The sequence below is a fragment of the Pyxicephalus adspersus genome, chromosome 9, assembly GCF_032062135.1.
Source record: "Pyxicephalus adspersus chromosome 9, UCB_Pads_2.0, whole genome shotgun sequence".
Taxonomy (NCBI): domain Eukaryota; kingdom Metazoa; phylum Chordata; class Amphibia; order Anura; family Pyxicephalidae; genus Pyxicephalus; species Pyxicephalus adspersus.
In genome coordinates this window covers 34,634,340-34,704,900 of record NC_092866.1, presented here as the reverse complement: position 1 = coordinate 34,704,900, position 70,561 = coordinate 34,634,340, and the positions used below count along the sequence as shown (strand labels likewise).

At 39.5% G+C, this 70,561-nt stretch overlaps 1 protein-coding gene across 1 annotated transcript; it reads right to left on the bottom strand.

The window, feature by feature from the left end:
• Positions 1–12,445: 12,445 nt before the first annotated feature.
• BATF2 (basic leucine zipper ATF-like transcription factor 2) lies at positions 12,446–57,674 on the bottom strand. Its single transcript, XM_072421371.1, has 5 exons — positions 57,290–57,674; positions 48,245–48,340; positions 21,684–25,347; positions 20,735–20,839; positions 12,446–13,798 (listed from the first exon to the last, which is right to left on the bottom strand). The coding sequence occupies exons 3-5, from the start codon at positions 21,708–21,710 to the stop codon at positions 13,589–13,591; spliced, it is 342 nt and encodes a 113-aa protein (XP_072277472.1). The 5' UTR covers positions 21,711–25,347; positions 48,245–48,340; positions 57,290–57,674; the 3' UTR covers positions 12,446–13,588.
• Positions 57,675–70,561: the final 12,887 nt, after the last annotated feature.

The following is a 70,561-nucleotide window of genomic DNA, read 5'->3' as shown; positions in this document are numbered from 1 at the left end:
ATTATTTAAAGATGTTATTTAAAAAAGGGACTTTACATGGCCCTGTTGTATTCCAATCTGGAATTTCCAATAAAAACGGTTGGTTTAATTGAAAGCTCTTTTGTTTTCTTTACATCATATTATTAGAAATGTAATGATTTAACTATTTTCAAAATTGATTGTAAATTTTACAAAAAAACATGTATAGACTCTTTGAGAATACACACCGAGTCTTGACACAGTTAACAATTTTAAGAAGTTTATCTTTTTTTTTACTCAGGATACATTTGACATGTTATGTGAATAATACATTTAAAATATATTGTGTAACTGAATCAAATTCTTCCTAAATTCATTAAATTGAATAAAATCATTAAAACATTATAAATTGCCAATAAATTGAAATGAAAACCAAAGGATTTTAATTAAATTGATTCTCTGACAATACAAAGATTCCAACCTTTAAAAATGATGTTACATAGTTCAGGCAACTTTATAAAGAGTTTTTAGATACTAAAATCTTGTTATTAAGGTTTAATTGACGTGCTGGCACTTTGAGGAAATTCTTTGGTTTTGTGCGGCAGTTTGGGCACTCGGGCTCAAAAAGGTTAGCCATCACTGTCCTAAACCCTTGTTTGTAACTACTTGAAATTTTGAGGATCCTACTAGCTACGACTTAACCACATTTCTTGGAGGTTGTTGCTGTTTAAAAAAGCAAGTGCATCTAGGAGGCAAAAGGCAAAAAAGCCCATTCATGCCCCCCCTGGGCCACTTACATAGCAAGGAGAATTGGGGTGTTACCCCGAAATTTATACCTACATTTCAAGAAACCCCAAGTTATTGGGAATGGTGAGGTGCATAAACCAGAAAATGTAGGTTCAAGTGGGGGGACACTTGCTCTTTGCTATGTAAGTGGGCCCAGGGGGGGGGGGACATTTTCAATTAAGGACTCCTATGTGCAGGATTTTCTATAGTGTTTGCAATTGGGATCCCCATATCCTCAAATGCTTGAAATCTGTTTGGCTGAGATTTTGTAGATATTTTGAGACTATTATCTATGAGTGTCCTCTGTGCTTGTACACAGAGTTGTAAGGCTGCAAGATATGAATTCCCACACAAAAATATCACACTGTGCTCATGATGTCGTTACACACGCCCATAGAGTGGATATATTTTCCCAAGTATTTTTTTATATAGAAGCCACAGCACAGCTATAGAATGGGGCAGGGACAGCCTGTGTCCCCATCTCATTCTAGCTGCGCTGTTCTCACTGCCCAGCTCTTATCGGCAGCTGGAATCCTCTGCACGGATGACAGCTGAGAATGGTTTATTGTTCTTTCAATGGATTAGAGCTGCAGATGATAGCTGGGTAGAGGTCCACACACCTAAACTTGGCTGTTGACAACTATGTACATGCACATATTTCGATGTATGTGCGTATATACGGTTTGTAAAAATCTTCATGATTCTACCCCATTAAGCTCAATCAGAGGTAGATCATTTGAACAGCACTAATTAGCCTCCTCGCGATCAGTCAAGGCTGGAAATTATTTTTCCTTGTCCGGAGGACAGTGAAAGCCTTCTGGTACAATGTTCTCTGGAGAGCTGAGACCACAATCCTGATTTTGGTGAAGGCACATCATTCTACTGTGTCATGTAGATATTCCTGTATTTAGTTACTTATTTTCTTACTAATGCTTCACTAAAACCAGATAAACAGAGTTTACATCTAGGAGCACATTTATTGTTTTTACAATGGTTTAATTCGGATTAAGCTTAGTGGGGTGGCAACCGGAAGCTTCTTAGTAATAGTAATAGTATACCCATATATATGTACACACAATATTAACCCCCCTAGCGGTAATCCCAAGTGTGACTCTGGGTGGCTTTTACTTGCAAAAAGCGGTAATCCCGAGTCACACTCGGGGTAACTTTAGGAGCCCCCCTTACCTTTGCCCCACGCTCCAGCTGCGATCCGATGGTCCTGCTGTAAAGCCGGGACGCCGGTCCGTGGGGGGGGTTGTGGCTGGGCGGGAAATTTAAAAGCAGATTACTGAGTACCGGTAATCTGCTTTTATATACCATCCGGGTCCCGGCCACGCTGCTGCCCGCATCTCCAGAGAGATGCAAAGCACAATGCAGGACTTTTGCATTGTGCTTCACATCTCACTGCAGATGTCAGCAGCAATAGCAAATTCCGGGGGTGACCACCTGCATTGTGCTTTGTGCTTTGCATCTCTCTGGAGATGCGAGCAGCAGCAGCTCCAGCGTCTGTGTGCCTGTGTGAGGCAGGGCAGGGAAATCCCCACTCACATCACCCCAGAGGATGAGTCATTTTCCGGGTGATGTAAGTGGTGATGTATTGGGGGGTGTGTCTGGGAGGGAAATTTAAAAGCAGATTACAATGTAATCTGCTTTTAAATGGTTTTTACAGTACAAAAACACCACACAACATGAAATAAAAAAAAAGGTACATTTTTAATTTTATATTTTATATTTAGATTACATTGTTGTCTATTATTTCATTATTTTTTTTAAATATTATTTATAATTATGTATTTTATTATAATTTATGATTATAATATAATAAATAAATATTATTATCATACCCGGGAGTTAATCCTAAGAATTACAAGCCCACAATATAAACAAAAATTTCTATGCAAAAAAAATAGGATCACTTTTTGCATCAAAAAACTGACAGAATTAGATCGCTAGGGGGGGTTAACAAACAGTTTACAATTGCAACCAAACTATGTCAATTTGCAACAGAAAATTAATCAATCAGTTAATCAAGCAGTGATCTTTTTTTTTTGTTTTTAGGAGGTGTTTGGTTGTTGTCAAAATAACTCACATTTTGTTTCTCGTTTTCTTTAGACAATGATTCTGCGCCGGTATGACCAGCAGTGCTCTATTTATGCCAAGCGCTGGATTGCGGAGAGTCTGGCAAACAGGCTCTGGACCCCTGCAGGTACGTGCCCAACTGTCGCACAGGTACAACATGTTTGGAGCGACTTGAAGCAGAGGAGAGCGGATTTAGTCCGCAAAGTGGAGGACCGCATCCTGTCTGGTAAGTTTTGCATCACACTTCTCCTCTTGTTAGGGAGTGATGTTTTAGAATGTTTGTTGTTTGTGTAAAGTCGTATTGTTTAGCCTAGAACTTTTTGTTTTTTACTTCCTATATTTTACTATCCTTAATCATTTTGGATATTTGTTTTTGTTATTACAGCCAACTCTCCATCACGCCAGCGGCTGCAAATAATCCAGCAGCCACACAGGTGACTGGACGTCCCCCAGGATGTGGAGGAGGAGGAAAAGACATCCCCGGGGGGGAGGAGGCAGTCATGGAGGAGGATGGGTAAGTTAGATATGTCCTCTTCAAAATATATGTAATTGTAACATTATCATAAACCCAAAGTGGCCGATTGTTCTTGGACCGACTCTATCAGACAATGCATGGCCACCAGATGTTGTTGGTTAAATTCTCAGTCCTGGCGATTTTGATTGAGTTTTTCATGTAGGAACATAAGGACCTGTTCCAAATTATTTGAACTCTGGGCAGACTTCCTTGACTCCACTACTGTATCGAAATGGCCAACCAGCCTCTGAGTGAGGCTTAGAAGCTGGCTGCCCACACTGGGTTGCTTTAACCTGCATCCACTGGTTGCTATAAAGGGAAAATAAAAAATTGCTACAATATCACATAACTTTGTGGGTCACCATAACATTATGCAGACAGCATCCTGACATTGAAACATCAACAAATGTTAGACAAAATGTTAGACATATTTATTCTGACATTAAACATGGGTTGCTTACGGAAACCTCAGGTGTCTCCTCTTCTTCTTGTGGTAAATCTCCACCTGAGGGACCCTAACCAAAAAAACACAAATGGAACACATTGGGAAAGGTTCATTCCCCCAACACATCCCAAAATAAGCACTAATGGACCAGTTCTTGCCTACCTCCACAGTGGCCCGTGAAAACTCTTCAGAACCAGAAACCAGCAGACATGGATGTTCTACAAAGGCACATGGTATATCACATCAAAATGAATGAATGTGGTGACAAGTCTTCACATATCAAAAGTCCCCAATATTTTGCACAGGCAAAGTGATTTTTGACAAATTGGCCCTAATTCATCAAGCAGAATCGGACGCTCACTCGCGCATTCGTATTCGTGATCCGAAATTCAGCAACTGAAAAAGCTTGCGGCCGGAGCCGTGCATCTCCGGCAGCTTTACACTGGAGAGCTTGCATTAAAAGTCACTGTTCCCCTAAAAAAATCATTCTTTCTAATGGCACACATATTACCCTTAGCCCACCCCTATTGCTCATTATTATCAAGGCAGGAATCCGGCTGGCAGTGAGGAGGAGAGTGTACGAGCGCACTCGACTCCGGACCGCGGGAAACCGCGCTCGCTGGTCGCGGGTACGTTCGCGCTTCCAGCGAGCGCGGATTTCATTGATGAATCAGGGCCATTAAGCTCATACATTCCCTAAGGAAGGCTGCACCAGAAACATCTCCCAAGAAAACAAATCTTTAATATATAGATATATTATAGAAAGATCGATGGTTATTACTTAGCTTTTGGAGGGCTGAACACACACACAAACCAAATTACCTGTGTTCTCCTCCAGACTTCTCTGCAGTGGATCAACGACCTCCTCCTGCAGGTGGTGATCTGTTAAATAAAGCACAAAAACAAATGAAATAGAATGAGCTTGACTCTAACCCAAGTTTATTTGGATTGATCGGCTCACCACAAATCTAACCACAAAACATACCACTTCCAGAGCCAAAAATGTGTGAAATGAAACACTCATATTACACATGAGTGTGGTTATAAACATGATTAGAGACACGTGCACAATGTCAATCCCTGTATAGGGATACAGTACATGCACACATTTATGGGCCGTTTATGCGCACTTAAATGTGCACCGGGGTGTGAATTTTGCTTGTTGTTGTCATGGAGCAGGATTTGGAAGTAGACTTGCTGTTCACCACTGCTGTTGTGGCATCAAACGCAACGCTGCATCAAAAAGCAACAACCAGATGAGCAAGCTTCAACTTCTCGACCGGTCTCAGAGCAACGCATTTTCTTGGAGCGTAGCCACCGTCAGAATTTACGTGACCAGGATGTCAAAAGGCGTTTCCGGCGGTCTCGCCAGGTCATCCATGACCTGTACAGCTTGCTGGAAGATAAAATTGCTCCAAAAACCAAGAGAAGCCAGACAGTGCCAGGAATGACCAGGCTCTTGGCCACTTTGTATATTTTAGTAAGGGGTTCCTTTCAAACCTCCTCGGCCTTAATTTGTGGACTAAGCCAATCTACAGTTTCCAGGATTTTTACGAAAGTCATCAATGCCATTGTGGATCTTGTCCCACTATATAATCACTTCCCTTAAACAGCTCAGGAGTGGAGGAAGGTAAAGGTGGATTTCTTCAGGTGAGCAGGATTTCCTAATGTTTTGGGGGGCATCGATAGCACCCATGTGGCAATCCAGGCCCCTAAACTGCAGGAAATCACTTTTCGCAACCGGAAGCGGTATCATTCACTGAATGTACAAATAGTCTGTGATGCCAACAGGAGAATCATGAGTGCACGCACAGGTTTCCCAGGATCATGCCATGATGCCTATATCCTGCGTCAGACAGCCCCCTACCAGAAATTCATCTCTGGAGAAATGCCTGAGGGCTGGTTAATAGGTATTGTATGTCATTACTGTAATACAACTAACAGTAGTAAAATCCTAAAGACACCTATTATGTTGCTATGTCCCTTTGCATTGTCAGAATGCCAGTCTATGACCTATATTGTAAATATGTCATATTTTGTGCTAACATCTAATTTAGCAAATAGTTTATAAATATTGTGCAATATTGGGAGCAAGGGGGTGTTATGTCACGGATATAATTTGTGACAGTTTATGCAAATATTGATGGGTTCAATTTGAAGTGTACAAAGAGAGATAACACAAAGACTTGAATGATTATACAATTTAATAATAAGATAGATAGATAAAACAATGCAATACTGTAATAATAATTAATAAACGGTAACAAAAGATACTTAGCTGTGGAAGAAAACTGAATTCACCCAAAGATTCTGCTGGAAATCAATAACTTGGCAGATGATCAAAGAAACATGTTGCATCCAGCAAGCTCTGGTCAAGACTCCTTCATTAGGTATGGCTCTGTGTTTTTAACTACTCAGGAAGGAACTAAGACAATGGCTGGTGTTTGACCAGTACTGACCCATAATCATCCTTAAACCTTACAGGATATGCTGCATTTCTTTAGGATGACCTCATGTCTGGTATACATATACCAGTATATACTGATAAAGCATTATTGTTGGTGAGACATAATTGATATTAAATAAATTGTGCTAACCCAACAGGGGGAAGAACTAATTTTCAGATATTCCCGGAATCCCTAGTATAATTACTATTTTCACAGCTCACAGTACTTCAGTGTGGTAGTCAGTAGTAACAATGTCTCCTAACAACCAAAAAGCTATAAAGTGACCGAAGAGCACAACCCTTACCAGCCTTTGTAAAAAAAACTCTAGTGTTACTGCTGTTGCACCCAAAGATTGTTTATGGATATGTAAATAGATATGTAAATGTTTATGGATATGTAAATAGATATGTATATAGATATGTGTGTGTGTGTGTATATATATATATATATATATGTGGGTGGGGATATATGTATTTAGTACACTGTAAAAGATATCCCAATAGTTAGACTGTATCTAAGTAGCATGACACAATACAGCAATGCAGGGCTAGGAATGTGATGTTTAAACATTAAACCTGTTTTATCTTTGTACTCGCCTTTGGTCCTCCTAGGGGGTCTCTAATTCCAGGACTTCACAGGAATACCAAAATGTAGTAAATACCAATACAGGGTTTGGTTTGCCAAAGAACAACAAACAAACAGATGAAAGAACAGATCACCAGTAGGGCCTTCAAGGGGCAATAAATCCATCAAGCCTGAGTCAGCAGAAGATGGATGCATAATTGAACAGATGAATTGGGGTGATGACCCAGCTGGACCTCTTGTTGACCCCTAAACTTAGATTCCAGCAAGAGATTCATATATCAAATTTACTTGGGAGGTCCATCAAATTACATTACCTAATCACAATCTAGTGGGGTACTTAACTATATAAAAGGGGAGCTAGGATAATAACAGGAGTGTTCTTAGGAAGTTCTTAGGGAATCAGGCTCCTGGGGTACCCATCGACATCTTTACATATAAGACATATACAAGACATTCCTGAATTGCATTCCTATATTGTCTAGTATATGTCCATGGTATTATTGTTATATTGTTTGTTTTGTTGTATTGAACTAAGCAGTTATTAGAATATTACAGGGGTTTACTACTAATACCCTTATGCCCATGTGCTGTATATATCATTGATTGAAGTTCCAGTGTTTAGATATCAAACAATATTACTGTGTACTTTGTTTCACCTTGTTTTCTTAATAAAACTGTTTGAGTGACTAGCTATAATTTGTGCATGAACCTTCTTTTATTGAATATTTAAATGCATTGATAGGGGATATAATTTCCATATGTATGCAGATAAATATTTCAAAATCAACAACTGCATTCACAGAACACATACTATACCAAGAACTAACACGTATTATGTTTGTCCTTTTACAGCTGACAAAGGAAACGGGCAGCTTCAATGGCTTATGACAGCTGTGCGTCACCCCTGGTCTGAAGCAGAGCATAATTACAACAAGGCTCTGCATAAAAGCCAGGGGGTTGTGGAGCACACCATCAGGCTGCTAATAGCACAGTTTCTGTGCTTGGGCGGCCCGGTGGTGAGCTCCTGTACGCACCATGGAAAGCTGCCCAAGTCATCATGGCATGCTGCGTCCTACATAACCTGGGCCTGCACCATGGTGATACCTGGGACATTCCAAAGGAACTCGAGACAGAGGTACATCAACATCTTGCCTCCAGGTCCCAAAGCACAACAGAGGGCCGTCATGTAAGGGATGAACTTATTGCTAATGTCTTTGCGGGTGAGTATTTACATATGTTTACAATGCATGCAATACATATTTCAGCACATCATGTTTGGGTTACAAACCAACCTAGGAGTTGAAGTCATAACAAGCACACTTTATTCGTTAAGCAAATGAAATAGCAGACATATTTGTGTAAGAGGTGGACCTTTATGTGACACTTTACAAAAACACATTGCCAAACTAGGGCAGAGTGCAATTTAGTTTAGATTTGGGCAAGCATTGCTTATGCAGCCAGAAAAGCATGAAAAATACAATCCAGCAGCATGTAGTTACCACTAAAGCATAATTAACCATGCTGCTTAACACATCCTAATAATGTAATCTATTTATTTACAGGGTGATAACATTCCTTTGCTGTGCTGACAAGCCTCTGGAATGTCATATCACCGACTACTGTATATTCGTGTATGATATTGCCTCTGGTTAAAGGAGAAATCCGCCTTTATGTTCCTCCACTCCCAAGCTGATGTGAGGAAGTGAATATATAGTGGGCCAAGGTCTAAAATGGCATTGAAACCTTCATAAACACCCAGGAACCTGTAGACTGGCTCAGTGCACAAATTAGGGGCGACGTGGTTTGAAAGGACTCCCTTCCTAAATTATATGGAGTGTCCAGGAGCCTCATCATTCTTGGCACAGCCTAGCTTCTCTTGGTTTTTGCTGCAATTTTACCTTCCAGAAAGATGAACAGGTCATGGATGACCTGGCGGGGCATAAACACCTTTTGACATTCTGGTCATTGGTTTGAGGAGCAAAAACAATTTGTTTGTTGGCACAAAGCAAAAAAATATGTTTGGCACTAAGTTTAATTGTCCCTGGCATTTTTCCATACAAAATTACTAATATGATTAGAATCATGTAGACACATAAATAAAGCATACTATCTGGTATGTAAGAGTGCTTGACCCTGCGTGTGAGCTTGCCAATCATTGTGGTTTGATGTTGTGCTTGGCAACCTTGAACTCCTTCCATCACCATCAGGTGTGTTAGAATGAGTTTGCAACTCAGCTGGACAACTAATTGACAACCTGTTTGGACAGCAAATTGAAGTGTGTTTGTAAAAAATACGGCTAAGTTCAGGCAGCACAGCACAATGACAATAAACCTATAACACTACCACAAATGAACAGAGGAGTTGTGTGGCAGCAAATCAACATGAGTGCAAATGTCGGAGTAATAAATATGTCCATAATACATTCAAAAACCAATATGTGACAATGTGAATTTGAAAATGGGACAAAGGCAAACAGGGGGTTCAAGTAGCAGTTTGGAGTGGAAACCATGCAGACATTTGTACTGAATATTAATTTCTAAAAAAAGGTACAAAACATTGCATAAGATTTGCTAAACAACAGAAACTGTCATTACAAACCAAGCACAAAAACATTGCAGCAAAAGATGAAACTTACAATAATGAGGATTACAAAGTCACATCAATGCATACCATCCAAGCAAACTTACTTGATGACCCCCCCCCCCCCCCTGTTTTTTGATACATCTTTGGCAATAATCCTTTTTCAATTATTTGATTTCTATCAAGCCAAAATATAATTAAATTTTAATTAGATCACAAATGCTTGGTGACAATTTTTTTACAATTCATACTTTTGTGTGATGATGAAGTGTTTTTGTGTGATTATGAAGTGTTAACTAGTATATATACAGCTTGACCTAAATTAGTTTGCAGTGTTGCAAAGCAAACCAAAAAGTATGAAAACAGTGCAACAAATGTAACAATAAATTAATAATTTTGTGAATGAGTACAATGTAACCTAAAAAAGTAGCACTTACCCAAAAGAAGATGAAGCATTAAAGATTCAAATTGACCTGTAATGGACTGTAGATGTGCACAGAATAGAGAGCAGGTGTGCGCTAATTAATTGCTATGACCTCACTATTGACAGCTTAACAGATCCTCTTTAATCACACAGCTGAAAACTAATCGCCTTAATTGGCAGATTCACTACCCCTATTGCTCATTTATCAAGGCAGCAATCCGGCTGGCAAATGAAGGTGTGTGTACTAGCACTCAGCTCTGACCCACGGAAAAACGCCTTGTATATTGGAGCACACGTGCATTTCATTGATAAAGCAGGGCCTGAATGCGAGCGCAGGGCCTCCTACAATACCTATGTCATGCATCCCGGGAGGCTCTGGGTGCCCCTTCTGCGCATGCCTGATATCTCGGACATGTGCAGAAGGGGAATTTTTTCTATGAAATCTGTCTATTACTAGGATGCCTGTTTGCTGAGAAATGTTTTGTTGGTAATATCTGACTATTGCTGAAATGACTTGCATGTCATTGATTCCTCTCTGTCTTTGATAATATCTGCCTGTTTTGGTAATATCTGGATGTCATTCTTCCTGGACAAACTCACAGTAATTAACCCAAGCCTAACTGCGACAGCTACCTCTCATAGTAGAGGATAAAAGGGGGGAGATCAAGGCTCAACTATATTAGTTGGTTTGTTTAATAACGGTAGAATAGGGATTTATGCCTGGTGACATTTTCAGTGAAATGCTGTGAGAAGATGAAAAGAAAGAGAGAAAGGAAAAGGAGAAAAAAGGAGAGTGGTAGGAGGGGTAGGATGAAGGCAGCACCCTGTCAGTCACTCCCACCAGACATGACTGCCTGCATTACATGTGAATTATCACTCCACAAGGGATAATTCGGTAGGGATAAAGTAGGTTAGTGAATGTGGTAAAATTCACTTTTCACCAATTCCAAACAATGTCCAATCATGTTTTTATTGCATGTAATTGATCGGCTGGAGTCCACAGAGCTTCATGTACTAAGTTAAGTGACATATCCCTTGCAATCAGATAATTTACTTTGCTGTGTGGCTATGCTCCTTTAGTAAATCAACTCCTTTGTGTAGAGAAATGGCTGCTCAAATCACAGAATCTCTTGGACACAACGGTATATATTCTCAGCTCTTTTTTTCCCACTTTACAACGGGATACGTCACCCAATCTCGCACCTGTGCAGTGCGAGATTGGGTGACGTGCCAAGAAGACCAAGAAAGGAAGGAAGGAAGGAAAATGGCGGTGCTGATGAAGAGGAATTCTAGGATGACGCAGGACCCAATCGCAGGAAGGACCAGTGCCATCGAGGGACCTGCAGGATTTAAGGTAAGTGTCATTTTTTGTTTTCAATTTAGTTCCGCTTTAATGCAACACATTAAAAATAAATGAGCTATGTGCCATGTCAATTGTTTTTCCTAAAGCGGACTTATCAGTACAACTTTTACTTTACATAAAATGGTAGACAACCCCTTTATGTAAAGAAAAAAAAAGCATCCTCTTTTTTTTTTTTTAGACAGAAGGGGAGGGGATTTATCCTTTTTGTTAAAAAGGGTGAAACCCCTTTCCTTTTGTCTTTACCACTGTGTAAGTAAAGACAGATTAGGTCCACAAAGCCTCTTGGGATGCTTCTGGCAGCTACTTCTGCCCATGCCTGAGATCGGAGCTTTTTCCTTTAATGGGAAAAAAATGCCAATCTCAGGCCTTCTCAGTGCCAGATTGGATGATGTAGCAGGAAGAAGAAAGAACACAGAAGAAGATGGCGGTACCGGGACGAATGCGGATTTCAGGACTGCGCTAGACCTAATTAGGGACAGCTACAGAGGGATCAGGGGCTCTGCAGAAGTAAAGGTGAGTATTTTTTTTTTTAATTCCGCTTTAAAATACCTTTTTTTAGTGAAAATGGAACTACAATGACACAAGCCACTTCAAAACACAACATTTTCCAATAGTCAGTAGGTTACTATAAATATTGTAACAGACATAAATAGATCTCTGTACAACATATAGAATATATGTAGAGATGCATCTGACACGGAGACATCACAAGGTCAAACATACTCCAAGGGGCCCTTTATGAGGAAATACATTTTTGAAGTTAAAAAGGAAAGTAGTAGACCTAAAACCAATTCAAAGTTTGACATAATTAAGCTTTTCTCTAGCAGATGTGTTGTGAATAACGGTGGAGGATTTGGTATTCTCACTAATGTCCAGATTCATTTAGATTTGGGGCTTTTCCTGGAAAGAACTCATGATTGTCAAAAGCCATCATTAGGAAAATTGTTCAAGAACATAGCCCAAGCTTTGATGCGTGTGGTGAGTCTATAGTTCTTGTTATTTTAAAGTGCATAAAGAGCTGCTTTTGGCCCCAATATTAGCATGCACATCATTGTAAACATATCGCACATTTTAATGTGCTGCAATTCACTTTCATGCACCCTACACCAAAATATATATGTGCGTGTGTTATTACACTACATCCCTCACTTCAGTTCAATACAAGAGTACACAGTTGCAAACCTAAATAATAAATCTTGAAATGCACATCACTTTAAGCCCTGGTGAGGTAATACCATATATTAAAAATATTAAACTCATTAGAAAAACTTTATACAAAATTTATTAATTGAGACACATTCTTAAAAAACAATTACAATATCAACCATTTCAGTTTGTATAGAATATGAATTTGCATAAACATTAGCTCTAATTAATAATCTCTTATTATTCTTGATGCGTTTCACAGTGTATGCTTTCTCAGAAGAACATCCTTAGGAGATTTCATTTTATATGTAAATCAGATATAACAACTTGAATTCAGTAATTCTAAATAATTGTACTTGTATTTCTATTTATATAATTTTTATTCAATAATTCATTTGCACTCACATGATGTTTCAAATTTTCTCCATCCCTCTACGATATTTAAAGCCCTATCTTGTAACCAGTAAGTAATGCTTTCTTTGATTCACAGGGCATGTCTAGAAAGTAAATTTTTTTCCCAATGGGAATAATTTTGTTTTGTTAATCAAATATGTTTCAACCTGGCAACATATTTACTTTAGAAACTACAGCAGCTTCTAGGGTCTTTTGGCTGTTTTAAACACCCTTGTTTGAAATTTCAATTTTTTTCAATAGACCAGTTCCCAGCAGGTTGTTTGTGGGCAGCACATTTTTGAGCGTTAAAGAAAAAGCTCCTTGTAGCGTGTTTAATTTTTTTTAACCTGCTTATAAACGCCTACAACTCCATATGAACTTTTATAAATGCCTCCATTGATATCAGTGGGCATTTAAACTCTATTAAAAACAAATGGGAGCATTCATAGGCATTTATAAATGCTTTCAATAACCAATACTTTTCATATTTGGCTTCTACTTCAGTACAATGCATATAAATTCATTCAATCTGCTTTTAAAATATCTTCAAATGCTCTTATAAATGCATTTAAATGTGTTATGACCCTCTATAAGCATTTATTACTCTCTAAAGTAGGCGTAAAGGTAGTGTAAACATACACAGAAGAAGATATAAAATAAAAATCAAAACAGTGAATGTTGTAGCATATGTATAAGATAACCCATAGCCTACCCACTGCATCAGTCTGTGTCATAAGCCTAAAATCTGGGGTCCTGTACAATGTAAATTCTCATAGCGAAAAATTCCATAAGATTTCTCTGCTGTTTTTCTTTTCTTTTTTTTTTAACAGTTTTGTGTATTTTATACTACAACACAGAGATAAGAAAACTATAAATAAAAGTCAAAAGACATTTGGTTTATTTCTCTGGGAGAAGGCAAAGGTGCTGGTTTTTGGAGTTCCAAAATGATATCGGGAGAAAGAAGTAAGCAGGTGTCTTCATGTTGCTGTAGGATTTTTGACCAGTATGCTTGTTCTTTCTGTAGTCTCTGAATCTCTTTGCGCAGTGCAGCGTTATCTTTTTCTAGACTCTCAAACTCCTACAGGGACATAATAATAAATCTTTTAGGCTATTAAATGTACAACCAGCCAACCTCCACACTCTCAGTGTTTAATTGTACATATGCACCCTTATATGCAGACACACAGCTCTTATGCAAACATATATGTAAATAAACATAAAAGCACTTCATGTAACTGCATTTTTTTAAATTGTGAATGTTAACTTTATACAACAAATGTTGGGCTCCTTAGAATCAACTTATAACTATTAGTATTAATGTGTACATGCAAATTTCATCTTTAGTGGCCACACCAATTTTCACTGAAAATTTCACCGGGTATAATTCCCCATTCTACTGTTAATATACAAACCAACTAATTTAGTTGAGCCTTAATCTCCTCCCATTTATTCTCCACGATGGTATGATATCCCCCGGCTTTTTGCTTCCCCACTGTATCACACTCTCCTGCTTCTCCATTCCTACCCTGGGCCATGTGACCTGACCTGGCCTGCTTTCTCCTTGTGTTCAGATCTACAACAATTCCTGCACTGTTCCCAGTCTGCTATTCTTTAAGCTATTCACTATGCCCTGAACTGATTTGAGTCTTTGCTCCTGCACTGTGACCCTAATACGTCTAGCCATTTGCTTCTTTGATGTTCTAAGATACTCCCTGGCTTCTTCTTCAACTATGCCAATACCTGGAAACTTTTGAAAAGAGGTAAATTATTTTTGTCCAGGAGTTTGTCCAGGAAGAAAAACATGCAGATATTACCATCAACAGGCAGATATTATCAAAGACAGAGAGGAATCAATGACATGCAAGCAATTTCAGCAATAGTCAGATATTACCAACAAAACATTTCTCAACAACAGGCATCCTAGTAATAGACAGATTTCCTAGTAGCAAATTCCCTAGCTACTAGAAAAGTTTCAGTAATGGGTACCCCAGTGGCAGGCAGGTAACCCAGTGATGGTCAGATTCCCACTAACATGTACCTTAGTGACTGGCAGATTTCCCAGTAACAGGTACCTCAGTAACAGGCAAGTAGACTAGTAGTGGGCAGATTCACAGTATTAGGTACCCTAGTTGCATGCAGATTTCTCATATGAAAGTGGAGGATTTAGCACTGGGCATCACTTTGAATTAGTATCTGGATGGTCCAGTGAAAAACAATACCTATCCCTGGTCACCCTCACAGGTGCCGCTGATGTAATGATGGAAACCTTCCTCCCACCTCCTTTCATACATATGGAGATGCAAAGTGTGCTGCTGCACAAAGGTTTGAACCCTCCTCAGCTGACAGGGACCCCCAAGGGGGCCCAAAGTCAGTTCAGCGGTAGGGATGTTCTCCACAGTGACCCACTGTTGGCTGCAGATATTGCAGGAACAGATTCAAAGACCCTGGTATCTTGGCTGGTTGGGATAAAATGTATTTTTTTTTTTTAGTTAGTGAATAGCTAACCATTGTCGATTCTATAAGCAATAGAGAAAGAATGCATTTTGATTCCACGTGTACCACCATTTAACTGGTGTACATTGCAACTCTAAAGCTGCCAAGGAAGTCACCTTTTAGTAACTATTATTACTGTGATCTAAAACAGTAACTGCAATACAGATAGACAGCTTTGCGGGCTCATCAGTGAAAAGGCATATGCTTTTTTCTTAGTAATTCAAGATTTTTGTATCCATTTGTAGCCGTTGGCCATAAATGGCAAACACAAAGACAAGAGATGGGCAAAGGCTGTTAAACATGGTAGATAGCATTTTTTTAACACCAGTTTGCTATTTTTAATTTGCCCTTTTCTTTAACCCAGTTAATCAAGAGCATACATGGATGTAAAAGCCAAGTCACAACCATTTAGCACTGCAGGTAAAGAACATGCAGTTTTTCTTTTTGATACATCTTGCTACTTATCCAAAAAGGCAAAAACATTTCTGTGCTATTCTACAAAAAAAGATATTTCAGTCTGATACCTCTTGCAAGCTATCCACAAGGCCAGAAAATTTCTGTCTTTCTCTCAAAAAAAAAAAAAAGAGATTAAAATGTGATAAAAACTTGCTAAATATCCACAAAGCCTGAAAAATTTCTTTCTCTCAAAAAAAGACAAAGATTTACTGTGATCAAACTTGCTATATATCCACAAAGCCAGAAAAAATATATTTCTCTCAAAAAAGACAGATTTAACTGTGATCAAACTTGCTATATATCCACAAAGCCAGAAAAAAAAATCTGTATTTCTCTCAAAAACATACAAATTTTTATCTGTGTTAGTACTTGCTATATATCCACAAAGCCAGAAAAATGTATGTATTTCTCTAAAAAAAATACAGATTTTTAAATCTGATAGCACTTGTTATTTATCCAAAAGGCCAGAAAAATGTCTGTATTTCTCTATAACAATACAGATATTTAACTGTCATAGCACTTGCTATATATCCACAAAGCCAGAAAAATGTACGTATTTCTCTAAAAAAAAATACAGTTATTTAAATCTGATAGCACGTGTTATATATCCAAAAGGCCAGACAAATTTCTGTATTTCTCCCAAAAAAATACAGATATTTCATTGTTTGATACCTCTTGCTATTTACCAAAGAAGACCGCTTGGTACGGGTGCATTTTTGCCCGAATAAGTTAAAGATGAGCGGTAGACGCAGGGGAAGGCATGGCATTGGGCGACCTGCTGCATCTGACAGGGGTCATACTCCCCGGGAGTCTGCCAGTGTAGGACAGCAGCAGCAAACTGTTGGAGGCAGCAGCCCAAGTTGTCAAACAGGTCTGAGATGTATGCAGAGCACCAGTACACTGGTAGATTTATTGAGAGGGCGGAGTACAATCATACAGCCACTTCATGTGGAGAATATTGTGTACTGAGTCTCACAGTGAGGGGGACTGAAGTGCAGCAGGCTCTTCTTCTGCAGCAGACTCTTCTTCCTATATGCCTGGCCTCAATGAAACAGAGACAACCACTGCTGACAATCTTCCTCAGATAGCTTGAACTCACCAAACACCTTGAATCCACAAGTCTTTATTGTTGCATGTACAGATGAACAAGTTTTCACATATGTGCAGGTATTGCAGATGTACAGCTATTTGCAGGTCAAAAGAAATATTCCTTTCCTAGCCTCAGCAAATGTTACTAGCAACAGTCATGAAGAATCTTACAATGAAAAAAGAAGGGAATGACTTCATAAAAAGGGATGAGGCATATAGCTAAAATAAGTACAATAAAACATAGACCATAAGATGGCAGTAGAACAGTACCCTAAACATAAAGCATAGCTATAACACAAATCCCCAGAAATATTACTGCTGGAGGCAGCACAGCTACGGTCCCTACACTGTCCATATGAGGGGAAGCCTCAGCTTCTTCACATTCAGCTGTGGAGCCTCTACAGTCTTAACCTCTTCATATTCACCAATGTCTCCAATAGCTACGGCCCCTACACTGTACATGAGAAGGAAAACCTCAGCCTCTTCACATTTAGCAAAAGTTGGAGCGTCTATAGTCTTAACCTCTTCATATTCACCAATGTCTCCAATAGCTAAGGCCCCTACACTGTCCATGTGAGGGGAAGCATCAACCTCTTCACATTCAGCAATATTAGGAGCCTCTACAGTCTTAACCTCTTCATATTCAGCAGTGTCTCCAATAGCTACGACCCCTACACTGTCCATGTGAGGGGAAGCCTCAGCCTCTTCACTCTTACCAATAATTGGAGCCTCTACAGTCTTAACCTCTTCGTACTTCCACTTATCCCACACCTCTCATGTACAGTTGAAGACCAGAGTCAAGTTCAACAGGTTCTTCTTTCACCAATGATTACGCCAAGCCCGTTCCCTTGGCTGTGGTTTCGCTAGATAGTAGGTAGGAACAGTGGGAATCTTGTTCATCTATTCATGCTCGTAACTAATTAGATGACAAGACATTTGGCTACCTTAAGAGAGTCATAGTTACTCCCGCTGTTTACCCGTGCCTGCCCAGTACCTAGCTCTAGATGCCATTTACCAATGCTGTCCATGCTCCGTCTCAGGGACCACCGCCTCCTTCCCCTGCTGTTGCTGCTGCCGCCTGCCCAGTACCCAGCTCTAGATGCCAGTTACCAATGCTGTCGACACTCCGTCTCAGTGCCTACCTCCTCCTCCTCTTGCTGTTACTGCTGCTCAATGCTGTCGACACTCCGTCTCAGTGCCTACCTCCTCCTCCTCTTGCTGTTACTGCTGCTGCCTGCCCAGTACCCAGCTCTAGATGCCAGTTACTAATGCCGTCGACACTCAGTCTCAGGGCCCACTGCCTCCTTCTCATGCTGTTACTGCTGCCACTTGCCCAGTAACCAGCTCTAGATGCCAGTTACTAATGCCGTCCTTGCTCTGTCTCAGGGCCCAACGCCTCCTCCTCATGCTGTTGCTGCTGCCGCCTGCCCAGTATCAAGCTCTAGATGCCAGTTACCATTGCTGTCCATGCTCCGTCTCAGGGCCTACCGCCTCCTCCTCCTGCTGTTGCTGCTGCTGCCTGCCCAGTACCCAGCTCTGGATGCCAGTTACTAATGCTATTGACACTCTGTCCCAGGGTCTATCGCCTCCTACTCATGCTGTTACTGCTGCTGCCTGTCCAGTATCCAGCTCTAGATGCCAGTTACCAATGCCGTCTATTCTCTGTTTCAGGGCCCACCATCTTCTCCTCATGCTGTTACTGCTGCTGCCTGCCCAGTACTCAGCTCCAGATGCAAGTTACTAATGCCATCCATGCTCCATGTCAGGGACCAACGCCTCCTCCTTATGCTGTGGCTGCTGCCGCCTGCCCAGCATCCTGCTCTAGATGCCAGTTACCAATGCTGTCCATGTTCTGTCTCGGGGCCTACCGACCTCCTCCTCAAGCTGTTGCTGCTGCTGCCTGCCCACTACCCAGCTCTAGATGCCAGTTACTAATGCTGTCAACACTCCGTCTCAGGGCCCACCACCTCCTCCTCATGCTGTTACTGCTCTTGCCTGCCCAGTACCCAGCTCTAGATGCCAGTTACCAATGCTGTCCATTCTCCGTCTCAGGGCCTACCGCCTCTTTCTCATGCTGTTACCGCTGCTGCCTGCCCAGTACCCAGCTCTAGATGCCAGTTACTAATGCCATCCTTGCTCCGTCTCAGGGCCCACCGCCTCCTCCGCCTGCTGTGCTGCTGCTGCCTGCCCAGTACCCAACTCTTGATGCCAGTTACCAATGCTGTTTATGATCCGTCTCAGGGCCCACCGTCTCCTCCTCATGCTGTTACTGCTGCCGCCTGCCCAGTACCCAGCTCTAGATGCCAGTTACCAATGCCATCCATGCTTTGTCTCAGGGCCTTCCACCTCCTCCTCCAGCTGTTGCTGCTGCCACCTGTCAGTACTCCAACCAATAAATTGTACACTTCTTGGTGCCATTGATGATGCACTACACCCAGCTCTCCATGACTACCAATGGAGTCTCCCTGGCGACAGCTGACCAGAGACTACACATTGCTACTGCTCGCGCTGACCCACACTCCGTCTCTGGTTCTCCATCCTTTTGCCTAATGTCACCACACTACTTGTCCACAACTTTATGGGTGTCATTCCTAACACATGTCATCCAGGTCATGATGCCAGCTAGCAATTATTAATATTAATAAACAAGATTTAGCATTAAGATATTATGCAGCTATGTAAACTCAATAGGGGTGCGTACATTAATAGCAACGCCTTGTCCTGCTGTTTTGACTGCAGAGACTGTTGCTAGTGGGTTGAGTTTACCCTTTCTCAATGTCCTGTTGTAATGTTTATGCTGCCTTCTGGACCCTGTCAATCACGCAAAAATCCTATTTCCCTGCTGTCACTTTGCCTGCCATTTTCTGGAAAACCACAAGGTCTTTTAGAATTTTTGTTTTTTTTTCCTTGTTTCCACTGTTCTACACTTACCTAGCAAATTTGGTGATTCTGACATGTATAGGGGCTTTGCTATTAATGTTTAAAGTTGGCCTATTAACTTTAATATAATTCGCTAAATCGATTCGCCGAACCGACCTGAAGTTCGAGGAAATTTTTGTGGGACTGTCAGAGGCCTTCTCGCTCATCCCTAATCATGATAGTCTATCCTCTCCAGTCTTGGAGAGCTTTATTAAATCAGACTCAATGTGTTTGACCCATTGTACCTTTAGGGTAAATACAGCCATCATTGGCATTTCAATTTTGGTGTAAAATTGTGGCTTAACTCCAAAGATTTCATAAATCTATTTGCAGTTCTGGGACCTTCTTTTACAAGTGAATGACAAAAAAAGTGCAAGGCAGCCTCAGTTTTCTTGCTGCATTCTCTATAATGTAGGGTCAATACCTGGACATAAATATATATTCTTATATATTGTCCCCTGACGAAAAGTGGAACTTTGAATGCAAGTATCTTCTTGTGGAATTCCTAAAGCCTAACTAAAGCTTGATGTTTTCAATACTGTTATACAGTCAGACTGCAAAACAGTAATAAATGGAGGCTTCTTTTTTAATCTACTATTGTGTTTCAGCTAGGGTTATTGCAGTGGTTCACTTCTTCTCTGCACAGTGCAGCATTGTGATTTGAGCAATCTACAGAAAATGTGTTAAACATCAAGAGACTCAGACTACTCCACTCTGTGTTGAACAGCCGTTTGGATCTGCACTGTATTTTATCCCTAAATAAAGCACAATTTTAATGTACAGAAAATGTGATGCCTAAATGTATAAGCTTTTACGCATCTTGACTTCATCACAATAAACCAAGTGAAGCTTTTTTTGGATTTTAGGAGGCATCCACTTCCAACTCATGTTAGTTCTTTGGGAGAATTAACGTTTAATAGTCATAATGGCGTTGATGGTGATAACACAATTTGTATTATATTGTCCAGCATAAACACATAAATTAAAGGGGTTTGAAAATATGCTTGTTAACAAAGCAGAATAAAATGTAAACTTGTTTGCAGTAGTTTTCTTGTACCTTGTGAAGCGCATCAGCATGTTGTGTGTGCTTTTGCCGACTCTTGTAAGCTGCTGCTCGATTTCTCTCTCTTTTTTTTACTACGCCAAATTCTGCTTTCAAGTCCTGTTAAAATAATACACAATAACAAAATTAGCTTGTTGTAATAATTTTACACCAGCCTACTTAGAATAGTTTTCTTCCATGAACAATTTTATGCAGGTAGGATGTTGTGGTCACCTATTCCTGATGCAAAGTTTAGCTTTGGCCACAGTGAATGAATAAAGGGTTTCTAGTGACTATGTTAGAACAGGAGAAATGAATAGGCACCAAAAATATGCAATGGTTTACAGGATTTGGGACAGTTTTCTTCTAAACAAATTGACAGGAAACATCCACATACATGAGATTCGGTGTATCACACAGCTGTGGGTACCCTAAGGCTTTAATATGAAACTTGCACATACTACGAATGTATAGTTATAGAGCCATATTTATCACAACAATTGATCTAAAACAGGAATAAAGTGCCACTTGGCCTGGAATATGAAAATTATACAATTTGCATATTATTAAAAAGCAGTAAAATTAGATTTACACTCTCTACATCTCTTCATTTATTAATTTTCAAAAATCCTGGAGGACCTAGTTTATTGTTTCCCATCTCTACCAGTCCTAAAAATTCAACGGGAAGTAAAGATAGGGATATCCAAAGAGAGGACAAAAATTTCCATGGGTATTTTCGGATTTTTCTTACTCTTTTTGAAAATAAAAACAAGAAAATGTTAACATTAGATATACTTTATTTAACCGATTATCTAAAAACCCATGTAACGTAGTCTTTAAACTTAACTCCAACCCAACTGCTCATTTAAATGTTTACAGTAGTTGTTGGCATTTAAGAATGTATTATCTTTCCCAAATAAGTAGAAATATACAGTAGTATGAAAGAAGACAAAATGTCATTTACCTTATCTTCTGTCTTACAAGTTGCCATCTTCTGTTTCACAAAAATCGTTGTGTTCTGTTCTCATGTTTCCAGATATTTCCTTAGGCTATGTATGTCTTTTTGTCTATATTTTTTCATGAAGATAAAACTTGTGCTAAATAACCAAACAACCTCACTAAAATATTTGATTTACAGTTACATGGCTTGCTTCATTGATTAAAAAAAAAAAAAAAAACTGCATGTATTCATGCCATTTGCAGTCTTGCATTAAAAATCTAAAAAAAACATGCTTTCAAAATTTAGCAAATTAAAGGTTTATAAGTTTTAAATATATTAATATGTAAAACATATTGTATGAACAGCAGAATTGCTTTATCTATGATAGTAGCTTTTAGTGTGAGAAGTTAGCTGTAACAGTTTTTCCTTTTTACTGAGAAACAGTAAGCTGCACGTGCGTATCCAATCCTATAAAAATAACCTGACAAGCTTCAGTTTCGCTTTACCCTAAATGCTAATTTTCTGTCAGAAGTCACATGGAGTTGGAGCATTCCACAGTCGTTCACACCCTCTGGCTTCTTATTGGTTGACTAGTGGTGTGGAATGCAATACGAAGGACAGATGTTATACTGCATTACTGCTAGGCTCATACTATTATGCAAAAGCTTAATAAATTATCTAGAGGGCATAATCGTTAAACTGGTTTAGTTCATGGAGCGCTTGTCATAATAATTCCATATGCAATTATACAAGCTTGTCACCCTACGATGGTTATTTTTTATACTCTATTTAGTTCATGCTGACATACAATAGTATTATTTAAAAAGCTGTTGTATGATTAATATATGTATTGCAATATTTGTTATTAATGTGTGTTATACACAATTTTATTATTTGATGCTTCAAAACAAGTAAAACTTTTTTTTTTATTTCATGGTGTTTAGGTGTTATAATTTATTAGGTTTGCTCTGTGGGAATAACACACAGCAGAGCTGGATCCCTACATATTCCAGCAATCAATGCTCATGCTTTCAGAGATTGCAAAACTAAGAAAGGGCTGCAACAGTCAAGCTTCAATATAGCTTTGATATTGTGTATTAATAATAAACCTGATTTAAAAAGTGTGTTCACTACCTCCCTTATGCATTGAGGCATGGGTATAATGTGGGTATATTCTTTCCAGTGAGCATCATTCTTTAATTTTTGGCTAATGTCCCAAGAGGTGGTATCCCAGCACTACAAACTGGAGTTTTGCTCTCTGCCCCTCCTTGCTTTCAGGCTTGCATCTTTGACTCTGAACTTCTTTACAGACTTTGATCGGGCTTTTGAACCAAGGTGTAATCTCCTGCGGAACAGTTTTAGGGTTTTTGTTCACTACTCACTTTTTTTTATACAACAATGATACTGCGGTTCATGATGGTGTGCCCTAACTAAAATTTTTTATCCTTCCTCCAGCACCTCAAGTGTTCACCAAGGCACTAGTCTAAATTCTGGCATTGCTGCTTTGCTCAGGAATATTAATATTGGTCCACTTTGGCAATCCTCCTTTTTGTTTTGCATTTTTGGGCTTTGGTGGAATACATGTCTGTCATTGTAAAGACATCCCATGACTTGCATGACAGTTGCATGTTAAACCCTCCAGCTTCTACTTCCATTATTTTCAGATAGGTCTGTCAGAATTTTGTTCAGAGTTCCTATTTTATGGATGGGGTTTTCTTTTTTACAGACAAAGTACAACCCTGGAGGGCTGTTAGCATTTCTTGTGCTTTTTGCATCATGTTTTCTGTTCACTATTTTCTATAGTCTATCACGTTTCAACCTCTTCTCAGCTGTGGACAAAAAATCCACATAACAAAAAGAGGGAATAGCCTTTAGAGTGAGATCCAAAGTTCTCTTTGTTACCATGCATATCAATAAAAGGGGACTGAATGCGCAAACAGAATGCTATCCCAATAAGATTTTTTGTAAGGGGAGCCATTAGGTCAAACCTTTGGAAAATGCCTGTCTTCATCAGCGCTATGTTCCAGGTATGAACACCACGTTCCTGAAGAAAGCATCTGTGCCCCCTGCCTGTGCAAATAATGGAAAACCATCCTGCTCCTCTTTGGCACATTGGGATCCCTGAGAAAGAGGATTTTCAAGGCAGTAATGTCTGGGAATGAGAAATATCTGGGTCAAGTGGGAGATACAGTTGGAAATTCAACAATTAAACCCCCACTTAAAGGGAAGAGAGAAAACCAAAAAGAGGAATATACAAGGGAGAAAAATAAAAAGAAGAGAACAGAAAAAAGAAAATTGGATAGAGAGGAGAAGGGGATGGAAAATAACTACTGCAGTAGAAAGGAGGAAAGGAAAACTAATAGGACAGACCTCATCCTTTCAAAATAAACAAGTAGAGTGGCAAACAGTGACGAATAAAGAGCTGTCAGTTATAGGCACCACAGAGAGCCTTTATGGCACTGTGGGATCTGTGAAGAAAGAGTCAGACAACAAAGCACAAATAGAATACACATTAGGGGCCAATGAAAGTAAGTAAAAAGAGGCAAAAAAACCCTAGGAAAAGGATAAGGCAACAACCATCTGGGATCAAAGTACGCTGTGGGGGACAGAAAGGTGCAAGGAACTGTAGCCATTCACAATCCCAAGTAAGATTTAAAGGGGAATGTGGGTAGCATTGGGAGTCTATGTATCTTTCTATTGTATGATTTGAGTGTCTTCCCTGACCAGGGTTGCAGGAAATAGAAGATGTGACCAAAGTGCTGGTGAAACTGGAACTGGAGAGAAAAAGTAATTTCTTGAAAAGAAAAAGACAATGATGCCAAGGTAGCAGTTTTTCCAGGGCAGCCTCCTGCTAAACCAGGTGAACCCAGAAAAAAGCAGGCAGTATGTTGTTTTTTTTTTTTTTTTTCGTTTTTGAAGTGTGTTTGAGTGAAGTGTGAATTTGCACATTTAACATTTTGCAGTGGTTTGAAACTAAAAACAGTAAGTCGCGCACAATTTTTTTTCCTCCACTGAGGCATACATCATTTTTATTTAGACAACCAAAGATTATGCTGCTACCTAAGAGTTGGGAATTGAGCACATAAGGCCATAATGTTCTGTTTGCAGTAATCATTGTTATGGTCTTCCCATTAATCTTCCCACTGTGTTTGTGGTCTATCAGCCAGGTGCCTTGTGAACCAACTGTTCTGTGAGTACCCCTCACAAGGGCAAGTATGTAGCATGTGTAGTGCATTGCAGTAGAGCATTTTACTGTACTCTGAAGTCTGTTTTATTTTTTGTTCTCTGTGGATGATGGGCTTTGGCTTTTAGACTTTTAAAAGTCTAATAATTTTACAAAAGAATTTATTCTCCATTCTTTGTTTGATGATTCTTATATACAAGGGTCAGAAACCTCCATCTGGTTTTTTTTTGTTCTCTATGCCTTTTCTAAGGATTAAAAAAATAAAAAAAAGGTCTATCAACAACCCTTGGTGAATCCAGTAGTTTGGTACCCTAAGATGACTACAGCCAGTCCACTGGTGGACAGTATTTCTTTTTAAGATTCCACTGACAAGAAACTGAAATCACTTGCCTGTTTTGTGTGTTCTTTAGCAGGTTTGATAATGCAACGTGTCAAGCTTGTTTTTCCAAACGAAATCAATGAACCTTGTCATGCTACAGTGAATCAGTTCACAGTGAATACATGCTTAAAGATAGTGAAAGAAAAATTATAATTAGTAACAATTAACACATTTTAAACACTACACCAAAAAAAATAACATTTTTTTTTTAAATGCTTACTAATCAGTCTAAATTCCTAAGCCAGAACTTAGTTATTTATGATGTAGGTCATTGAGTGGTAATTTTATTGAATCAGAGATGTTGAATTTATCCTGACCAGATGAAACATCATGTACCAGCTGTGTAAATTATGTAAATTTGAGGTGTGAACAGGTTGATGGAACTCAGTTTTTTTTTTTTTTTTTTAAAAGCAACCAACAAAACAGACAAATACAGAACTCCACCATATAGTAGGTGTAAAAACAGCATAAACATAAAGATCCATATAAAAACATCATTACACTTTCCACTGGGTGTTGAAAAACACACCTTATGACATATCGCATTTATGAGGGAAAGTAGTTACACATCAAAAACTCTCCTGAAGGAATATAATGGTCTAAATACAGGTCTTGTTGGTCATGGATTTTTATAGAAAAAAAAAAGAAGATGAAGGAAAAAGAAGAAAAAATTGAACAGAAAAAGAAGAACAGAAAGTAGTAGCAGAAGAATTGGGGGTAAAGGATGGCAGCAACAGCGAAAGGTCGATGGGTTTGGAAAAGGGGAGGGGGGGCAAGGGAACGCCCATAGATCATTATTAACTTAAACATGGGGGCAGAGTAGCTGTACCTAATCTGCTGAACACTTGAAATCATCCCAGTAAAACCAGGTACATATCAGTCTACATGGGGACTGAAACCCCGATCCCACAAGCTCCTCCATATACTGTATATCATTCACCCTGGCAATTCATTGCTGTAAGGAGGGTGAGTCGATTGTCTCCATAAAGGCAGGATACAAGCTTTGGCTGCAATAAGTAAATGGCATCTAACAGGTAAAAGTAAATCTAGACAGGGAAGGGAGTGGTCTATTTGAATTTGTTCAATCTTGCACCAGCCAGGAGGCTGCGGGAAGTGGGCCGCTCGATACATATTATTCTCAATCCAGATCTTAAACACCATATATTTCCTGCTCGTAGGAAACTTAGGGTGCCCCATTATAGGGGACATCGGGGAAGGAAAAGTCCCAGTCCCCTCAGTACGGAAATACTGTGCCACTACTTTAAGCGTCCCACCTATCAAGGGATGACTGCGAAGGGTAACGCAATCCTCAGGTGGAGACCATGCTCCCGCACTTCACAGTGTGGGTAAAATGGAGTCTTCTAATCTCCCCCAACCTTTAAAGCTAGCATGTCTGCACCAGTCCACCACACGAGTCAGATAAACTGCCCTATGATATAATATCAGATCCGGGAAAGCCATTCCTCCCTTATCTTTCGGTAGCTGAAGAAGAAATTTGTTAAGGCAGGGGGTATCAGTGTTCCAAATAAATCTTAGGAATTCGGATCGAAACTTGTGCAGAAGATGTCAGCCTTCAGAAGGGAGAGCTCTGTTTGAGGGAATCCTAATGATGATTAACCAGGGGATCACACACACATGTATTGGTTAACAGGGGTAAATGTCCCTTTTAGTTTATTTGCAGAAAAGACAGTGATAAATGTCCAATGACTTTGCAGATAAACAGTGGTGGTAAATGTCCAATGACTTAGCAGGTAAACAGGGGTGGCTAATGTCCAATGACTTTGCAGGCAAACAGTGGTGATAATAGCTTGCAGACAAACCACGGAAGTCATACACAGATGATCAGATGGGGAGCAGAGGATGCATGAGTAGCGAGGAGGAGGAACCAGGAATCAGGAAGTTGTCACAATCAATCCACACTGGAAGGAAATCAGGGAGCCTTCATATAGTCTCTGATTGGAGCTCGCACTGGCCATATGCAGAGTAAGGCTATGCACTGAGCATGTGCGAAGTGCAGTGCAAACTGAGCAGGTGCAATAAGGTTCATTTAGACATAGGTTTGTGACAGGGGAAGAATATGCACTGGCAAAGTTTGGAGTAAATTGAGGAGGCGTGGCATGATATTTATTTTTAATATATTGCAGAGACAAAACCAAGAAAAAGGCTTGTCGACTCCAACGTCGAAGGTCTCCACGTATTGTGTTAAGAAGTAGTACGAAATTTAACTCAACTACTTTGGTTAAATCAGCTTGGATGTTGGTCCCGGGATATTGGACACAGCCTCGTGCCCACTTAAAAGGGAAGGAGGGAGACAAAGTTTTCCTTAGTGTCACAGGCAAATTAACATCTAACACTTCTGAATTTTGAAGAATTACTTTATAATCAGAAAGCTGGACATATTTGCGCAATTCCCTTAAAAGGTTGGGGATGGTGATCTGAGGAACAGTTACATAGAAAAGGAGGTCGTCTACGTTATGGTCAGTGGGGCCTACTTTATTACCCTTGATGTCCAGATTATTGTGAATGTGTGCCAGTTGTAGCCGGCGCTCCTTTTTAAGTCTATGGCCCTGTTGTATTAACAGACCCCGCACATAACACTTACTACTCCCAAGTAGTCAATGGACTGGAAACAGGTTCTTCATTCCTATCAAAAAATTCTAGTATCTCCTTCTCCAAATGAGGTCCAAACTCCCCTGATGTCAGAAAAGATTTATTGAGGCGCCAGGAGCTATTCTTGGAGATGGAGAGATCAGAAAGTAATGTAAGTGAGATCAGAGCATGATCTGAAAAAGTCATGTTACCTACCTAGGTTTTATGAACTGGAGAATAAAAAGTATAGTCACGTTCATTGGGGTGCTGTATTCTCCAGATGTCAGTGAGCTAGTGGTGGTGTAGGAGGTTTTTCAGCCGCTTTAGAGCAGAATAAAGGAAGGTGAGAGGCCCCCCTGGACACATCGTAGGCAGGATCCAATGCCAATTTTAAATCACCTCCCACCATTAGTACCCCCTCTGCAAACACGTCAGCAATATCCAGGAATTCTTCCAGGTAAGATATTTGGTTAGTATTAGGAGATATAGATTGACCAGGGTGAATAATTGGGAGTGTATTGTACCTTTTACCAAAAGTTAACTGAAGGGTTAAATAGAACAAGTTATATACTTTGTATGAATAACAGGATGCTGAACATCTGTATAAACTATACTATATATACTATACTATACTATACTATACTATAACTGTATAAAGGACTAAAGGAAAATTTTGCCTGCATCAGCTTTTACTAGATAAGAAGTTGTTTTTACCTACTCAGCATAACTACATATGTAAACTACGCCTATGTTTTCCTGTATCCTGTATGTATAAAAAAAATGTTTTGTCAGAATAAAAAATAGAGAATATTCCCAGGACCATACTGTGCGTGTGTGTTGTTGGGGTATCTCTCCAGACGTCTGTCTCTGTGGGTGAAGGAGAAGTCAGGGTGCATTCGAGGAACTAGAAGTAGAAGCATGTCCTTTCAGCTGGGGGCTCGTTCCGGGATAAAGCACACAGGAATTCGGTAAGTACGGAAAGTCCCTGCCTTGAGGCTTAGGGGAATTCCGATCCTTTCCGAGACTCTCTGTTGCTTCTATCCTGAATCCACTTAAGATAGACTGAAAGGGAAAGTATCTATCTTTAGGGAAGATAGACTCTAAACTGTGGACTTATTTGGGAAGTACCCAGAATAAACAGACTACTGGCCAAGTCTAAATAGAGGAATTCTTTAGGGAAGAATTTAAAAGAGGAATTCTTTAGGGAAGAATTTTATTATTGTCTGCACCTTGGTTTCTCTTGTCAGGCAATTTCTACCGCTTCTTATCTGTCGCTTTCTTATGCTCTCTTTTATGTTATAATGTTATGAAGCATTAAGTAAATTCATTCTGTGCTGAAGGTAAGCAGCAAACGATACTGTGAAAACTGTACTAACTTTATTGTGTGTGTATGTTCTTGAGAACCCTAAGACGCCCCACCACTCTGGCAAGGGGAAACCCGCTGACCCAGAAACTGGTGAACGCAAGTGACGGTTTCAAGGGATAATACTAACAGGCAGTTGAGAAGGAAGTTGAGCATAGACATAAGTCCTCTGTACCCAGGTGACAGGAATTGTCGGAGCCTTTATAGTTCAGTACAGCCAGTCCTGGGGAGAGTTCAGCTCTGCTTCCGTCTCAATTAAGTTACAAGAAATGGGTGCAATACAAGGAAAGGTCTCTCCACCCCCTCTGTATGTAGGAGAAACATGTAAGAATTATGTAGCCCGTGTCAGTGGCACAGACTATTTGGTTACTCCCTGGGTGGATAATATGGCAGGATGGACAGAGGGGATGAATGATAAATCCATTCCCTCAGGAAGGGGCTAATGACATCTTCCATATGGACATGGTTAAGGGGTTTTGTTTAGGAGACACTGATTGTGTTAAATATAGAGGGATGTCCTCTCCCTTTTCTTGTAGATTTTGGTGTTACCAGTAGTACTTTATGTGAGGATTATTGTAGTGGTCCAAGAGAGAATGCTGAGCCCTCTGTGGGAATTAATGGGATACTTGCAAGATCTTATAAAAATCCTCCTCTCTCGATCCAACATCCATACAATCACCAGTCGATGTTCTCACACTCCGTTTCAGGATCATTCCAAATTGTCCTGTGAATTTGTTAGGGAGAGATTTGTTTGTTCTATTGAGGTTGCAGTTGGGGATTAGTAAGACGGGACACCTACATGTCACATCCTCAGTCATACCCATCCATGTACCAAACGGTAATTGGTTTTTATATTTGGAATGCCAACCACAAGATCCGCTACTTGATCAGGTTCCTCCTGACGTTTGGGCAAATACTGACCAAGATGTTGGCCTAATCTCTTGTACACCATATAAGGCAATGCTTAAGCCAGGCACTGCATCTGTTTATATTAAACAATACCCACTTTCCACAGAAAAAGAAAAGGGAATTGAGCCTATGTTGATGGAATTCCTAAGGACAGGGGTTATTGAGGAAATTATTTCCCCCTATAATACACCTATCAACCCGGTGAGAAAGACTGACAATACCTTTAGGTTTGTCCAGGATCTTAAATGTTCAGATCATACCCATAGCCCCTGTGGTTCCAGACGTGCCATCTCTGCTATCAGCTATTCCTGCCCATGCAGAGTTTTTCTCTGTTGTTGATTTAAAGAATGCATTTTTTTCTGTCCCAGTTGACAAGGAGACACGGCCATTCTTTGCCTTCACATTTAAATATCGCCAGTATACTTGGTGTAGAATGCCTCAGGGTTATGTAGACTCCCCGGTAGTCTGCTCCATTGTCCTCCAAGCTACACTGCGCCCTTGGACTGCCCCTCATGGTTCTGTCCTTCTACAATATGTGGACAATCTCCTCATATGTAGTTCTACTCGGGAGGCCTGCCAGGCAGACTGTGTTAGCTTATTACTGTGGTTATGTGAATGTGGACACAAGGTGTCAAAGAAAAAACTACAATGGTGTACGGAAAGTGTTGATTATTTGGGCTTTGTTCTCAGTAAAGGTGAGAGGAAAATCAGCCACGCCAGAATTACTGCCGTACTGGGTCATGTTAACCTTCCTTGGCATAATTGGTTACTGCCGCCAATGGATAGCTGATTGTTCCTACTATGACAATATTCTGAGACAAGCCACTAAGGCTGATATGCCTGATTTCATTAAATGGTCTGATGAAATGTTACAAGCTTTTAGTCATTTGAAATGTGCAGTGGTTTCATGTCCTGGTCTGGGCCTACCCGACTTTGGCTTGATGTTTCACTTATTTGCCAGGGACAATTGTAAAACCATGGCAAGAGTTCTAGCACAAGAACATGGAGGCAAATTCCCCCCTGTTGCTTTTTTTTTAAAAGTGGTTCTAGTACAGGTTCAGGGCATGCCTGCGTGTCTCAGGAGTTTGGCAGCCTGTGCCATGGTCGCTGAGATGGCCACGCCTATCACCCTAGGTCATCCTACCACTCTGCATAGCTCACACAATGTTCAGGCCCTAATAAAACATTTACATACACAACATATGTCAGCACAAAGACTGAGTGGATATGAAGTTTTGTTGCTATCTAATCCTCAACTTCATATTAAATACTCAGCACCCACATTCGGTCCAATGGCTATACTAAATGCCCTACTTGGATATAAGGGAGAGCAGGATGATTTGCCACCTGCCCACAAATGTACTGAACTCATACATGAACACACCTCACCTAGACCTGACTTACAGTCCACACCCATTGAAGGAGCACCTGATATTTTTGTGGATGGATCCTGTTCCCGCCCTAATGACAGCACTTATTATGCGGGATACGCTGTGATTCAACTCCCTGACGTTATTCTAGAATCGAATCTTATATCTTTTCAGTCAGCCCAAGCAGCTGAACTGATTGCCCTCACTAGAGCTTGTTGTCTTTTTGAGGGAAAAGATGTAAATATATACACTGATTCAAAATATGCCTTTGGGGTTGTACATGATCACGGGGTAATCTGGCAGAGAAGAGGCTTCATAGCTGCAGATGGGAAGCAAATCTCACATTCCACCCTAGTACACGATCTCCTAGCCGCCATCCAATTACCAAGCAAAGTTGCTATTGTCCAATGTAAAGCACATACTAGCCTCCAAACAGACATAGCTAAAGGGAATGCCCTAACTGATAAGGCAGCAAAAGAGGCCGCTATTAGACAGGCAGCAACAGTTCAAATGCCCTCCCTAGTTCCAGGAATTACCCTTACCGACAATTTATTGCTAAGCCTTCAGGATTTGGCTACAAGTAGTGACAAGTAGTGTTGGTCGAATAGGTCGCTATTCGATTCAACCGCTATTTGGCCGAATAATGCATAATTATTCGGGTGGTCGAATGCCGAATTCGAACTCCATTAAAGTCAATAGGGGAAAAATTCGGGTTGTTATTCGGGTTGGTGGAGAGCTTCTACAGCCTATAAATACATTTAAAAAGACATGTCAAGACTCTCCCATCTCTGCACAACACTGTACAAGTAAAAAAAAAGTAAGGAAGTCTTTTTTCTGTTGCTGGCACGGCCATTTTATGGGGTGGCCAAGGGAACATACCGGATTTTACACGGTATCCGAGTACAGCCAGAGAGGGACATGAGGGGGTTCCTCTGGTCCAAAAACTAGCCACCAGGTTTCACGGCTCGGTTACAAGCCATACACGAGCTTCAGAAGACAGGCAGAGCAGTAGGAGGAGGAGGTGGTGGGCACTGAGACAGAGCGGGCACCCCTTTGGTAACTGGCATCCAGAGTTGGGAACTGTGCAGGCGGCATCAGTTACAGCATGAGGAGGAGGCGTTGGGCCCTGAGAATGAGCAAGGACGGCATTAGAGGTTGAGGCCATCACCCATATGGACAGTGTCGAAGCTGTAGCTATCAGAGACATGAATGGATCAACGAGATTCCAATCCGTACCAACTATGTAGCGAAACCACATGAAAGGGAACAGGCTTGACGGAATCAGCGGGGAAAGAAGACCCTGTTGAGCCTGAGTCTAGTCTGGCATCTAGAGCTGGGTACTGGGCAGTGGGCAGGCAGCAGCAGTAATAGCATGAGAAGGAAGCGGCAGGCCCTGAGACATAGTGTGTATGGCTGTGTTACTCCTCCTGCTCTTACTGCTGCCACCTGCCCACTGCCCAGTACCCAGCTCTAGATGCCAGACTAGACTCAAGCTCAACAGGGTCTTCTTGCCCCATCCCGTTCCCTTTCATGTGGTTTTGCTACATAGTTGGTACGGATTGGAATCTCGTTGATCCATTCATTCATCGTTCATCTAATGTTGGATGTGTGATCATATAAGACCTTATCTAATAACTAGATTGTGTTTAGATGTAAGTGTGTATGCATTTGTGTGCATTGGGTTTGTGGGAGTGCTTTGATGTGTGTATATATATGTATATTTATGTGTTATCTACTCTATGCTAATTTTTGGTTTTTTCTCTGTATGTGTGCATCTCACTAGTGTACATATCCATTATGAATGAAAATTATTTGTCATTTCATAATTGAGTACATAAGTGAGCAGCCCCCTTCCCTCTGACAAAAGCAGACTAAAGTCATATACACGTGCAATTCTTGTCGTTGGAAAGGATATTTAACGATCCTTTCCAACGATAAGAACCGGCAAGATGCATGAACGAGTGCTGTACATACAGCACCGTTCTGCCCTATGGAGAGGGGAGGGGAGAGGGACGGAGCGGCACCCTGCTGCCCGCTCTCCCCCTTCCCTTGCATTATGATCGCTCATCGTTCATCCGCCAGGACGGATCCACGGACGATGAATGACCTGGGCTGTACACACGGCAGATTCTCGCCCGATATCTGTCCGATGCCGATTATCGGGCAAAAAAATTTGACGTGTGTACGCAGCTTAACTAATATTTAGCTTTGCAGGGCATAATGTAAATAATTCAGCACTTACCTGATTAGGATGAGGTAATGGATGACAATGGAGGAAACCAGCCAGCAGATCTTTCTATCTATCTACCCCTATATTTTCTACAAAGCAGATTAGAGTTGGTGACAGCTGAATATAAAGGTCGTCATATTCATCTGTAAAAAAGAAAATCTGAGACTGGGAACTCACATTTTCTACAGCGACGTTGAATGTAATTTCTGGATCCAGATGTTCAGACGAAACTATAACTCGTGCGTGCATTCGTTACCAGTTTCCCGAATGATTGGACGAAAAAAAACATGTTCTGTATCCTTCATACTCGTTTTCAGGAATAGGAAGATTCCAATCTGTACTTACCTACTATATAGAGAAACCACATGAAAGGGATTGTGCTTGGAAGAATCAGCGGGGAAAGAAGACCCTGTTGAGCTGGAGTCCAGTCTGGCATCTGGAGCTGGGGACTGGGAGGAGGAGGCGGTGGGCTCTGAGAAGGAGTGTGGACAGCATTAGTTTCCGGCATCTAAAGTCAGGTACTGGGCGGGCGGCAGCATCATTTACAGCAGGAGGAGGAGGCTTGGGCTCTGAGACGGAGTGTGGACGGCATTCGTTTCTGGCAATTAAAGTCAGTTACTGGGCAGGTAGCAGCATCATTTACAGCAGGAAGAGGAGACGGTGGGCTCTGAGACGAAGTGTGGACGGCATTAGTTTCTGGCATCTAAAGTCAGGTACTGGGCAGCCGGCAGCATCATTTACAGCAGGAGGCTGTGGGCTCTGAGACGGAGTGTGGACGGCATTCGTTTCTGGCATCTAAAGTCAGGTACTGGGCAGGTTGCAGCAGAACAAATAAAGAAAAAAATAAGGAAAATTACTGGAGACACGTTCACTAATTGGAAAAAGTTTTTGCCTGTAGCCCTAGCAGAAATTAGGATGCAGCCTAACAAGAATACTGGTTACTCACCATTTGAGGTCCTAATGGGAAGACCCTCCCCCCCCTTCATGTCCAAAGGCCCCCGTGATAGAAAAAGGGGATCTAGAAGTAGTACAGGCAGAATATGTGAGGAAACTTGTGGAAACTTTGGATCAAGTTGAAAAAGATGTTGCTCTTGCCTCTCCTTTCTCTCCACAGGAACCTACGCATCCTTTCCAACCAGGAGACGTAGTGATAGTCCAGCGCCTGGCAAAAGGACGAAAACAGACCGAGTTCCTGTTCAGGCCACCCACCCGAGTGGTAGCAGTCACCAGAACAGCGATTCCCACAGAAGGGGCTCCAATCTGGATTTACGCTAGCAGAGTGAAAAGGGTTCCTGAGGCTTCTTCTCCGGCCTTGAACGAAGACAAAGAGGGTGAAGCAGGTGTGAAATCCCTGAACAAAGAGGGGAACTCAGAAGAAGTCTCCCTGAAAAGAGCCTTGCCACAGGCTGAAGATGATGACTTCACAATATTCTGGGAGATTTGTTTGTCTGTTGATAATTATTAATCTTTGTGTTTTCTTGCCAATCTGGTTTATTACTACTTTCCCTTTGCTCCCGGCCCCTTTTCTGAACAGAATAGTATAGTCAGGATGGCAAATGCCCTAAATATTAGCTCATTGTGCCTTAAAGACTTACAGAGCCCACGGGACCTGTGTTGTTTCTGTGCCTACACCCGATGAATCACTCCTTGAAGTCTGGTCGACGGCTAAAAATACACAATCTCTTAATCCCTTGTATGACTTCTGTGGGGAATGTCAGAAATTAGGAAATAGCAGGGATAATATTAGAATATTTACTAATAATGTGACTGCAGCAGAGATCCGTTTTACCTTTTCCCAGGATATGACTTTATATTGTGATAATAGAGACATAAAAAGAGGATTACCTATGAATAGTCTATATGAATATATGTACGACACCTGTAAAAAGAATAATTGCTAGCTCCCTGAATAATTCCATGAGTTGTAATAAGACAATTGTGACTCCCAGTTTTATCTATAATATAAAGCTCCCTAAGGGATGGTTTTTGTCATGTGGTAACAGCACTTACAATTATATTCATGCCAATGTTAGTGGAGGTCCCTGTGCATTATCCAGGCTGACTTTGGCCCTTCCCAGTCGACCCCCTATCAGGAGAGCATACAGATCGGTTACCAAGACTTTATCAGAAAACTGTGACTCCACTCTACCCCTTCTCAGCCGTGCAGAATATACAAGTTTGGGGGCCTCTTTATTGAGAGTGCCTAGACTGGCTGTATATAATACTCGTACTATAAATTCTATTACAATTACAATTGCTTCCTTGATTATCCTATGTTGTTGTATCCAATGTATCCCTTCTCTCATACAGATATTCTGCGCAATGTGTCCAAAACCCACAGATCCTGGACAAAAATATGCTACTTACCTCTCTATGATAGAAAGAAGATAGGTCATATTCATGACTTAAGAGGGGATTGAAGGGTTAAATAAAAGAAGTTATATACTTTGTATGAATAACAGGATGCTGAACATCTGTATAAACTAAAGGAACTAAAGGACTAAAGGAAAAATGTGCCTGCATCAGCTTTTACTAGATAAGGAGTTGTTTTTACCTACTCAGCATAACTACATATGTAAACTACGCCTATGTTTTCCTGTATCCTGTATCTATAAAAAAAAACTGTTTTGTCAGAATAAAGATTAGAGAATATTCCCAAGACCATACTGTGCGTGTGTGTTATTGGGGTATCTCTCCAGACCTCTGTCTCTGTGGGTGAAGGAGAAGTCGGGGTGCATTCGAGGAACTAGAAGTAGAAGCAGATCCTTTCAGTAACGCCCCTCAGGGTCCGCCTGTAAAGCGATAAGTGTCCAGGGAATAGATTTGTCAATGAGGATACTGACTCCCTTGGACTTGGAATCAGGGGATGAACCATGGTATGCCGTCTCAAAAAACAGAAGTTTTTAAACAATGGTATTTTATCATGGCAAAAGTGCGTTTCCTGCACAAATGCTATTTGACACCGAGGATTGAGGGCATTTAATACCACAGAGCATTTTGTAGGGGAGTTCAGACCCTTCACATTTATGGATTAAATTTTTAGTGACATGAGCACTCTGTGATGGAGTCTAAGTTATCCGCAGTTCCACAGGACAAGGGAAACGTGTGGGGGGGGGAGGACTTAGTAGGAAGGGAAAACTCTATTAGGGGCTCTATTAGGGATGGGACAGGGTAAGGGAGGTAAAGAAGAAATCAGGAAAAAGGAAGAGAGAGAAGAGAAAAGAGTAGGCGGCACCCTGACTTACAGCCGGAGTCCACTAAAGTAACACTACATCAAGAAAATATCAAACTCCGCACTCACTAAGGGAGGGAGCAAACTAGTGGGGGAAAGTGATACGCAATGTAGGCATGTCACCACTCGCCTTCACCGTGTTGGTGTATTTAAAACAAAACAATAATAGCCACCAGTTATAATCATCAGAACAAATGCATAGATAATAACATTTTCTCCCAGAGTATAACCAAAAATGGGGGAGAAAAGAAAACATTTTGGATACATACGAACCCAGAATAGCACAGAAGGGAGCTCCTTCCCTGCGAGGTAGTCTTTTTACCGTGCGGCATGCGGTTTGTAGGGAGAAGGCTTGCGTGCGGAGGCTGCCAGGACTGAAAACACTCGCGTAGCCATGCCCCCATGTTTTCCTTTTTGAAACTGTTGCTTCACAGAGTCAAAGCAAAAGGAACTTCTCATAGCTCAAGACTAGCCCCAAGAGTCTGAAAAGCTGACCTAAATCCATTTCTTTGCAAATGTAGTGCCCTCCAAAAGATCTCTCAGATCTGTAATGTCAGATCTACTTGTTATTTGTGGGTTTTAATGAAACAGCCGCTGAAGCTCAGGTATGCAATTTTAGAGGCATTTTTGAATCTAATGCCTACTATGCTTAAAGTAGAACTAAAATTTTAAAAAAATCACACCTTTAACTCCGCCTATACCTCGATCCTGCTGGAGATGTCCTGCACCATCCTGGAATCCTCTTTTGTTGCCGGGTGCCGCCATCTTTGTTGGTCTTCTTTCTTCTTCAAGCTAAATCACCCAATCTTTCACTGCTCATGTGTAAGATTGGCGTTTTTTCCCCGAAGTAGTAAAAAACCCCTTCTGTGCATGCCTGAGCCTCCTGGGATGTGTGATGTAGGTATCAAAGATACCTGTGGCCATCAAGACAGAAGGGAAGGGGTTTTACCCTTTATTTTTTTTAAAAGGGTGTTAAAAAAAAGGAAGTAGACAACCATTTTATTAAAAAGAAATTGTTGGTGAGAAGTTCACTTTCAGGCTTCTCACAAGGTTTACAACCAGATCTGGAAGGCTTTTTGATGCTAGTCTAAAGGTATCACCCTTTAAGTTTTCTAAGTAGGACAAATTATCTCCTTCCTTGATTAGGGAGTGAACCAAAAACTGGTCTTAAGTTCTTTTAAGGGTCAAGTATTGACTCAGGCAACACATAACTCGATTTTTAACTGTGGGATTTTAATCTAGTTGTGTCAGTTCTCTAAAAATTTCAGTTTGATCAGATCAGGGAAATTCTCTTATATCCTTTTTTCTGATAAGGTGGCTTTCCTTGTAATGATTTCAGAAGGGTTTCTCAACTGTCTTCCTTGTTTTGTTAGCAACTATGTTTAATTCTCAACAAGGATAGGGTTGTTTTGAGATTTAATCTACTTTTTATCTACTTTTTTCTAATATAGTCTCGGTCTAAATTAAACATCATGTCTAGATGTCAATAAAACTCTTTGGGTTTCTTTGAATGCTACCTCTTATTTCAAAAAGTCTGATTCCAACTTTGCCATTCTTAAGACTCTCCCATGGGTTGTTCTTCTATTGATGAATTTCCTAGACTATCGTTCCAGTGTATACTTCGAAAGATAAAGTAACACCTTTTCCTGTGAAGACTGATGGTATGTACACACTAGAGATGATTCTTGGCCGATACGAGCCGAGGGCTCGTCTCGGATGAGTATCTGACATGTGTACAAAGGCCATCTAGGGCTGTGAGTGCCTCTAGGCCTTTCCTTATCAGGGCCCTGTTTCTTAGGTCTGTAAGGTTGTGACCTTATACATTTCTACTCTTACCAAGTTCTACCAAGTAGGTTTTTCAGCTACAGCAGTTTCAGAACTAAATTTTCCAGGATTGGTAAGTTTTTCAAGGGGTTGGTATTGCATGCTGATTTGCCAAATTAGTGTATGCCATCTTTGAGACTGGTTTCGAAATTCCTGTAGTGTCTGCATAGAAGCACCCTGTATGTCAATGCATGGTAGGCAAAAATAGATCCTATTGATTTCTCCTATTGTTTTGAGGGAAACAGCTCCCTTCACAGTTATGTTAAATATTGGCAGTGGGGGGCGTGGCTTGGCAATGGCACTGTGAGCAGGAACTTTCCTGGAGCTCTGTGTCCACCGCGGCTTTAACAGCTAATACTTCAGATCACACAGCTTGTTTCCACCCCACTCAGTGATGTCTAAGCAGCGGAAGAATAAGGAAGCAGGGAAAACCCCTAAACAGGACAACTTACACAAATATTTCCCTTCAGACTCGGCAGCTTCAGCAAGAAGGAACTCCCAAGATGGCCCTTGCATCTGCAAGTGAAGCTGACCACGTGGAGTCTGCTGATCGGGTGAGTGAAGAGGGGACTTTCCCCCCAGCTGGGATCCCTGCAGTTCTTTCTCCTACACACTCCTGTCTGTCATCTGATTTCCCAGCTGAGTTCTCAGACACAGTGTCTTCTCCTCAGCAGCTGCCCAGAGAATTACAAGCCCTCCTGATTCATACCCACTAAAACAGAGCTAGAATCCTGGCCTCATCGCATAGAGCAGAGATTGAACAGATATATCAGAGAGTGCAAGCAGTTTATATTTAGGTTACTTCCCTGGAGTCTTCCTCCTCCCAAACTTCCCTTAAATTAGACACGCTTGACCAACTGCACATGAAGTCTGTGCTTTCTAACTTGGCTCTCAGTTTGGACGATCAAGAAAACAGGGGCCGACGCAACAATTTACGATTAAGGGGACTCCCGGAAGCTACAGCTGGGCCTGACCTGGAACACACTGTGATTGCCATTTTTAACACCCTTTTAGACCAACCCCCTCAGAGCGCATAGCATTGGATAGAGTTCATAGGGTTGGTGTGAGGAGAGATGGAGTACCTGACCGCCCCAGAGATGTTCTATGCAGGGTGCACTTTTACAAAGTTAAAGAGAAGATCGTTCAGAAAGCATGGCAGAAAGGGACGATTGATTTTGATGGTGCAAGTTTTCAGATATATCCGGATCTATCCCCTCGCACGCTACAGATGAGACGCATATTGAAGCCACTTTTGGTTTACATTACCACACACGCCCGATATAGAGGGGACATCCACTACATCTCATAGTGACCAAACCCAACTCTGTGTTTACATTGCACTATCCATCTCAGCTACCGGCCCTGTTTACCTTCTTGGGCGCAGATCCCATTGATGTTCCTAATTGGCTGTGTTAGCACTGCAGGTCGTGCCGGCGCCGCTGCTCCTAATTGCAGGCACGGGCGCCGGGTCCTATCTTTCAGGTAACCCCACTACCTGTGTTCCATGCCTGAGTTTCCTTCATGCTGAGACTTGCTCTGGTGTTCGAGCTGGCGTGGGTGTGTCTCTCTTAATCTATGAGGTAACACATACACGACCTCTGTTTTCTACAGCCTATGGCTGGTTTTCTGCAGGTATTTAAAGGCACCTCTTACTACAGGAAGTTGCCTGAGCAATCTCTAGGTTTACCTTGTGTAACGCTCAGTGCTAAGGTGTTTTCTCTGTTTTGCTTTGCTGTGTACCGGACCTTGCTTACGTTTTTGGACTTAGCCTGTTTGCTGCCTGACCCTGACCTCGGATTACGTTTTTGGACTTAGCCTGTTTGCTGCCTGACCCTGACCTCGGATTACGTTTTTGGACTTTGCCTGATTGCCGCCTGACCCTGACCTTGGATCTTTGTTTCTGGACTTCTTGGCCACGCAAGCCCCTTGGTGCTTGCACCGGGTTTCCTGACTCCTGTGGTCAGCTGCCACTGGCCTGGGGATTGCTTTGGAGTGGCACCTGGCAGCTACCCCGCAGCCTAAGCCTATCCTCACCATCAGAGGCTCTAGTGAAGACCTGGTAGCGGCTTAGTCACGCCCCTCTGGAGCATACCCAGTCAGTGGCACAGTGGGTCCACACGCGCTTGCATAACAGGCTGGAAGTCTTAGAGGTACTCCCAAGTATCTACTTGAGATCGAGATCATCTACCTACGCCCGACGCAGACGGCGCTCTCCAACTCCTCAGCGCCCCCTGAGAAGGAATACCTCAAATTCACATGAACTATGATTTCTCCTGTTGCTGAATATTTGGACTCTTGTTACCACCACTGTCTACCTCCTTACAGTGCATATCTATACCTCCTCAGAAACTTATGATTCCTGTGTGATGTATCTATGTCCTGATCTGAGCACACCTCCTATGCCGGAAGCGGATTCCTTTTTTTTGCGGTGACATTGGTGCACATTGAGTATGGGCGACGGCCCATCATGGTCTCAGTGGTTCTTTGCTCCCAGATGGCTGCCTACCGCCAGTACTATTACTGTTATTAGTATTGTTCTGTTTACATGATACATGATGGCGCTTTGAAGCTGGGTAATTGTTTTGGCTCCTGTAGTAGCCTGCATTGTGTATTGCTGTGCACTTTAGTATGCCTGATTATTGGTATGCCCTTTATTTAATGTTTTTGTTAATGTCTTTGGGATCTTCAGTTCTGTGAAACCTTTCTACTCTTGTAAGTTTAGAATTCTATCTCCTCCCCTTGTTTTTTGGAAACGGCATATCTTCCTGGTTTCACTTACTAGAGCTGTGTGATTTACTTATAGTTATATACGTGTTTTATGTTGCTGCTGCTGGTGAGCCAGCGGCTCATAGTGTTCTTGCCTACACTACCCCCCACATAGGTACACCTGGCCTCTTGTAGAGGTCGGTGTTGTGGTATATTGTTTTACTTACCTAGGTTTAGGGCCCAGAGCTCTCATATACCTACCTAATACCGGCCAGTTGACTGTCCTTGAATATATTCTGACCCTCTTATCTGAGGTGGCTCAAGGTACCATCATTATAGAAGGTGATTTTAATTTAACTTTAGATCCGTCCTTGGACTTATCCAAGGGCCGTTCCCACCTGCCTTACTCTTATCATAAACGTCTGAAAGCACTGCTACGTGACAATCAATTGATAGATATCTGGCGTATTCAACACCCCGGAGACAGGGATTATACGTTCTACTCCACGGTCCATAATACTTACTCCAGACTTGATTATTTTCTGATATCTCATGATGCCATTTCACAGGTTAGCGACTCGAGTATTGGTTCCATACCTTTCTCTGGCCACGCCCCCATTATGATAGAGATCTCTGGGAGGATATATGAATGTAAACCCAGTGTTTGGAGGCTAAATGAGGCACAGCTCGAAGACCCTGAACTGACCGCAAAGATTGAGGAAGAACTTTCCTCCTTCTTTGCCAACAATGCAGGATCTACAGACAATCCAATTTATGTATGGGAAGCTCATAAATGTTACATTAGAGATCTGTTCATACAACAGAGCTGTAGACTCAAAAGACTAACCAAACAAAGGCTTGATACACTGTTACAGGAGTTGCATCGTTGAGAAATGTTGCACAAAAGGTTTCCAACAATGGACCTGGAATCCCAACTACTCGCCACTCGTACACAAATTAACTCCCTGTACAGAGAAAAGGCTAAAACACAATTTACCCGTTGCAAACGGTACTACTATGAACATGCCAACATTGGGGCATTGGTTAGGGCGCTTAGGTCTAAGAAGGCGGCCATGTATATCCCTAAAATCAAAACCTCTTTGGGCACCCTGACACACGCCACCTCTGACATTGCTAACACTTTCCATGACTATTACAGTCTACTGCATAATTTACGAGGAGACTCTAGTGGTAGGTCATCTCCCGACCCCAAGATCGCAATACAGGAATATCTCAGTGCCTCCGACTTACCGACATTGTCCTCAGACATTATAGAGATTTTAGATAAACTGATAACCCTTCTTGAGCTACAAGCGGCAATTCGCCGAGCCACATGAGAGAAAGCTCCCGGCCCAGATGGTCTGACATTAGCCTACTATAAGAAATTTTTCCCAGTACTGGGCCCGCATTTAGTTTTAGCGCTGAATGCGCTCACTGATGGTCACACTCTTCCTCCGGACACATTAGCGGCCCACATATCAGTGATACTCAAACCAGACAAGGACCCTCTCCTATGCTCCAATTATAGACAAATATCGTTGCTTAATTGTGATTTGAAACTTTTTGCCAGCATATTAGCGCATAGGCTGACTCCAATACTGACTGATATTGTCCATCCTGACCAAAGCGGTTTTCTCCCGACGAGGGAAGCTAGGGAGAACACAATTTGTACCCAGAATATTATTAACTATGCACATACTCACAACAACACCCCTCTAATGCTCCTCTCCACTGATGCTGAGAAGGCATTTGATCGGGTGGACTGGACGTTTCTGCTCTCCACATTGACACATTTGGGTCTTCCCCCTCGTATTCTGCGCTGGATAGAAACATTGTATTCCTCCCCCAGCGCCAGAGTACGGGTTAATAGTGAACTCTCCCACTCTTTTTGTATTACCAATGGGACGAGACAGGGATGCCCATTATCTCCCTTGCTGTTTGTGTTGACCCTGGAGCCCCTCCTACGAGTAATTTGTGCCAATGGAGATATCAGGGGAGTCCAGATTGGCCCCACTGAAGATAAGGTAGCTGCTTATGCGGATGACCTTTTATTTTATGTTGCAACACCAGTAACTACTTTGCCTGTTCTTATGCGAGAGCTAGACAGATATGCCTCGCTCTCTAATTACAAAATAAACCTGCAAAATTCGGAGGCACTGAGTGTTACTCTTCCCAGAAAAATTAGAGAGGCCTTGGCCCCTTCTTTCCCCTTCAAGTGGTCTAACAAAGCTATCTCTTACCTGGACACACAGATTCCTGCTAATCTAACGCGAATTGTAGATCTCAATTTTATCCCTCTATTAAATAAAATCTGAAGTGATCTACAGAGGTGGAGACAGATGGCATTTACATGGTTTGGGAGGTGCAATGTGCTTAAAATGAATGTTATGCCTAGACTGTTGTATATGCTGCAAGCACTCCCAATACACATCCCGCTTTTTATCCTTCGAAAATTCCGTTCGGAAATTGTAAAATTTATCTGGCTTAATGAGGGGCGCCCAGGCTTAGGATGACATTACTGAGACTCCCCAAAGCCAACGGAGGAATGGCATTCCCTGACCCAGTTTTATACCATCAGGCAGTGCACTTGTCTAGGCTGCTGGATTGGTGCACTAATAGCCGCTCCATGTCCCGCAGGTGCTATAGTAACTCTCTCCTGAGACACCTTCTCAATGCAGCTAAGGCCTGTATCCCAGCCTTATGGAAGAATACTGCCCCTCCGACGGTAGTACATTGGTTGCAAAGGGTTGCTGATATATATCACATGGAGGATATTATATCCACTGACGCTAAGAAAGCGGAAGAATTCGCACAGACTTGGTACCACTGGATCCACTTTATCACTACTGAGGAATATTGCCGTTTGTTACGACCACCCCCCTAGATACCTAAGTATTGTGGGATGGATGCCTAATTGCATTCTGCCACTGTTTCAGAGATGTGATTGATTCTATAGCTTGTCAATGCCCACTTTAACCCCCCCTCCCCCCCCCCCCTTCCTTCCTCCCTTTTTCTCTTTCTCTTTCTTTTTTTTTATTCTTAACTCCTTTTTTTAATTAGTTTATTTGTTTGTTCTTCTTTTATTTTTCTTTTCTTATAAAAATGTTTTTGAAAACCTTAAGATATCATGGTTCCTGCTACTGATACAGTACAACGGGTTGGTTACAATGTTTGTATTTCTATGCGGTTGGCCGTTAAGCCACAAGCTTGAAGATATGTATTGTTAGAACCTAACCTTGCTGTATGTTCTTTTTTGAACTGTATGTTATGACCACTTTATTTTCTTTTCTCTGTATGTACCTTGATATCTTTTATTATATAAAAAAAAAAAAATATTGGCAGTGTTTTTTTTTCATGTTGCTTGCTACAACTAGGCAGGGTTGGTACTGCTTAAAACCACTTGCACAAAGTGATTAACACTGGAATAGATAGGATTTTTTTTCTCTTCCTTTTTATTTCCAGATGTTTGCTTGCAGTAACATTGGCACTTATTTTTTAGAGGCTGCATTCAACAATTTTTAACACTCAGGAAAGCAGAATATACCCGATAAAAACTGAGAACTTTGACAAATTATGTAACATTGGATTATCATACCATTGAAGCAGGACTAAACATATATGATAAATATTGTGAACAGGCAGGTTTAATATAGCAGAATAGACAGGTTATATCCCTTCTGTAATAAAATGAACTTACCTGGTCGCAATCTTTTTCTTAAAAAAACACTGAGGTGTGCATGCATGCATGCACCGATCACCTGTCCCTTCTACAATAAAGGACCTGCCTGACCGCAACCTTTTTTAATAATTAGGTTTAATTCCTTTTTAAGTCACCTGCTTTACATCTAGGAGCTGTTATTCAATTTTACCACTAGATGGTGCTGTAAATATTCAAAGTGTATGCAGAGCTACATCAGATTATGTTTTTTGGAAAAGAGGATTTAGGTAGAACTTTTGCCTCAATTAAAAAATGTGCTCCTGCACTTAATTATATGTACACTTGCATTTTGGCTATCTCTAGGTACATTTGAAAAATATCACAAATGCCTGTTGAGTTTGCCACTGAAGTCACCAAATGCAGCTACCTGTGATGGTGTGGCAAGAATGGTGTACTTCTTTTGAAAGGTTGAATAAAACAATGTTGCAGGGTTGTTGACTACCAGTACTGTTACTGATAAATCACAAGCCTGTGGCTTGTCAATCAGCACCCGACGTCACTTAGTTTTGTTCACTGCTTTCTGCATTGGCAACACTGCCTGTTGCTGAAACCGTCTTACTGTGAGCTTCAGTGTCTAAAATAGGGAGACATAATGTATTTGGTTTTCATAGAAAAGGTAAAATGTATAGAAACTTCTATGTGACCCTTCACACATAAAAATACTTAATTTTAAGACAGTTTGGCATCAGTACAGGATATGATTTTGAGAAAGATGTGGTCACTCTTTAAAAGCCCTGATTTATCAAGCGAGCATGCATGAAAGTATGCGCCAATATACGAGGCATATTGCCGTGAGCCAGAACCAAGTGCTAGTACACTTGCTTTCACTTGCCAGCCGGATTCCAGCTTTGATAAATGAGCAATGGGATAGAGAATAGGCCAAATAAGGCAATTAATTTTCAGCTGCACGATTCAGGAGGCTCTGTTAAGCTCCGTCAATGGTGAGGTTGATGAGGTGTTTTGATACTTTTTTGTTTGGTTGCAACACTGCAAACTAATTGTTATCAAGCTCTATACATACTAATGAGCACTTTATATTATGTCATCACACAATAGTATGACTGTAAAAAAAAATGTGACCAAGCATTTTGGATCTGATTCAAATTTTCATTATAGTTTGGCTTTAGAGAAATCAAATATTTGAAAAAAGGATTGCTGGTAAAGATGTTATAATACATATATCAAGGACCATTTAGTGATTTCACTTGTGTGTGTATGTCAAAATACATTTAAATGTTTAGAAATACATATGCATTTTCATTTTTACTATTTTAACTGGACTGGTTTGGGGGAAGTAAGTATGGTTGGATGGTATGCATTGATGTGACTTTTTTGGAATCATTTAATATTGTTAGCTTCATCTGTTGCAGCAATGTTTTTGTGCCTGGTTTCAAATTACAGTTTCTGTTGTTTAGCAATTCTTCAGCAAAGTTTTGTGATTTTTCCACAAATATTGAGTACAAATGTATGCATGGTTTCCACTACAAACTGCTACTTGACCCCCCTTGTTGCCTTTGTCCCATTCTCAAAGTCACATATTGGTATTTAAATGTATTATGTACATATTCCTTTTATGAATAAATTGTCATGGTTTTTATTATTTTTTTTCTGACATTAGCACTCATGTTGATTTGCTGCCACATAACTCCTCTGTTCATTTGTAGTAGTGTTGTAGGTTTGTTCTCATTGTGCTGTGCTGCCTGATCTTGGCCCTATTGTATACAAACACACTTCCACTTGCTGTCCAAACTGGTTGTCAATTAGCCAGCCAGTTGAGTTACATACTCATTCTAACACACCTGATGGTGATGGATGGAGGTCCAGGTTGCCAAGCACAACATCAAACCACATTGATTGCCAAGCTCACCAGCGAGGTCAAGCACTCTTAGAAAGGAACAGATGTTTTGTTGTTGCTTTACTTAACTTTGTACATTAACTACTGGATTGTATGCATTATTTAGGTGTTTACACAAAACAAATAGTACTAGTATATCAAACTTTCAGGGACAAATACACTTTGTGCCAAACATATGTTCTTGCTTTTCCAACTTTTTTATGCAGGGTTTTTATGCAGGTTTGAATGGCATTTTAGACCTACCTCAGCTTGGTAGTGGAAGCACATAAAGGTGGATTCCTCCTTTAACCTCCTGAGCGGTTCATTTCTGTCATTTCTTCGGTTTTAAATGTCTAAAAGCAGTACATTGTTTTTCATGGAAATTTATTTTACAGTATATTATAATAGTATGAGTATAATAAAGTTTGAAACACAAAATCATGTCAACAAAATAAATTTTATAACTTAAAAAAAAGTAATGTTTTTAATAAAAAAAAAACAAAATTAAATAAATATTATACTCATACTAATATATTATACTTTAACCACCTGAGCGTTACACTGATTTCTATTATACTTTAACCACCTGAGCGTTACACTGATTTCTAGATTTCTGTTCCAAAAGCGTCACAGGTTTTCATGAAATTTTTTTTTTTAAATTGTAGACCTGTAACTTACAGAAAATTCAAATATTTTGTATTGGATTCAATACAAAGTCCTGTATCCAATCCAATACAAAATAATAGAGAATATAAAAATAAAGAACCCTGTTCGGACATATTTCTGTAAGTTACAGGTCTACAATTTAAAAAAAAAAAAATTTCATGAAAAACAATGTACCGCTTTTGGTACAGAAATCTAGACATCAGTGAAATGCCCAGGTGGTTTATTCCCATAGGTTTACCTACCCTGAGTGTGACTCAGGGTTACCGCTTCCAGCATTTTCTGTCTACCCTGAGTCACACTAGGGGTTACCGCTGGGGAGGTTAAACCAGAAGCAATATCCTCCATGCATGTTGCTTGGAGCCAACCCCATGACATCAGAAATCATAGGAAGAAATAAGCACTCCTTTCAATTTGAAGCATGTTAAGCAATATGCCCAAAAAAACCCTCTTTGCATATTTTTCCTATAATTTCTCTTTTGGATGTACACACATCTAAATGCATACATACATATATGCATGTATGTGTATACATGAGTGCACATGAAGCAAAACAAACACTATACACAAAAGTAAAAGCTTACCTGAATGAGGATCCTTCTCTGCAAAAGTGTCTGGCGCGTTTTTCAACTGATAGAATACAGTTAACGCACACATAGCGGGTCAGCTTTGGCGCATACCTATGTGCATCAAACAACAGTTTTATTAAGACAGTTGTGCTGTTTTTAGACTTTCAACAATTCATAGAAAGGAACTGCTTCAAAACAATCACATTATTGCAATTAAACAATATGGCCACAAACACAATAACGTAGCATTAACATTGACTTCATAATTGCAAAATGGACATTCAAACATTAAACGTTTTTTTAAAAAAAGCAGCTATTGTGCTAAATGCTAAGCAAAGTATGAAATGTAGCATAGCTAAGGATAACACACAAAAAAGAGCCCCCTCCAAGAAAAAAAAAAAGACGACAAAGGAAAAAGCGAGTTAGACAACACCCCTATATATGCACATCTTTATGCACACAGCTGATCCAAATTTGCCTGTAATTGGGGTGTGCACTGTCCATGAAATTTGGCTGTTTGTTTTTTTCAGTTGGACATTCCATAATCATTTATTGATATGATCCTTTAGATTTGTACACCAGTGACCAGCTATCTAATAAAAAATAAATTAGCACAAAGTAGAGGAGGCTTTAATGTTTTTAAGTTTTTTATTAAATGTGTGTGTGTTTAGTAACTTTGAAACTTTTATTTTTTTATAGGTTATCCCACAATGACAGGATGATTCCCACAGCTGCATTTATAATATGAGCACAGCTGTGGGACTACTGACAGTGTGGGATCCCCAGGCGCTAGGGGTAAATAAGGACAAGTCACCCCATTCAGCTCTAGTGCTCCATGATTGGTTTGAGCCGTCCTTGATGATGTTTGAGCCGTCATCAGGGTTTCCCGTTTATCCATTCATCACTAGAGGTGAATGGGGTGACAGCAAATAGGAACGTGTGTGTGTTTGTGACTTTTGTGTGATGATCTAGTCCACTCTAAAAAGCGAGGTCTCACCTGCCCGAATTCACAGCGCAGGTGTTTAACACCAGGCGGATCCTCGGGTCAGGCATCGTAAGTATTTAGGTAGGCGCCTATGTAAAGAGCTGAAATCAGTTAACTCTTTCCGAACCTGAAAATATCAGGTCATTTAAAAATATGTTTAGTTCTTAGCTAATATATATGTTTGAAACATTTGAACACATCAGACATTTTTATTTAGGGCTAAGTGTAAGATGTGTGCTATTTGAAAGAATTATCTTTTAGGGGAACAGTGACTTTTAATGCAAGCTCACCAGTGTCAAGCTGCCGGAGATGCCCTGCTCGAAGTACGCGATCATTTCAGTTGATAACTGCCGGGAGAATATGCCAGCGTATTTTTAACGGCTGAAATTTGGTTGATAAATAGGTTTTTGGTGTCCAACTCCGGATCGAGTTTACGAGCATGCGAGCGAGCTTCCGATTTAGCTTGATGAATCAGGCTCTCCGAGTCAGAACTACTTTTAATGCTGAATACACATTTTATGTGCGATTGCGTCACTTAAAGGGGACGCAACTTCCCCCATAGTGACATCATGATTCCAGAACCCCGCCCACTCTTCCATCGTAGGTCTGAGCCAGATCTAAACCCTGATCTAAAGCCTTTTTGTTTTGTTATCCTAAGCATGCTTGCACATTTCATTTGAACATCTGGAGACAAGTCAGGAAATAATATAACTGTGAACCACTGATTGTACAGAATCTATTATGGTTTATATTGATATTATCTTTATCCCTGTATTCATCTGTGATATTGTCTTTATCTCTGTATTTTAAGGGCCTTACTAATATAGGAGTGGCTAGTAGCCCTTGTGTCATTTCTATCACAAAAGAGAGACAGAACATTGATACTAACTGTATCTTACAACTCTTAGTGTGCAGTTATTATCCCCCCTTGCTTCCTTGGTCTCTATTTTTTTGTGTGTTTGCCCATTAATAAAGCTAAAACATAGCCAGCCCTAAATAATAAGGTCTCACACTAGTGAGGGCTTACACTAGCAATGTTTATTTGCCTGACTTTTCTGCAAAAGGAACTGTTGGTCCAGCAAATCTCTCAAAGCAGTCTACTTATCCTTATTATTAACAACTAGAATTTATTTAGTGCCAATAAATTATGCAGTGCTTTACAAACTCCATAGTCATATCACTAGCTGTCCCTCAAAGGGGCTCACATTCTAATGTCTCTACCAAAGTCATATGTCATTACCTCAATCTGGGGATAAACCATCTAACCTAACCTAGCAAGTTTTTGGAATGTGGGAGGAAACCGGCAGGAAACCCTTGCAAACTCCATGCAAATAGTGTCCTGGCCGCGATTCAAACCTGGAACCTAGAGCTGCAAAGGCTGGAGTCTTAACCCTTTATGATACAAAATATAATTTTTACAATGAATTAGAGCAATTGTAGCTTTCTTGTTCCCAAAAAAGGCCTTGATCAATATTTAAATGCTTTGATATTGGTTATGTTTTGTTTGGTGGGGCCTGGTTTATAGATAACCTTGATTGGGGCAGAAAATGAAGATGGGTTTGAGATGTAAAAGCTGGTGTCATTTTCCTAACTATTATCCAGGGCTGTGTAGAGATATTACAATAAATTACTAACTTCTTAGTGTGATTCTGTGTAGGAATAAAACAATTTATGCAATGAATGTGGGGCAAAGACAACTAAATCGCATCAAATTCCATTACATATGGATTATTGGTATGGTCTTTTACTGAGAAAGCAGAGGTGTTTATTATTTTATGCAGTTAAATAGTCACAGATCAGTAACATTTTTTGCATTCAGTTAGGGTAGAGAAGTGGAATACTTAATTGTCAGTAATATAAAATGCATAATAAATATAATATTAAATTGCCACAAACAAACCACTAAAAACATAGTTACAGGTGAAAAATTTTTTTACAAATCTTTGTGCACAGAAGAAAATATAATTAGTGGGATTGGCCATATAATAAATAGTTCACTTTCGTTTTCCTGTGGTAGTTAAAAAGTGAATTCTGCATTTGGCATTACATGTCCTCAGTCCTGGTCCTCTTGGAAGAATCATCATATACTCTTGATCAGCTGTTTTTAATGTTTTGGTTTATTTAGTAGTAAGGTTCTATGAACAATACTATGCAATACTAAATATTAGCCAAAACACAAATAAATCCGTTGTGTTATCATTCGGAGTGTGTTAAACGTCTAGAATATATTTTCATACTAGCTGTTTTGGGTTAATTTTCATGTAATGTCAGTGCATATAGTTCACAGGTCCCCATCGCTGTTTATTCATACATTGGAAAACCATATCCATTTTCCAGTATTCTACTGCATTTTATTTCTTGGTAGTCTTTGTTAGGGCATTGGTAGTATAGATGAGTCTGCAGCTGCTACTTGTTAGAAATGACAAAAAATAGTTTAAAATGTACTAAGTGCATCAGTTTGTAGTTTATAATTTATTCAGAGAACTTGTTATCCATTTTATCAACTCTCTTGCCTCACTGGTTCTGTCGCCTGCTCCTTGTAATAATAGCAAGGGTGGCCAATGCTGCTGCTAAAATACCTCCTCCGACTGCTGTGTAAAGGCAATATTTGCAACCTACAAAAAAAAAAAAAAAAAAAAAAAAGATAAACATTTTTGTAAAATAGTGTAATCAAGATGGATTAGAAATTCGGGTCGGGGTCAGGTCGGGTTTTAATTCTATCCAGGGCTCTGTAAGAGCGATTTCCCCTTTCTTACTGTAAAAATGAAGAGGAAACATGGAGGACAGTATCATGGACAGAAATAAAAACATTTTTATGTAGTAAAGTAGGGAAGAGGGAGACCTTGTCAGATCTTTGTCCCTGTTCAAGATTATATTTAAACCTGGAAGTGAGGATGAGTATTTTTAATGAAGCTCCAGATACAAAATCTTACAAAAGTTTTAGTTCTTCTCCAACATAAATAATACTTAAAACAGCATACGTACACCATTTTGGGGGACAAACTAGGCTTTCTTTTAGAAATATTGTTATGTATTCTTTCCATGGAACCTTTAAAAATGGATTTTTTAAAATGCTGAACCATATTGCATGTCTGCTTGAAAAATACAAACAATTTAAAAGTAGTCCTACACTATACCTGCTCAGAAAAGCAGTTGCCAAATCGTAGTTGTGTCGCAAAATGTTCAGTTGGCACTGGTGACACTATATGGCATTATCTGACCCACTTGCTGCAGCGCTGCTTGCCCCACCTTTTCTGGAGGGAACGGAATCATCTTTTGATCAAATTTATTATTCACTCTATAATTGCAGCCATGTGCAACATTTTCCAGGCCATCCTTTCTAACCACTGCAGAACCACCAATAGCTGATGACAAGCTTGACCAGCCTTCCTGATCTAAGAACAGAAATTTTAAAAAAGGATTCACCTGTTAAGCATTTTTCTACGTGTCTTTCATTGTAATAATACTTAGACCTTTGCGGTCATATATACAGTAAAATCTGTCACTCAAAAAATCAGGTGCTTGTAAAATGGCCCATGTCTTTTCTGGTGCCTGCACAGTTTTTTTTCTATATATAATATACATCAAGAACCGGTAACTGTTGCTAACATGTATTGAAATTTGTGGCAATTATTAGAATGTCTTTAAAAAGATTGGGCAGGTAGAACATATTTTTTTTTTAAACTTCAGATATCTAATGTCTAGTGTTCGCTTGCTATTGACATGCGTTGTGTCATTTTGACAAAATTAAAAGGACTTTAAGGACCTCAGAAGATGGTTTGAGAAGTATATGAGCTTGGCAAGGAATTAAAAAGATGCCAAATTATTTTAAATCAATGCTATCATTTAAATAATTGAAAAGTGGTGTATGTTTCAAATGACTGTCGGCCCAGCAAATACAGCTTAAAAGGTGACCATTTTATACAACAATGAGTATACCAGAACCCCATCACACTTAAGGGATCTTTAGGTAACTCTTGCAATAACTGGTATAAAAATGTAAGCATCTACAATCAGAATAGAAATGTACTTTTTATCTGCATAGAAGGTGTGCTAGGAAAAATACTTTTCAGCATTACAGCAAGATTACAGCAACAACTTACTAAAATACATATATTTGAAACCAACATTCATTATAAAAAGCTGTAGTTCTAAACAGAACTTGGCTATAAATGAACAAACACTCTCACATGTTAGGTGTTTGATGGGTTGTGGGCCAAAAATGCAATAGACAGTTATGGTCTAGACAATAGACTGTGCAATGGACAGTTATGGTACCCAACATGTTTTGCCCTGGTGGGCTTCCTTAGGGGATTTTAAGACCCTAGAAAATTACACTGGTAAGTATATGTATATACAGTAATTCACATAAGTAACATGAATAATTATTCCATAGTGTAGACTTACTTGGTATATTGACCCAGGGGGAAAAAATAGAAAATGAGTTCCCCGTGTATTTGAGATGGAAGGTGATGAACAAGAGAGTAAGAAGTTTGGAGACTTCTGTATATAAACATGAAATATAGTTATCCATCATAGAAATGATGGGTAAGACCATAACTGTCTATTGCATTTTTGACCCACAACCCATCAAACACCTAACATGTAAGAGTGTTCATTTATTGCTAGCCGAGTTCTTTCTGGAACCAGAGCTTTTTTATAATGAATTTTGGTTTCAAATATACATATTTTAGTAAGTTGAATAAACGATTTTAAGATGTTTTAGATTGGTGTTGCCATAAAGTACAGCTTTCTTCTTTCTTTTCTCTTTGATTACTCCTAGATACCAACCAACCCGCTTGTGTGCAAGAGGCTGGATGGGGGGAGGGGGCGATTTGCATGACTTGCAGAAGAAATCTTTTGCTAAACACCACTGAGGTTGTTGGTGATCTTAGGGGCTGAGCTCTTTCTGCTGCCTCTTGTAACTCTTTACTGACCAAGACAAACTCTGCAGTTGTTTCTTTTTGCATATCAAAGCACAGCTTGCTCCAGAAGTTAATGAATGTCTAGGCTCCATAAGGTTTTTGTTTGCTTTGTTTGTGATTAAATCACAGTGAGGATTGTATACAATAACTGACACCATGCTGCCTAATAATATGTTGAGACAAAATTATTATCCTAATTGCATTCAATAAAATAATGTACCTGTTCTGACTTACATACAAATTCAACTTTAGAACAAACCTACAGTCCTAACTCATATGTAACCCGGGGACTACCTGTATTTGGCATTGCTTCAGGGCCCAGGCAGCTTGCAGTTATCAAATAAACTTCAAATTCTGCTTTGTCTAAAATTTTTCTTGATGTAAAAGTTAGGTTATTTATCCAAACGGTGAAGTTAACCAAAAATTAATCTTTAAACATGGTAAAAATCCAAAGCATCCAAAGCATGCTAGCAAATCCACCAAGGTATGGCTTGAAAAAAAAAAAAGAGTATTATTAGAGTATTATGGGCTGGCCTATTTAAAAACCTTTATTTTAATGTTGCAGGGGATTTGAAAAGGTTGTTCATGTGAGGAAACTTACAATTATTTTGCAACTGAAATAATTTTGCATAAAACAGAGGTTTAAAATCTACTTGTCGAGTTGATGTCAAAGAATAGTGGGCAGTTATTCAAAAGGGGTTATGCTAAATTATTAAAAAGGAAAATATTCCTTGTGTTTTTATTTAAGTATATTCATTATTCTTTGGCACTATTTGAAAAAGGATATAAAATCTGCCAGTCAGAAAAGTCACCAATTTGCACAGGGTATACCAGCATTATCATGTTACTGTACCTTTCATGTCCCTAAACCAAAAAGAAAGTATCAAAAATGTGCAGTCAAGTGTACAAAGTGTACAGGATTACCTGTTAGGTGTACAACATAGCCTGCCCCCACATATATTCCCCAGTGCTGGTACAAAGGTCGAAAAAATTCAATAAGGTCTCCCAGCTGAGGTGGTGGGTCCTATAAAAAGAAGTTTGGGTTAACAAAAATGCAAGGATAAGTATTTTACATCTGTGTGCATTTTTTTCTCTGAATATATCCCCTGTAGCACTAGAGAGGGAAGCCTAAGAACCAATTCTTATTTTGCCTTGAACTTTGAAATGTTGTGCTGAAAGAGTTCAGTCGGATAAACAAAACAGCTATGTGATTTTGTCGTAATTTATTTCTGTGTAGTTCCAGACAATAAACTTGACACATCTAAAACAGTTATAATCTGTTTTATGTCCTCCCAGGTTTCATTGCTAACATGTCTAATAGTGAGGTAGTGCAAGGTGAGGGACTAAAGGGAACTGGGCACTGTTCTTGTGACTAAAGGGAAGGAGAAACTGGCTCCCACTTTCTGATGTGCCTTTGAGACATGGATTGAAGGGAAGCCTTCCTAATAGGATAGTTTTAGGCGGTACATGAGGTCGAGGATGTTCCCCAATGAGTCAACTTGTTCTGTGGGGATATGCTTTTTTAGGGAGATTTGCTCTGTGGCATTTCTTTGACATGAAGATTTGAATATCGGAAAGGGCACTATCTGAATGGAGTTTGCATGTTCTCCCCTGTTTGCTCTAGGTACTCCAGTTTCCTGACACATTACAAAAACATGCAGTGAGGTTATTTGGCTTCCCCCACAAAGAACCCCAATAAAATGTGACCTTAAACTGTAATAAAGATGTGACTATATGGTAGGGAAATTAGATTGTGAGCCCATTTGAGGAACAGCTAATTACATGATTATGGACTGTAAAGTGCTGCATAATATGTTAGCGCTAGTTAATAATAATAATAATAAGGGAATTCTTTCCACTGGGACACAGACAGAAAGAAAAAACTTTGCAAGGGTTTACTACTTTCTTACTCTATCCAACTTTTAAAAAAATAGGTTTTGACCTTACATTTGCTATTGTTTATACTGTATATTAAAGTTGTACTGTATTTGTAGGTGGGGGGTGAGCTCCTCCTAAAATCAGCAAGTCTGCACTGCATACTTTCCAATTATAGCACAGACTTACCTGTGTGCAGACATCATGCAGGAATGACAGGTCCAGGATCCTGTCATCATCACACCCTAGAAAGCCACCAAAACCAACATCCACTATTTTTTTTTATATTTTTATATTTATTTATATAGATTATTTTATGTATTTTTTTTTTTTTTTACAAAATTAGCTCTACCTCTATTATTTTAATTAGTAAGCTCAATTAGCCAGGTAGGAATTTCCTCCTGGATTCCTATTGATCTTTCTTTCGGAGTTTGTGTTGTCTTCATATCCAACTGCCTCTACTCCTAATGGTTAGTTATCTATTTAATGTACCTAACACAGGCTTACCATAAGCTGTCCACATCATACTTCAAAAGTAATGCTGGAAAGGAATCCATGCATATAACCTTACAATATTTCCATTGCAGTGACAGCGTGGGGGCCTTATGATACCTTTTTATATGCACTTCTGTTCATACCTTTATAAGATACATTTGCTGGAACCACTTCAAAAAGGCAGCAAGTGGGATTTTTTTAACAATACTTCAAACAACAAAAAACATAGATGGCTCAAAAAAATGTAGCTTGTAAAATGTAAGCTGATATCAGATACTTACATTTACAGTGGGATCCGGCCATTTTAATTCTTTTATGTTCTTTTAATACAAATCAAGTTGAAAATGGATTAACTAATGGGCTATTTATGAATGAAGGATAAAAGAAAACGTAAATAAAAAGTAAAACATGGTGGTGACCATGGAAATATGAATAATCTGGCTTGTGACTGTGCAACAACATGTATTAAAATGTTCTTCATATATGTTTGCTGGCTTTATTTTAACATTACTGGATATATAAAGTAAAGTGTTAATCTTTAGGGAGCTAAAGATTTCCTGCACAAACAAGATAAACAAAACTGTGTTTACATGTGTTGGCATCTGTATTCTTTAACACAAAAGGGAGTCATAGAAGCTGTGTGCAGTATCTATTAATTAAATCGCATAACAAGGAAAAGCATTTCAACCCCTCATGAGATCAACAGAATTTGGAGTTTTCTGTAAATGTCAACATTTAGTACCTACTGTCAGTGGAATAAATTAGTATTACACAACTCACCGACATCAGTGGCATGCCTGCTTGATGTTCTGTCTTTTTATTATGCTGTCACACTTGTTAATTTCCCATCCTAGTCGATTCAGTAGGCCACATCTAGATGGTTGTGCTTAAAAATAAATATGACTATGTCAGAACACAGATGACCTACAGATAACACCCATACATGGATCTGTAAAAGTAGAACACAGAGTGAAATAGCAACTCCAGAAAGAAGGAAAGACTGGGAGTGAAGCAGGACAGTGTAGAATGACTGAGAGTCTGTTTAAGGATTGACATTTGTACCACATCAGTAGTCTATGAAACAGAATCAAGCATATACCAACAAACAGAATACAATAATGACATTGCATGCGAGTAATCATTAGTACTTTTCATATAAACACTCATAAATACCTTTCGCAGTGCTGAAGAGAGAGAAGTTGGAGTCCTGCTTCATTTCTGCTGAGCTCTCTAGAGAGCAAGGTAAACAGAGCCTGGCACCAGGCACATGACACTACTTTGTGTGCCCACAATGCACAACACACAAAGTCATGTTTTCAAAGCAAAGCAAAAGGATGAGATGTTACATTAGAGTAGGTATAGAATATTTTCACCAAGCATGTAGGTAATATTGCAGTGTAAACTATAACATATTTTTTTATGTGGCAATCTTATTTTTTACAAGATACCTTTTATATTTGTGTTACTGTAGTAATGGTAAAGATAGGAAGATTATATTTTGGAGGGACTGTCCCTCTTTTAGTCACATGTCTAAAATAGAGATGGCAATTCTTTTGTTAAAGTGATGGACACACAAAAACACCCCCTGCTTTTTCAAGTCACACTGCTGCCACATTATTCTTTTTTCTTTGTTGGCAAGTCAGGAGCAGCCTGGATTTCTGGCAAGCCAAGCAAGAGATTTTTTGCACGTTTTTTTTTTTTTCCCCTAACAAAAATGTTATTCTTAATAACATGCAGGGTGGGGTATGGCCATTGCCTACATTCTTTGTACTAAATAATGTCTCTAATTTTTCCAGTCTTGCAATGTTGTGAGGTATGTTGGATGCAGGGTAGATTAGTTACCTTAATGACTGGTCAATAGGTGTTGAGCAATAAACCATACAGGGAGTGCATTGTTTCCATTAGGGTTAATAAACTGACTGGTTGACTTGACTTTTTCATATTCATCAAATAGTTTATAAAATACAACTTGTTTTTATTTATGTTATTCCTAATTGAATTGTGTTTTCATACCTATGGGTATTTTTACTGACACATGAAACTCTGAAAATCAAATGCTACAACACTTAACAGGTGCAGGTAGCTTTACAATATGCTGTCTCAATCACTATTTGACAACTAATGGAAACTGTCAACATCTTAGGCTCTACCCAGTCTCAGTTGACAAGGTTTAAATAAGTATATGCTACCACATAAAAGTACATATGACATGAGTGAAATATTACCTATTTATATCTATAATCCTTTCTGAAGATTTGACACTTGCACTCCAGCAAACCTGGAATGGATCTAGTCCAGGATTTAAAACATTTAATAACAAATAGCAAATGACTTTTAAGAAATCTATTCCAGGTTTGCTGGATCACCCAGCTTCCCCGATAAAAATGGATCTTCTTCAGCTTTGGAGAGCTTTAATAAATCAGGCCCAATTATTCCTGATGCAGGGGTACCTGCAAAGCAAAGCAGCGGGACATATTGTCAGTCAGCCCTGTCTTACCTCAGACACAGCACCTACAAACTGATCTCCATTCTCAGCTGAGAGGAAGCATTTGAGGTTTGGTGAGTATGAATATGGGAGCAGAAGGAGTTTATGGGACAAGGATATTTTTGCTGCATGGCAGGGAAGAGGGTTGGTGGATGGGGAATATTTATTGAGGAGGAAGAAGGAGAATATATTTATTTGTATATAAATTTACCTATGCAGGCACGAATTGGGCAATCATGGCAATATATGAGCACAAATGGACAATCAAGTAAATGAGCCTGATTTATTGAAGTTTTCCAAAACTGGAGAAAATTGACTATCGTGGGAGAACCTTAATGATCTATAAAAACTGGAAATAATTTGGTCCATGATCTAAGATTAAACATTTGCCAACTAACAGAAAAAATTATTTTAAGAAAGCCATTCCAAGTTTGCTGGATCACCTATGAAAGTCTATATTCTCCAGGCTTGGATCAGACCCAATATGTGGCCATAGATAGGCAATCCTGACAATGTGCAGGCAAAACATTTGCAACAAAGTTGCCTGATTTATTAAAGCTCTTCAAGACTGGGGAAGATAAACTATTATGAGTAAACCTGGTCGATACAGAAAACCTGGAATGGATTTCATAAAAAATCATTAGTTAGCAAATGCCTCAAATCCTGGATCAAATCCATTCCAGGTTTGCTGGATCACAAAGTTTCACCCATAATAGTTTATTTTTCACAGTCTTGGAGAGGTGTAACAAATCAGGCCCAATATGTTAACAAACATGTCACATGAAAGAGGGCATCTCATGGAAACTAGCAAGGAAAAATATTGGATCTTTTTTTTAACTGCCCACGGACAAAAGCAATATACTTGATAAAAAAGACATAGTGTACTCATTCTCATGATCAAAAAAAACAAGATGTATATTTGTCAGGTAAAAAAATAACCATGATTTTAAAAATAGGTGTTCTAATACGACCCACTTGGAGAATATGCTACGGAACCTTTCTTAGTCCTTGGATATCACCACTGTAGAAACTTATGTCAAAGTGACATAAATTGTATAGGAGTGATGGTTTGTCGACAAATTGACTAGCTGGTCCAGCAAATTCAAGCTGTGAAACTGACTACTGGTTGCTCCAATAACATAACAAAATTATATTGTAAGATAGGCAGGTAACACGACTGGCAGGTATCTATATTTAGAAAGAGATACAACTACATGAGATTTTTATAGGATAAAAGCTGCCCCAATAGGGTATTGGAGCCAGACTACAGTTTGCCCTGAAACATATAGACTAGGCATACTGTAGACTGAATCAAGACTGATTTTTTTTCCACAGTAACAGTATCCATATTTGATGCAAAGCTAAAAGAGCATTTCAGGAAAGGAAAACTATACCAACTTTGAAGCATGGTGATGGAAATATTATGGTTTGGGGTTGTTTTGCTGCTTCAGGATCTAGACAGCTTGCAGTCATCGAGTTGGCCTTTACATTTTGAATTATTTCAAAGGGTACCTGATAAAGTATAGACTCATTTGTCCAATGTTAGGCTATCTGACCAAGTTTAGGCAGAACTAGATCTTTCAACACAATAATTATTCAAATACACTAGCAAATGTTCCAAGGAATGGCTCAAAAAGAAAAAAAAGAGAGGTATGCACTGACCTAGTTTAAGGCCTAATTTAAAACTCTGCAGAGGATTTGAAACAGACAGTTTAGGGAAGGAAACACACAAAAATATTGTAACTGAAGCAATTATGCATAAATTAATTGTCAATAGTTGCACTAAATAGGGCACTAGTGGAAAGTTAGGCAAAATGCCCATGACTAATTTTTGTGGGGCAACACTAGCTTGTGGGGCCAAGGGTGTTTGTTTTTCCCAAAGTATACCATTATATATTTTTAAATTGAGTTCTTGTGTCCTTATCCAAGTACCACCTGTAGACACTCTTTGTATGAAGATCAAATGTTGCCTGTGTAAATATAATAAAAACATCTAAAATTTCCATAGGTTCTACATATTTTTTCACAGGACTATATCCCTTGAAGGGGCATTGGAAAGCAGTGCAGAAGTTTTGTGTGTAGTGCAGTATGTGTGAAGAGCACACCACTGCCAATGCCATGGGGGTGGGTAATGTTGTCATCGGCTATGACATTGCCAGTTCACTCCCCTGTGCGGAGTGTTGCAAAGCACACACACTAGCAAGGTCAGTTGCACCAAACCTGACAATGCAATATGCTATGTGCTGTGCAGGATTCAGAAGCTTGAATTGCTTGCATCATTTGGCAGTATGCCATACAATGTCATAAAGCCCAGTGCTAGGCATAAAAGAGGAAAATGATTACATCTTTATGAATGTTACAAGTTATGTTTACACAAAGTTTGAGGGAGCCTTTAGCATATAAATATAAATGAATAAAATTGACACTAGAAGAAACATATTGTTAAAGACAATAAAAAGTAAACATGCCTCTGAGGGAGAAATTGTTAAGCAAGTGGGTAGTTTCCCATGGAGGTTGATGGAATGTGCTGACATTTACTCTGTAAAAGAGACATTTTTGGGCAATTGTCACTTTCCTAAACAGCCCTAAAAAAGTTTTCATGAGAGTTACAGTACAACAAATAGTAAAGGATAATAAATATACCATTTTGTTTAAAGGGATAGTATATATAGTGTACATAATATATTTAGTAGGTAAATAGTTTATATTTATATATATATATATATATATATATATATAGGTATTATATTAGTATTATATTATATATATTATATTGTTTTATCTTACCTAGTATTGTACACAAATATTAGAATTCAGAGCTCTGTACAAGGTTTAAGTCAAAGATAGATTGTATGAAACAGAAATGTGTCCTTTGTACTGTCTCTTTAGAAAACCCAAAGAGTTCTGGGTGTCCTTTGCAAAGTTTTAGGCATATGTTATAGACAAAGAATTCTCCAACACCAATATATTTTTAATCTAAACTTTTATATGATTTATTTCATTTTCTGTAATACGTTATTTATAGTGTAATCATTTGCTATTTTTATTTAGGCACATTTTAGCTTGTACAAAAGAACAGAAGTACTGGTAATGTAAAGGAGCTGCTTTACCTTCAGTGCTTATTAAATACTGTATGTTATCCTGTTTTCCAAACTGACACTTTAGCCAAATTAATAAAAAATGTATTTGGGTTGTTTTGAATACAATGTAATATTTGCTGAAATGCTAAAACGTGGAGCTAGGTTGAATTTGTCAGGCAGAGACATCCCTGGGGCATACACACTACAGGTTCAGACAATTTATCATGAATATTAGAAGAATGTACCGTATTTTTCGGACCATAAGACGCACTGGACCATAAGACGCACCAGTTTTTAGAGAAGGGAAATGAAGAAAAAAAAGATTCTGAAACAAATCATGTTGGGAGAATGCTCCCAGCATGACTTTGTCAGCCAATCATGCTGAGAGTGGGAGGACGCCGGGAGCAAGATACAGGAGACACAGTCACTCTGGCCGCGCTGAACAGGAGACAGGAGAAAAGGCGGAGGGGGGCTATACAGGGGGGACGGGACAGCAGCTGGGGAGGATACATTTGGACCATAAGACGCAGGGACTTTTTCCCCCCACTTCTGGGGGGAAAAAAGTGCGTCTTATGGTCCGAAAAATATGGTATTTATTCTAATAACCAATCATCACTGCCTTATTGCACTGTCATTAATAAAGAATAGAAATGCATTGGTAAAAGAAAAAACAGTTTAGAAATGTAATAATGTTTTAACCTCCCTACTCTCACTCGGGGTGGAAAAAGTTGCTAAAAGCTTCCTATGGAAGTAATAGTAAATACAGCGCTTACCTGATCTGCCGGCGTCCCGCACTGTCCATCGTCACCATCTTCATCTTTTTCTCTCTTCCTCCGGCCGGCTTCTGCATCCGATGAGTCACTGGGGAGTTTCCAGTGACGTTGGTACATGTGTACGTTGCCGGCGGAGCGGGAAATTCAAAAATCATTTGTATTGCATTCAATGCAAAATAACTATATTGAATGCAATACATTGGATTTATATATGTAACAGCAGTACAATGTTTTCAAGAACATTTATTTTACAGTATATATAATAGTATGAGTATAATATGTATTTTTTTAAATATATAGATTTTTAATTTATTCAATTTATTATTTTTACATGATTTTGTGTTTCAGACTTTATTATACTCATACTATTAGATTTTACTGTAAAATAAATTTTCACGAAAAACAATGTACCGCTTTTAGACATATAAAAGCGGAAAGAAATGAACCGCTAGGGAGGTTAAGTGATCGTGCTACATTTATTATTTCTTGTCACTTTTATCACACCAGGACATACTGTAATTTCTTGGAGACTTAGTCATGTTTCAACCTCTGTCACTTTTTCTGGACAGCTTAGTTTACATATATTTGTGAAAAAATGAATATGTTGAATACTATAATTCAATGTATTAATTGCATACATATTTTTGCAATAGTCTTTCACTAAAGTCAAGCCATTTTTTGGATAGAACTGGGCTCCATTAGAGAGATTTTTCTCAATTTCATGTTAACAGTATTTCTTTTATTTATATATTTGTAGAAAGAGTCCATTAAAAATGAGTTATTTTCCTAAAACTCATACTACCTGGTTCATACAATCAGTTATAGTTTACTTATCAAATATTGCTATCTATATATCTATCAATATATCTAATGGAATTTTTATTAAGCAAGAATGTAGAAGGTTAAGAATATTAGGTTCATTGTTATAAGGTTTCAGTATAGAATATCTTAGTAACTAGGACAGATTGTAATGAAAAAGAGAAAGCGTGGTGTTGATCAACTGCGATTCTTTTATTAAGGTATTCATTTGATCAGTTTTTTTGAGTTAATGACGAGAACTGGTAAAAGTTATCTAAATAAACCGTCTTGAATTGTTCTTCTTGATGGTAGAAATATGTAGATTCCCCTCTTAACTTTTTTAAATTTGGTGAAGCACAGAGTAGATTGGGGTTTATCTATTCTCATAATGCAGAGATGAACACCAAGGCACTTTTTTTTTAAGATGTCTTAATAGGGAACCCTTATATTTTTAATTGTCAGATGGATTAGAAATGTTTTTATACCTGTATTTGTTGTGTACAGTTTATCTTACTTTTGGTCTGCTAAAATGTTCAGCAGGGCAGTAAAAAAGAAAAACTTTCTCACATAGCCCTAAATAGCAGTAGTAATTTTTCCTAAAAAAATATATATATATATGTTAAATTACCTGCTGGCTATCTATATTTTTTAAATCTCAATCAGAAGTATCTGGTAATTATCAAAGCTCCACCTTTGATCACCAGCATTCAATCTCACAGTAAAACAGCAACATGATGTAAAATGTATATATATTGTTTACACCCACTTTTAGGAAGTGTTCCTGTGCTATTACCTATCAAATTGTTTCTTAGTATGCTGAAATAGTTGTGTCACTTAGATATTTCAGAGCTTAAAACTGGATTTAGGTTTGATACTCACACATATATACACTCACTGGCCACTTCATTAGATACACCCAGCTAGTACCAGGTTGGATCCCCTTTTGCGTTAGAACTGCCATAATTCTTTCTGCTATCTTTATGAGCTGGAAACATACCTCTGGAATTTTGGTCTATAGAATAGCATATAGCATTATGCAATTGCTGCAGATTTGTCAGTTATTATTATTATTATTATTATTAAACAGGATTTATATAGCGCCAACATATTACGCAGCGCTGTACATTAAATAGGGATTGCAAATGACAGCGATGGAGGTAAGGATGTGACAAAATTACGGGGTTAACCATCCTAGCCATTTTTTTTTGCCCGTACGAAGGTCGGGCATACCGGCTAGGTGGTTAAGGGATGATCATTGGTCAGTACTGGTCAAACACTGGCCATTGTCTTAGTTCCTAGGTAGTTAAAAACACAGTGCCATACCTAATTAAACAGTTTTGACCAGAACTAACTGTTTGCAACATGTTTTTTGATCATCTGCCAAGCCATTATTTTGGGGAACTCCTTGGATAAATGCAACTCACTTCCGCAGCTTGTAAGTATTTTTGTTATATCTAACTCTTCATTACTGCATTGCTTTATCTATCTGTCCTTATTATTAAATGGTATAATCTTTAAATTTTACTTGCAAGTCTCTGTGTTATCTCTTTGTACACTTCAAATTTAATCCATCAATATTTACATAAACTGTCACAAATTAATCTGTGACATAACACTTGGTACCAGGAGTGGGGTTTGATGTGTGCAAACTAGATATATTGATGATGAGATGATAGTGAGGGAATTTTGATTGTGTTTGTGCTGATTTATTATTTTGTTTTTTGTATTGTAAGTCATAGTGCAATCAGAATAAAATGCAGAAGTTGTTTAGCTGGGGTGAAAGAAAGTTGCAAGTTGATCAGAGTGCAAGTCCACTCCCAAGTTGGGTGTCCACATCTGGACAGTGGAACCCAATTGCTCGCGAGTGTAATAAATATGTTGCACCGATCCGATTGGCAGATCCCTGCCAGTCGGTGAAGTAGATCTGTCTCAGTATGACAAAAAAGAACAGAAGGCACAGGTGGGATGGCTATGTTTTTAGGCACTCCAAGACAGAGAAAAGAGAGATATTAATATCTGAACCTGCAAGTTGTTACAGAGCAGTTTGCGTAATACTGATACGCAGAGAGAGGAAGTTGTTTCACAGTTTTCAAAGTATGTAGTTAATGCTGTGAAAACAGTGTTGTAAGAAATGGCCTCCTACAAGAGAGGGGGCTAAGTTGCATGTTAGAGCATTTGATTCAAGAGGAAAATGGGAGGAGGTTGATCATTGGTCAGGGTGTCTGAGTCAGATGAAGAAATTGAGATTGAATTGACAGAGGAATTTGTGAGACCAATAGTGACAACTAGACAGAGACGTGAATAAAGGGAGAGATTTGGTGGAATGACTGGAACTAATGGCGATACCGGCATGAGACCACCACAGGGACCGTCTGCAGAACAGAATATGACAGAGAAGACTCGTTCAAATACTGCAGGGGAGCTGACTGAGCTAGGACAGTAATAGAGACAGATGCCTGGAGAAGGAATTTTGTACTTGGTTATCAGGGTGGAGACGGTGTGATGCTGACTAATACTGAAGCAATTGGACTGGGAAGTTTATCCTTAGACCCCAGAGTTCGTCTTCAAATGCACAGGGCACGCAATACTGATGGCCATTTCAGTTTGTTGCATTTGATTAGAGATTCTGTGGCCCAAGTATATGAGACTCCAACAGAACTGATGGATTTATCTTTTTAGCATACATTGGGTGAGGGGATTCAGAGAGTACGAGAGGCTGGGTGTATTACAGGATTGGTTAGGGATCCCCTTCCTATAGACGGATGTTATGGGGTATCTACCACCTGGGTGGGGCCAGACATGTTCCAATTTACTTCTTTAATGAGACAGAAAATCCTTAAGACAGTGCTTTGGATGGGAGGCAGAGGAATGTGCATGAAGCAGCAGCATTATTGTGTCAGTTAGAGGAGATTAAAAAAGGACCAGGACATAAGCAAAGACCAATACAAAGGTCAGAAAAGGGAGATTTCATATAGAGGTTTAAAATGACCAGAAGACAGTTTTTTTCTTGATCTGCTTAATAGTGGTGTTCCCAAAGCAGACATTGATGGGATCCCTACTACTGATCTGTTCAAGCGCTGGAAACAACTGAAGGATAAAGGGAAGTTACAGCCAGCCAGACTCAAGAAGGTGTCGTATAGTAATGTAGAAAAAATAACCCCTCCTTCTACACCTCCCCAGAAAAGAAACAACCCATATGGGGAGGCACAAACAGCTTTATATGATTGTGTTACAACCCATACCCCCTCCAAGAGAGAAAAAGGGTGGGGTTACCACAGTTGATATATCATTGACTAAAAGATAAAACCCCTGCTCCACTGATCAGAACCTGAAGTTTGGGGACAGACACTACATGTGGTGACAGTGGAAGGTTTGGAAGACAGAATTCATGGGCTTCTAAGGTTCACTGCAGACTACAAATAGTCAATGGTCCTGTCTTTAATGCCAACATCTTTACATCTGAATTGCAAAACAGCAAATCAGAAATGGATATTTTACAGGGCCAGACTATCCATACAATGACAGGGATGTATGTGTTTGGCACTTCAGTCTGTTATTTCTCTGTGTTGGCGTCAAACCCATTGTGAGGGGTCATGCTAAATGGACATCAGTGTACATTTTACCCCTAGAACACATAGGTTATTTGAAGCAATATTGGGGTACAAAACAAAATTACAGAGACTATCCAGGCCCTGTTGGAAGGGCAACAACCTTTTATTGCTCCTGTTTTTCCAGGAAATAAACTTGATGGATACTGCAAAATGACCACTGACTATCAAGGGTTTTTAAAAAATGGTCCATCTGCTGGCTGCTGCTGATTTAGATATTGTGACACTTCTAGAGACTGTTGCTCAGACAGCGGGGGAGTGGCATATGGTACTTGATTTATCCAACGTTTTCTTTCCAAAGACCATTGATGGAGAGTCTCAGGATCAATTTGTGTTTACCTGGGATGGAAGACAACATGCCACAATTGGATAATTAGAAGGTTACCCACACAACCCAATGATTTGTCATGGATTGGTTGCTAAAGATCTAGAAAAGCTTCCACCAATTTCTTATCTAGAACAGCTCTAGATGAAGTACCAAACGATAACCAGTGGTAATACAGACAGAGTTAAGTTAAAGTGGTGGTATTGCTCAGGAATCAACCATTTTGAATCAACAATTAGCAGGACTGGTGACTGCACCTGTTGAACTGGAAGCACCTGTGATTATGATTGATGGGAAACTTTGCCCAGAGTCTTCAGATTGGGAGCATTTGACAACTGATGAATAAATAATTGTGTGATACACTGATGGTTGAGCTATGGACAAATTTGGACTACTGCTTTTCAACCCTTCACAGAGACAATGTTTTATCAGATTGGGAGGGTGGGTTTAGCTAATATGCTGAATTACATGCAGTGGACATGAAGGTGGAAGATACCGCAAGTCCATCTGGACTTAATGAAAGTTATAATGGCCTGCTCAAACAAAAAAGATGATGTGACTATGACCCATTGCCTGACTGATGGGACAGTGACTTGGCCCAAGACATTTTTTAATAATGTTATGTGATTATTTGTATGGATATGGATAATATCCAGTATAGCAGATAGGGGAAGGGAAAGTAAGAAGAAAGATGAAGTATTTGCTAGTAAAAGCTAATACTAATGTAAAACTCAGAGATGTTGATGTTAACCCTGTTTTTTCCTTTCCACAGACTAGTTCCAATCTTGGTATCTCTTCTTGGTATCACTATGACCTGGAGTGGATTCTGATTATCAATGTCTTATTTTCAAGAGTGTCCTTTATAAATCATTGTATATGCATCACCGTTATGCCCAGCTGATGAATAAGACGGACTGCTGGATATGTACTTAGTCTATTGTCATCTAGAACTATGCGAAATATTGTCATTCCAGTACCACCGGAGGAACTTTTAAACAGGACATGGATTGTTTATGGGGACCTGACTTTGGGAACGGTTTATTATACAAAAATAGGAATCAGCTATACTTCAATGGAAGAAGAAAAGAATCACTGAAATCTAAAATGGCCAAATTGCTAATCCTAGTGAAATCCTGTCATTTGATTCTTAAGGGTTGGGGGGTAGAGTGAAGCTATATTACATGTTTTATGGTATATAGTAATTGTTATGCTAATTATTTATGTGTTGGTTTGTTTTATATGCTTTAAGTGTATTGATTCAACGGTGGAAATTCTGCCTTTGCGTACTGTTGGTGTTTCATTATGATGTTGATGAGCCAGGGAGTGAAGTGTTGGGTTAGCACAATTTTATTTAATATCAATTATGTCTCACCAACAATAATGCTTTACCAGTATATACTGGTATATTTATACCATATATGAGGTCATCCTAAAGGAATCCGGCATATCCTTTAACTGGTATCCTTATAAGGTAAATTACTGGTTTAAGGGATGATCATTAGTCAGTACTGGTCAAACACTGGCCATTGTCTTAGTTCCTGGGTAGTTAAAAACACAGTGTCATACCTAATTAACTAGTCTTGTCCAGAACTAATGTATGCAACATGTTTTTTTGGTCATCTGCCAAGCCAATAATTTGGGGGACTCCTTGGATGAATGCAACTCACTTCCACAGCTAAGTATTTTGTTATATCTAACTCTTTGTTACTGCATTGTTTTATCTATCTGTTTTTATTAATAAATAGTATAATTTTTAAATTTTACTTGCAAGTCTCTGTGTTATCTCTCTTTGTACACTTCAAATTTAATCCATCAATATTTACATAAACTGTCACAAAATATTTTGTGACATAACACATTGAAAGAAAGCTAATTTAGGGGCATAACATGTCCCAAGAAAATATCCCCCACCATTACACCACCACTACCAGCCTGAACCATCAATAGGAGCAAGGATGGATCTGTGCTTTAATGTTATTGACATTAAATTGTAACCATATCACCTAAATGTAGCAGAAATCAAGACCCATCAAGCCAGGCAACATTTTTCCAATCTTTTTTTGTCTAATTTTGGCGAGCCTGTGTAAATTATAGAAAGGCTCAGGTGCCTGTTGTTATCTGACAGGAGTGGCACCTGGAGTGATCTTCTTTTGCTGTAGAATCTGCTTCAAGATTTAATGTGTTTTGCATTTAGAGATGCTCTTCTGCCTACCTTGGATGTAATGTTTGGTTATTTAAGTTGCTGTTCTGCAGTGCTGCTCATGAGATATTTTAATTTTTTTAGGCTTTTCTTTCTAAACACTCGTGATGTGGTGATGGTTGTGCATTAAAAACAAGCAGTTCAACAGAAAAGCTCATACCAGTCCTCCTGGCACCAACAACCATGCCATGTCACTTAAATCACCTATCCTCCCCAATCTAATGCTCAGTTTGAAATAGGCAAGGTGGTCTTGACAATGTCTATATGCCTAAAAAATTTATGTTGCTGCCTTGTGTTTGGCTGATTAGATATTTGCATTACCAGTTGAACCGGTGTACCTAATAAAGTGGCTGATGCATGCGTCTTTGTGAGTACATATATAAACACACACGCACAAATTTCCTATTCAGAAAACTAATGCAAGGAACTTTTTTTCTTGCGTCTGCAAGATCTGTGTAGCTACAGTACCTGCACTATTTTGAATAAATTGCTAGTCATTGACAGTTTTAGATCATATATTAGCAGTACTTGACCAAACTGATATCTACTTGATGGCACAAAGTACAAAGTGTCCTTTTTCATTTATCCCTTGCACAATGAGACATTATTTGGATCCACAAAGCACATTGCAAAGTAGTATAACGTGTGTGCATGTGTGTATTTTTTAATATGCCTTGACAGTGAAATTACACTAGTATAGAGTGTAAACTATACAATAGTTCATGATTTAACATGACAGTTTTTTGTAAAGGGGAAAATACATCTCCAATCAAGTATGTGCAT

What these genes read in the sequence shown, in the direction of transcription:
- BATF2 (XM_072421371.1), bottom strand. Translation starts at nt 21,710, where the DNA reads ATGGCAACTTGTAAGACAGAAGATAAG. An exon ending in CTTGTAAGACAGAAGATAAG is followed by an intron (nt 20,840 to 21,683) that starts GTAAATGACATT and finishes TTATTTTAACAG; the next exon opens with GACTTGAAAGCAGAATTTGG. An exon ending in ATGCTGATGCGCTTCACAAG is followed by an intron (nt 13,799 to 20,734) that starts GTACAAGAAAAC and finishes ATGTCCCTGTAG; the next exon opens with GAGTTTGAGAGTCTAGAAAA.